Consider the following 69,575-nt stretch of genomic DNA (forward strand, 5'->3'; position numbering starts at 1 on the left):
AGAACTCGCAATTGCGAAGGAAGTATCTCAAGCCTGTCATGAATTCGCACCGCCGCAACCCCAACTAATGCGCACTGAATATCCCACTCTCATCCTCACGTACAATGGGCAGTAACCACCCAGGGCAGTCCGTAGCTATGTAGGACGCGTAGCGTTGATCTCTAGTGACACTGAGAGCAATTGCATCGGCACATCTGTTCGCCCCTCTGTTAACATATGAAATGGACCACAATCTGAGCAGGGACAATTTCTCTCTTATAGCTTCTATCAAACTGAGCCATTGAGGGAAGTTTCCAGGCTTTAAAATTGCTTCGCCCGCTAGGTACGAGGTGGACTCAAACACCATCTTCTCATATCTCATCGTCGAGACGCTTTCAGATGCCCAATAAAAACCCAGTAGCTCAGCCTCTAAGGCTGATGAGACATGAGAATATGAGCGACGGCTATGGGCTAAAGCTGCTCCAGCATGATTCCTTGTCAACCAAGCAACCCCACAATTCTGGTTTCCATCAACCCAAGACGATCCAATGTTACACTTAACAAAGCTTGGGCACGGTTTTTGCCACGTTGATGTAGAATCACCAGCTGCATCTTGATCCCTATCTTCCTTGTCCGTCACGTTAGCCGCTCTCCAAGCTTCTGCCTCTACTTGGATTCTCTCCCATACTTCCTTAGCTCCAAAAACTACATGTTCGAACACGCAGCGGTTCCTAGATTTCCATAATTGCCAGAGAACCCACGGGAATACCAATCTAGTCTTCTCAGGTAAATGACGTTTCTTGCAACTTTCGAGCAAGTGGTGAAAATTGAGAAAGACTGAGTTGGTTGAGAAACCCGCTGCTGGGATAGGAAAGCCTGATAATCTCCATACCTCTTTCGCAACCGGGCAGTGAAAAAGAACATGACAGATGGTTTCCGGTTGAGATTGACATACCTTACAAGTATTTTCAACATTGATACCTCGAGAAGCCAGTCGTTCCGAGACCGCTAGGGCTCCAGCCAAAGCACGCCACATGAAGTGCCTAACCTTAGGTAGCGTTTTCACCTTCCATAGATTAGACCACAAGTTTCTCTCAACAGGAGGTAGATTCGAAGCTGTCATTGGTCTCTCAATTGTCTGTATGAGATTCAGTAGTTTATAGCCGCTTTGGGAATCATACATTCCGTTCTTGCTAAAAGCCCAGACCATTGTATCTTCCCTCTGAAGATTTAACTTCATTCCCAAAATCGTAGTAGCATCTTCCTCAACAAAAAGATGTCGGATCTTCTGGACATCCCAAGTTCCATGTCTCGAGTCAATAAGATCGTGTACAGTGAGCGTAAGGTCTACTTCATCCGTTCTATATCTCGGAGGCCTAGGTGTGGGTAGGAGAAGCCAGTTATCATACCAAACATGCGTCTCTCTCCCATTCCCAATACGCTTCAAGATACCTTGCGCTAATAGCTCACGTCCATGTACTATGCTTCTCCACGCATACGATGGTCTACTGCCTATAGGACAGTCCAAGAAGTCTCCCTGTCTGAAATATCTGCTTTTCATGACTCTGGCCAGCAAGGACTGGGGATTAGACCATATTCTCCAGGCTTGCTTGCATAGCAAGGCTTGATTAAACCAAGCTATGTCTTTGAAGCCCATTCCACCTAGTTCTTTAGGTTTACATAACCTTTGCCAAGCAACCCATGAGATTTTCTTCTTTCCTGCTGTGCCTCTCCACCAAAACTCAGTCATGATGCTCGTTAGTTTTGCACACAGATCTTTAGGTAACCTAAAGCAGCTCATCGCGAAGACCGGTAACGCCATTCCCACAGATTTAAGAATGATATCTTTACCACTTTGAGATAAAATCTTGGAGCCTCCACCTCTAAGTCTTTTCTGCACCTTCTCCTGGATGAAGTTTAGAAGCTTAACCCTAGAACCGCTGAAACATTCCGGTAGTCCTAGATAGGATCCTTCACCCCCTTCTATAGCTATACCCAGCACTGCTTTCATCTCATCTCGCGTCTGCTGAGGGACTTTAGAGCCAAAGATGATTGATGATTTAGCGGTGTTAATCATTTGACCCGACGCATCACCATACAACTTCAGTCTCTTTACAATTTCCTCTCCTTCTTCGATAGATGCTTTGCAGAGCAGCAAACTATCATCAGCGAAAAGCAGATGGTGCACAGCCGGTCCTTCCCTGGACAGTCTCACGCCATTCAGCTTCCCAGATGCCTCAGCTTGATTGAGAGTATTCACCAAAGCCTCCGCACACAGGATAAAAAGGAATGGAGATAGGGGGTCCCCTTGACGAATCCCTCTCTCTGGCTTTATGAAACCGTGTTGTCTGCCGTTTAAAAGCACAGAGTATGTCACCGAGCTGATGCAGGACATAATCCATGTCACCCATTTCCTATCAAACCCCATCTTCTCCAGTAGAGACTCCACGAAGCACCATTCTACCCGGTCGTAAGCCTTGGACATATCTGTCTTGATAGCCATATAATTACTATCAATCCCTTCCTTTGTCCTCAAAGCATGCACCATCTCGTGGGCTACTAGGATATTGTCAGTGATGAGACGTCCACTGACAAATGCACCTTGAGTATCAGTTACAATCTCTGGCAGTATCGTCTTCAGTCTGCCACAGAGAATCTTAGAGATGATTTTATAGTGCACCGAGCATAAGCTAATAGGTCGTAACTCAGTCATCATCGAAGGGTTAGATACTTTGGAAAGTAGGCATATCTGCGTATGGTTCCATCCAGCAGGAAGAACAGCCGTATGGAAGAAGCTCTGCACCTCTCTAACCGTGTTTGGACCCACAATAGACCAAAATCGTTTGTAGAAAGTACCTGTTAATCCATCTGCTCCCGGTGCACTATCTTCCTTGATAGAGAAAGCTGCGACCTTAACCTCCTCTGCCAATACCGGAGCCGTTAGCATATTGTTCATTGCAGGAGAGATTCTACTCTGGAATCCTTCAAACAAGCTTTCAAGGTCCCAAGGGTTCGAGCTTGTAAAAATATCTCTGAAGTAGTCAACAGCTATACTCCCCTTCGATCCTTCTGAAAAATGTTCCACGCCCTGAGTGTCCTTAAGAAGGAGTATATTATTCCGGTTCTTCCTTCCTTTAGCACATAGGTGAAAGTATTTTGTGTTTCTATCACCAGGTCTAAGCCACAATTCTCTTTTGTAATCTTGAACGTGGTATTTGCCCTTGTTAATATATATTCTTTAGATGAAAAAATGATATTAACTTTCACTACACATTGTGCGTTCCATGTAAATTGTGAATAGGACTAATCACATGTTTTATTTCCACAATGTGATAAATAAGATAACTACTATATCATTCTGTCAAAATATCATGAAAGATGATGAAACGTGTAAAACATTGGATAGGGTGGTTTACATCCAGTGTTGAAAGACCCTAATATTTCTCCTACTTTTTGTATAGCTTTGTTTGTCAATTTTTCATTGCAAACGATTGAAATATTACATATAACTTACAATGTAAACAACCAATACAAATATTTGATGTATTCTTGAGGAAAGGATTTCAAGCAAAATGCTGGATCTCTTTAACATTTAAATGATGAAGTTTGGCTTTGAATATTTAGAATATGACTTCATAAATTTTCAGAAAATTTAGAACAATCATGAGATATAGGCATTGAGAAAAAAAAACTGGATTCAGGAATTATTCAAATATTAATTAAATGCAAAAGGTCACACAACAAGGAGGAAAAAAAAAAGAGAAAACAATTTCAGTGAGAAGAATGAGGTGAAGAAAAAAAAAGGCCTCAAATAGTTATGAGATACCAAATACTAAACAATGCATAGAAAACTAAAAAAAAACACAAAGGGAAGATGATAAATAATCAATCACGACCACAACTCTTAGCTTCAACCTCTTCCTGCTGATCCTCATCATGATCTAGAATCCCCACGTTATCTTTCTCATCATCGTCAAGCACCACGGTTTTGTCTTTCTCCTTTGTAATGAGACTAGAGCCCGAAACATTATTATCATCAGGAAGATTGGTGGTTGGAGGAGGCTGAGAGAGAGGAACGTTGCTAATAATTGAATCACGACCACAACTCTTAGCTTCAACCTCTTCCTGCTGATCCTCATCATGATCTAGAATCCCCACGTTATCTTTCTCATCATCGTCAAGCACCACGGTTTTGTCTTTCTCCTTTGTAATGAGACTAGAGCCCGAAACATTATTATCATCAGGAAGATTGGTGGTTGGAGGAGGCTGAGAGAGAGGAACGTTGCTAATAATTGAATCACGACCACAACTCTTAGCTTCAGCCTCTTCCTGCTGACCCTCATCATGATCTACAATCACCACGTTATCTTTCTCATCATCGTCAAGCACCACGGTTTTGTCTTTCTCCTTTACAATGAGACTAGAGCCCGAAACATTATTATCATCAGGAAGATTGGTGGTTGGAGGAGGCTGAGAGAGAGGAACGTTTCTAATGATTGAATCACGACCACAACTCTTAGCTTCAACCTCTTCCTGCTGATCCTCATCATGATCTACAATCACCACGTTATCTTTCTCATCATCGTCAAGCACCACGGTTTTGTCTTTCTCCTTTACAATGAGACTAGTGCCCGACACATTATTATCATCAGGAAGATTGGTGGTTGAAGGAGGTTGAGAGAGAGAAACGTTTTGAATGATTGAATCAAGCGGGTTATGGCCGTGAAAATGGAACCGAGACGCACGGGGACGCACTAGCCTGTTCATGTTCGTGGTTGGAGGAGGCTGAGAGAGAGGGACGTTTCTAATGATTAAACCACGACCACAACTCTTAGCTTCAACCTCTTCCTGCTGATCCTCATCATGATCTACAATCACCACGTTATCTTTGTCATCATCGTCAAGCACCACGGTTTTGTCTTTCTCCTTTGCAATGAGACTAGAGCCCGAAACATTATTATCATCAGGAATATTGGTGGTTGGAGGAGGCTGAGAGAAAGGAACGTTTCTAATGATTGTGTCAAGCGGGTTATGACCTTGAAAATGGAACCGAGACGCACGAGGACGCACTAGCCTGTTCATCATGTTCGTGGCTGGAGGAGGATGAGAGAGAGGAAAGTTTCTAGTGATTGAATCAATCGGGTTATTTCTGTAAAAATGGTACCCAGGCACAAGAGGACGCACTGGCATGTTCGTGTACATGTTTCCTCCTCCAGTGACTCCGCAATTAAAAGATGGGTAAGCGCTGCTGTTATTGTTGCTGCCACCCATGGACTTAGATGGACCAAGAGAGAGCTCAAGTGATAATTCACCTTGTGAGCTACTGTTGCTGTTGCTGTCACCCATGGACTTAGATGGACCAAGAGAGAGCTCAAGTGATAATTCACCTTGTGAGCTATTGTTGTTGCTGAATCTTCCTATGGAATTGGCTGAACCAAGAGAGTTATTATACCTGAAAGATGGTAAGGGAACTCTTGAAGAAGAACCATAGCTAGTGTTCTGTGTGAGAGAACGGTATGGATTCGCAGGAGGAGCCATGGCGATTCCACCATTGAACAACGGATACGGGTAGTCACCGCGGTTACCGCCTCCTCCAGACTTAAAAGGACCAAAAGAGATCCCTGGACGATTAAAATTTGATAAAGTAGGGTGGTAATGGTTGTGAGTGACTAAGGGTGTCCCTGGAGAAAATCCATAACTAGTGCCTTGTCCAGGAGGATAGCTTGGCTTCGTCCTCTTCAGCTGCCTCTCCAACTCTCTTTCACGCGTGTGGACTCTTTGGTGACCGTATAGGGCCTTAAGGGTTGGGAACTGTCGCCTGCAGGTGTCGCAAATATGGACAATATTATTATTGTTCATCATACTTTTTTTCGTTTGGACAACACGTAATCCGACACTAGACTTCTCAGTGATCTTCCTCTCAAAGAAAACCTCATGAGGAGACCCTATTTATGCAGAAGATTCATTATTGTTTGTTTAACTCTTAAAGGTATACAATCTCCGAGGATAAAATGAAACCATACAAACTACTATGCATTAATAGTTTTTATTCTAAAGATATGTTTCTTTAACTAACTATTTGAGTTTACTCTTTATTTTTTGTTTTTCTGACATGTTATTTCATGTGTGGATAAGTACCTATTTAATTTATAAAACTCACTATATATGTATATTTATTAACTGATATATGTTAAGATATTATAACAATTAATAGGCCAAGTAATCAATACTGTATATTATATTTTCTATTGTTATGGAAAGATGGTAATATAATCTTCACATACATTGTAGTGACACTCTCCAGCTGTGTCTTAGTAAGCTTTCCTACATTTCCTCTTTTAATCATGGCTAAATATTTTTCCTTAATTAGTTGTTTTGTAGATTTTTTTGATATGTCCATCCGGTCGGTTCCGGGAAGAGCGCACCTAGTGCTAAAGAGTGGATTAGCCTAAAAGTATATCACACTGATCCGAGTTTGGATGGACCTATCATCTGTTACGGTTCACCATGTTAACCACCCACGTCGAAGACAATATTAAGTGCATGAACTTCAAATAATAGCAGTTTATAAAATACTAGTGGTATTCCGGCGCTGCGCGCCGGGTTTGTATGTTTTATTTTTTAATGAGTTCAATTTTTTTTTTAATTCATTTAATAGTGGTTAGTGTCTGTAATGTAAGTGATTTTTACCGATCGATTCAATAAAAATAAAATAAATAACTAATAGTTGCACCAAAGTAATTATAATTGAACTTAAAACATAAAGTAAAGTTGATGTTCCGAAAAGAAAAATAAATATGCATGTGTTTGTTTTGTGATTATCTTGTTCGAAAGGAGATAATTAAAATAGTAACAATCCTCGCGCGCATGCTATATCAATGTCATGGATGTGGCAATCTGTTAGTGGATTCATTGTAGACGTATTGGCTACGCTTAGGCGGTTGTCTATGCATGCCAAACTATGTAGTAATATAAATATGTTGTTTGTATTTTTCATTAGTGCCAAAAACACAAAGAAGGTTAGGGTGCACATAAAAATATATACGTCAATATCTTAAAGGTATATAAGTCTGCTTCAAAGAAAGTTATTGTTTTCTTTCGTTACAATGACATTATATATGTTCCTTAAATTTATTATCGACTGTGTTTTAATCTATGAAAATGTCAATTTGTGTAGAAAATAATTAATAAGTCCGGTATAAGCAGGGGCTTTATTATGATTACACGGTGATGGTTGGTATATATTACTGTGTAATGTGTGTTTGGTCGTTGGGTTGTACCAAAGTTGTTGCTTTGTTAGGTGGTATCCTGAACGTTGAGGATGGTCCGCATGTCTGTTCTCTAGTCCGGCTTCTTGTTTCGAATTCATTTTGTAATTTTATGTTTGTGGGTTATGGGACAATGTAGTGCGGTTGTTTCAGGTCGTTTGTAGGCCTTTAATCAATTTGGTTGTTCGTAGTTTTGGGTGTGTGCGGCCGGAATTACGGCCTTTATGGCGATGTTTTGGTGATTTTGTTGAGTGATGATGATAAGTCACTGTTAATAGTCGGTTTTGATATGAGCTCGTTATTTTATTAATGACCAGAAACGTTAAGATTTTTGTGTTGATTATATAGTATGTATGAATCATTATTTTTGTGATTCCTATTTTTTATATCTTATTATCTTTTTCGATTAAATTTGTTTGATGCTAGAGTATTCAACTTCAGTCTTGCTTAGCTAATTCTTTAATGGTTTTAATGGAAATATGTACTATTTTTATTTTGGCTGCGTATAACTTTTTATTTTGTTTAGATTATTTAGTTTCATTTATATGTTTATGTTTTTTTTATTGTGTCTATCATTTAAATTGTGCAAATATATACTTTCGTGTCAGGATTTTTTATAGGATTCTTGTCATAACTTTTTTTTTGTTTTACAAATTTATTTGAATACAATGCATTTATATAAAGTTCTTTCCCTTTAATCGAAAGGAAGGTTCTTGGTTACCACTGGATTTTATTTGGCAAGTTACTAACCAACTGCTTGTGAGAATCTTTTACCTTGTTCTATGTCCTATTTTTCTTGGGATAATGTTACTGATCATGGTGTCTGTTTGTTACTTATGGAGTCGATAAATTCTTGCGATTTATGTAAATGTGTCTTGCATCTGGAGTAATTATTTATTTTCCCTTAAAAAATTTCCAAGGAATTAGTTCACGGAGAAGTAGCGTATATGTAGTAGCATTGTCTATTTTCTAGATGGCCCTTCACTACATCATGTAACTCACGTATTTCATTTTTAAAAAACGATGTATATATGTCTTCAGGAAAAAAGAAGTAATGATGTTAATAAGTAGTGGATCTATTTGGCAACTACTAAACCAGTGCTCGTGTATCATTGACATTGTGCTCTGCCTCCATTGTTTTTATGGATCATGTTTGATTTACTACATCTGTAATCATTTGCAGATGGTTACTTGTGATGCGAGTATCTCATCCGAATTTTCAGTCATCTTTCCTTATTGGTTTTATTATACATAGTGAACTCTGTTTGATTGGACATGAACACATCAACCTAAAATGTTAAATGTACAAAAGTGATATTTTCAAGTAGTTTTGTGATATTCCATTACCCAATAACAACAATCCATTGTTACTGATGAAACAAACTTGTATTATTATTTTATTTTTGATCAAAAACATACTTGTATTGGTCCTGGAACTGTAGTACTAATAAAACATAAGGCAAGATATTACCATAAACAGGAAGTTGAGAAGATGTGGTATTAGCGTTGTTATTTGATAAGAACTCTATAGCCATTATTTACTGGTACACTCCAAGTTACTGTAACTGTACAACTAAGAGAGAATAATAAAGTTCCGATCCAGTAGTAGTTAAAAAGACTATCAATTAGTCATTCATATATAGAACCGTTATGAGACTCTTCAACCAGTGACAAAAAAAGACTCTTCAACTTTCAAATTGCAATAGGAATGGTGAATGAGTGAACTGATCCTCCAACCTCGAACCAAGCTCGTAAGCATATATATATATGTAACTTCATGAGTTACTTGCGGGTTTCATGGATTCAGAAATGTTCAACAGTTAAACACATCATTTATCAAGCATAGACACTCAGGAAAAGGTCTACAAACCTCCCAAAAATTTGGAGCAAAGACCAATGATTAGATTGAGTAGGATGAGCAGTTAAAACCAAGTCAACAGTGAGGTTCTTGAGAGCATCGAAGACCTCTTCAAGAAGCTTTTTAAGCAGCAAGAGCCTCTTGCGAGTCTCTTCAATGTCGGATTATGTTGTTGCAGGGCCTCATCTGCGAAAATATCAATCAAACATTAAAGATACGTAGAGAACAGAGGAAGTTAAGATTTTGCAAGTTACTTTACCTGGAAAATCTGGAGACAGTTTTTGACATTGTGGAATGAAATTCTGAGAGATTCTTAAACAGTTGAATAGAAATAAGAAATAGAAATCTAACCCATGATGCAGAGCACAAAACCTCATAGTCTAAAGGGAAAAAGGAGAAAGTGCAGATCTGTCAATCTTGTTACTACATAGTCAAGGTAAAAAGAGGAGTATGATAAGTGTCTACCACTGAATCGACTGGGGGGACAGTATGCCACTAAAGCACTTTTTATTTCACGGCTCACAATCACAAATTTAGAGTAGCTGGCAGCAGTTGAAGTCTGCAATGATATCACAAACTTCAGATTTAAAAGGCTAGATTAGTATATACAATATCATACTGAAACAAAAATACTTTATGATACCAAATGTTTCATGCTCAAATAACATCAATAACCAAAAAAAAAAAAACAGAGACACCAGCAGAGGCACATATATACATAAATTCGTAAAGATGAGATAGCTACCAGTCTGATAAGGGAAGGAATTTCTATAAGAATTGTCTTCATGGCTTGCGTATCAAGTAACATCTGTGAGCCAAAAAGAAAAAAATCATCTTTCAACTCTACTTTCGTAGATTTGGCACCTCAAAGATAGCTACAGTTCAAGCTCCCTTTATATAACATTACCGTCTTGAATTGTAGCCTTTTCCACTACCAAAGTGATTCCAGATCGAATATATAATCCTTCGACAAGATATTCAAGGAAAGCTTAGCATTCTTGTCAATGATGCATTTCCTGTATAAATCACCAGAAAATAATTTGATTGATGTTTGAAAAGGTTTCTAGTTATGTATTTTCAAAACTTAACTGATCTTTGTCTCTCTGCCAATACATATTGGGACATTTCCTTCTGTTAATAGAGATGCAATCCCAGATTCAGTGTGGTAGTATTCTGTACCTAACATCAACGTATCCTACCAAAAGAAAACATAAACACAAAACTCCGTTTGATCAGAACAATAATCTGATTGTTTTGTTAATCAAAATGAAGAGATCTGAAGATCCACCTGAAGCTCAACTCCGTAGTCTAAACGTGACCAATCTCCAAGGATGGAGCGTTGGACGCTGAATTATCGCAGTCGCAGGAAACATCAGTGTGAGATAACTATTGTGGTTCCTCAATTGTGTTATTTGAATATTTGACACAGACTCCAACATCCAAATAATTGCTTTTGGAAATTGTTTGCGTTGTACTCCACATCGAAGAAATGAGAGACATTTATAGGGGAAGCTCGAACCAGTCACGGTGGAAAAAGAAGAGGTATTTTGTTTGATTAACATGAGTGGAGTGGATTAATTGAGGAAAACTCAAAGTAAAGAAATGATTTATGGATCAGGAGGCGTTACAGAACTCAGATCGACGGTTTGGTTTCGTCAATTACATCGGCGAGGTCGCTTCTGGAAGAAGAAGTCGACGACCAACCCTAAGCACGGGTTTCTAGGGCCAAATGTTGGGCCAAACCAATTTAATTAACTAAAAGCCCAGTTTTCTATAAAACCTAAAACTCAGATGAAACAGAAAAAAAAAACGCGGGGGACTGGTTGAGCGACACGTGTCGACAATTACCTTTCCCTCCATGCTGACGTGGCGCAAGGAGAAAGGATAAAGGACAAAGGACAAAAGCCTATTTTATTGGTACAGATAATTTGAGCTATATCTAGAAGTATATTTATAGCGTACGTTTTCGGTTAACAGGCTAGAGTAGTAGCTAGCATTATGAAAACCATTTTCAGGGGCCAGTCCAACAATGAATTAGTTCGAAAACGGTCTTGATTCGAGCCTGTGTCGAATGCTTGGATTGGTTCGCATGACAACCAAAGTCATGTTGAAAGGAATCCTTGAGATATTAATAATTGTTTAAAATGATTTTTTTTTTAGTTTTCTCAGGAACACTACATCAGATGAAATCTTAGAAAATAGAATATGTCCCAAAAGCATCAGAAAATAAACAAAGAAACTGGAATCAAATACAACAACTCCAAAGTGGAAACAGACATAAGAGATGAGATGGCCATGTGATCATTTCCCACTTTCTAATCTCTGTCTTATATGACCAAGAGTCAACCACTTAACCGGAAAAAGGTCAAATAGAGCGAGATATGCTTGATAAGTCAAAATATACTCACACATTTTTACACGGGTAAATAGTAAGTTTAATTCCGAAATATTTCGTAAATAAGATAATCAATTAACAGTTGAACAAAATATATTTTTATTCCAGCACAAAAAGAGAAAATTAAAAAAAAAAGCATTAAATAAAAATGACTGAACTAAAAAAATACACTAAATTGTTAAATACAAGTTTTATGTACATAAATAACATATTAAAATTACAAATAAATCTAATTATGTAAAGTGTATTTTATTTTAAACTACATGAGTTTAATATGAATTCAGATAAACACTATAAAAGAAGAAAGAAATGATATTAACCAAGAGCTCTTGGTCTAGTGGTAATGGAACTACAGCTGGAGTGTCCGCCCTGGGTTCGAGTCGCCTTGGCCACTTTTCCGCCTATAACCGTGCGTATCCGGTTGGAAGGCCTCGTGGAGATTAGTCTGAGCTTACCGCCTGAGATCCCAACAAATATCAAAAAAAAAAAAAAAAAAAAAGAAATGATATTACCGTATTTTTCATCAACCTTATTAATAAAACATTCGATAAAACAAAACCAGAGAAAACTGAATGGTAAAACCAAACCTATAATCTGAACGGTCGAAAAGCATTGACCCCAAATCATCTCTCTTCTCTCTCTCATCTTCGCTCGCTCTGAAAGGGCAATAAATTAGCGTCATTCTTTAGAGAGAGAGCGCAGAAGGGGGAAAGACCGTTTAGACCTTGTCGTCTCCCTAGCAGATTTTGTTTTGTTTTCTTCAGCTCTTCCGCGTCTTTGGCGATTCTCCTCTTAGTCTCTCAATTATCCAAACCATGAACGAGAAGGCCAACGTCTCCAAGGAGCTTAATGCCCGCCACAGAAAGGTCTCTCTCTCTCTCGATCGAAATCTCAGATTGTTTTTTCTCCGAGCTATGATGATTTGTAATCACATATTGTGATCGATCTTAATTCGATTGGATCTGTGTTATTATCTGCTAGACTTCTTCCTTTTTATTCGATTTTCTCTGTAGTTAGGTGAGGTCTTCCGATCGTTTCTTGATTTTGTAAGAATCCAACAAAGAGGATCAAATTCTTTTATGTTCTTTTGTCTGTGGATGTGGTCGGGTTTGGTGAACCACTTTAAAATCTCTATTATATCTTTTTTCACTTTCTCGTTTATTCATCTGTTTTCCGCACTATCTTATCGCTTCTATCCATTATAACAACGTCCCTTTGGGGATTTTAATTTTACATGTGGGGGGGTAGCCTTTGAGTTATCTCCTTTGTTTGGGAACTTTGATTCATGTTGGTTTGTTGAACATGTCAGTTTCGTGTGCTTTAGATATTTTATTTGATATATAGTCTATAGTTTCTTGGTGTTGCCTCTTTACGATTTTTTATTTATTTATTTAGTCTATCGCTTGAACATTACCTTAGTTTTGCTGTTGCAGATTCTTGAGGGGCTTCTGAAACATCCAGAGAACAGAGAATGTGCTGACTGCAAAACAAAGTATTGTTTTTGTCGCAGATGTGAATTATCAGCATTTTGGGATTCAAATTTATATGTACTTGGCTAATACTGTATTCCGTTGGCTTTGCAGAGGTCCAAGGTGGGCTAGTGTTAATTTAGGTATCTTTATCTGCATGCAATGTTCTGGGATTCACAGGAGTCTCGGTGTACACATTTCAAAGGTCCTCTCTCACTTTCCTATCCACATCTCAAAAGCTCTTGTTATTATTAGACTCATTCCCTCAGGCTCGAATTTGCTTTTCAACTACTTTCTTTCATATTTTTCGGTTTCATCGAGTATTTTCATCTTAAATAGTTACTTCTGTAGTTCTGTAGCTGAGAACTCTGACTTGAGTGCATCAAATCTCTCTGCTTTTCTTTTATTCCCCTTCTCTAACTAGAAGAAATGTCATTTATCCATTTTATACACGTACCTCAAGCAATTCTTCACAAAAGTACATGATTAAGTTGTGCCTTCTGATTTCTTATATGAGCTGAGTCCTTGTCAAGTCGATTTTAACCTGAGCAGCATAAGAGACTTATTTTTTCTAGCGATGGGTGATGAGTGTAGGTTCGATCTGCCACTCTGGACACATGGCTCCCAGAGCAGGTTGCATTTATTCAGTGTAAGTCTCTCTTTGAAAATGAATTCCCTGTAGGTGGTCCACATTTAGACTTTGATTAGTTTCGCCATGTAATTAATCTTTTATTTGCATGCAGCAATGGGAAACGAGAGAGCAAATAGTTACTGGGAAGCTGAGCTACCCCCAAACTATGATAGAGTTGGAATCGAGAATTTCATACGTGCAAAGTATGTCTCTCCCTTTTCAATCTTTTCGTACGTGCTATGCAGGTTGACATTGAACTTGTTCTTGTGACATGAATTGTCTAGGTATGAAGAGAAGAGATGGGTTTCTAAAGGTGAAAAGGCTCGATCACCCCCAAGAGTCGAGCAGGCGCGGAGATCTGTGGAGAGGACTGTGCCTGGATATGAGCATGGGCACACTAGTAGTCCTCCTGTAAATTTGTTTGAGGAAAAGAAAGCTGTCCAAGCACCTAGAACAAGATATAGTGTCTCTGCAACGAGGATTAGTCTTCCCGTGCCTCCCCAGGGACCTGCTCAGGTGCCAAACATACTTACCCGGACGATATGTTTTCCTAATTATTGCCTTTAGTTACCTATAATTATCAAGAACCTCCATGCCATGTTCTTATTAAATAACCTTAGGATATCAGAAGTAATGCATATGATGATTTAGATGTCAGACATTGTATTCTTACATCTAGCAGACAGGGTATCATAATTTTTCAAAGCCTGTTTTTTCTGATAGATGATGCTTAAAAATGATAGGTTATAAAGCCACAGCAGAAAGTAGAATCTGTGGAGACAACAAAAGCAGCGGTAAATGTTGCACCGGCATCAGAACCTCCAAAGGTGGATTTTGCTACAGACCTCTTTGACATGCTATCAATGGATGAGCCGACTGCAAATCCCTCAGAGGCAGCTCCTGCTGATGATAATTGGGCTGGCTTTCAGTGTATGTTTCTATTCTAGCATGTTCATGACTTTTAATCATATGATGATCATTGTGGCATATTATTCAATTCATATCCTTTTTTAACTTTTATGTTATTATATGAATCCTAAAATGGCAGCGGCTGGAAATGGTCAAACGGTAGAGAAAAGTGTTACAGCAAAGCCTGATGAGATCAGTTCTCCTCCAGCTACTGGCATCGAGGATTTGTTTAACGACACACCTACTTTAGTAGCCCAACAAGCACCACAGAAAGATGTGAAAGGCGATATCATGAGCCTATTTGAGAAGGTAAATTATATACTCTTCTCATATTTAATGCTTTGTTGGGTTTACCTTTCTATAGATTCTCACTTTTCCAAATTTCCTCTTTTTATAGCATGATTCATACATCCAACTGAAACCTATGCGTTGTGTCTTGTTATCACTTGATAATTTCCAGACCAGTCAAGTGATGTAAGTTTTGTGCCTTTCATTTGTTACAGACGAATATAGTGTCGCCTTTTGCCATGCATCAGCAACAGGTTGCGATGCTTGCTCAGCAGCAAGCCCTTTACATGGCTGCAGCAAAAGCTGCAGGCGGGACTCCAAACGGTGCGAATCAGCAAGCTGTTGCTAATGCTTTAAACTTGGCGTCCGCAAATTGGTCAAACACTGGCCACCAGATCCCTGGAATGACTAACCCAGGAGGTGGTCAAGCTGATCTCCAGAAACTTATGCAAGTAAGTATCTCCCTTTTGCTTTTGTTTCATCAAGATCTAAATTACTCGTTGCCCAAGTTCCTTGCAATATTCTCACTCTATGTTATATTGCCGTAAATTTAGAATATGAACATGAACGCAAACATGAACATGAGACCAGCGCAACCGCAAGCAAGCACTCCTCAATATCCAGTATCCAGGTATGTAAGCAATATTGCTTTCTGGTTGTATCATCTATAAATAAAAACAAAGAAGAAGTAAACTGTACCCCTCTCATTCAATTTTCATGAGCTCCCACGGTTATCAATCTGTGCCAACTTTGGTTGTTTTTTGTTTGTTACTAATGCAGTTTCTACACTACGGGTCAAGTTAATCCCGCGGCTAATGGTATGACCCCAAACTCAACCGTTAAACCTCAGTCGTCATCCTCGGCGACAAGCACTACACCATCTTCTCAAACAGGCAAAGACTTTGATTTCTCTTCCTTGATGGATGGAATGTTCACAAAACATTGATCAAGAGAGGGACTTTTTCGGAGTTTGCTTATATATGTCTTAAAATTTGAGGAATTAAAAGATATATACAATCATATCTGGACAGATTTTTTCTGTTAAACAATTTTCTCTTTAAAACTTTGTTGTAGTTTGGAATTTGATTCTTGAGAAGAAAGAAAAAATATTTTATCCATATTGTATAATATCGTTGTTATATTAGTTTAAATGTATAAAGAAAAAAGAAATCAAATTATGCTGTTTACCATCCTTTATTCACACAAACCCTTGGATGACTTATGGGCTGTCTTGCTTGAGGAATCGTTTTGGGACTCCCCTGCCTGTGAGGAAAGAAATAAGAGCGATTATTGCTACTACGGGTGGGCAAAAAATCCGAACCGAACCAAGTCAAACCGAATCAAAACCGATTCAAACCGAACCAAAGTCTATTTCAAATCATTCAGTTGAAGATTTTCCAAACGCAAATGGTTCGGTTTTAAACCGAACCGAACCGAGAAACCGATGCGTATTTGTAATTATTTAAATTAAAAATATTAGTAATATCAATATACTAAAATTCTAATACCATACCACGTATTTTCCATTTTTCATTTATTAACATATATTCTTCTAACCGACTATGTAATCATTAAAATATTTGATTTAAAAAAATAGAAAAGTTTGTATCTTTATATTCGTATATATGTAAACATGGATGTTAAATTTAAACCTAAAACCTAAAGCAAATTTTATTAAAAACAAAAGTTCTTCTCCACATCGTCACAAGGAAGATGATTCATTGCAAGCTTTTTAATAATGATATAAAAGACTTTACTAATGATGTTGGTTTTTTTTGTCTTAGTTAACTTCCATTTGTTTTAATTCTTAAATATTTTGTGACTTTTAAAAGGTTTTATTTCAGTTTTATATTGAATTTAGTTCACATAGTTTATGTTTACATAATTTATGCCTAACTAAGCAGAACCTAAATAAACTGATCAAAAAAATAAATCCAACCGAACCGAATACAAACCGAACCAAACCAAACTAACTATTGTTTATTTCAATTGGAAAAATACTAGAACTGAACTAACCAAACCGAACCGAACCGAAAAAATAACCGAAGTGCCCACCCCTAATTGATACTACTCCTATATTTGTTCTGTAATATATGATATATATGTATTATAATTTATATCTAAGATACTATACCAAAGTAAACATTCGTGTTAATGCTAATACCCAAATCTAACATGTAAACAAAAAAATGCAACAAACACGTAAAGTTTTTAGTTTGTTATACCAAATTGTGTATTGAGTAAAGTTTGAGACTTGTGTAAGCAAAAAAAAAAAAACGGTTGGAAACTCCTTTCAAACGAAAAAGCTATCTACCTTTATTGGTTAATATCCATGTTCGGAACTACGCCAAGCGCTAGTCGGACGGCGATCTCGGGCCTAGCGAGTTACTAAAAAATCGGAGATTAATCGGGGTATACGCGGAGATTAGTTTAATTATTATTTTATTTTATTTTATTATTTAAATTAAATATATAATATAAATATGTTAGAAAGTAATAGTTTTTTGTATGTTATTATTTAAATTTAAATTTATTGGTTTTACAAAAGTTAATTGTTAGCAAACATGAATATCATATAATTGGATCAGAAATTAATCGGTAATTATTCATATATATATTAACATATGAGTACTGAAGCAAAGACTTCGTTCGTCTCCCAGTGGTCGAGACATTTGGTATTGCGGCCAACAACCTGGGTTTGATACATGTATGTGCTACTTATTTATTTTCGTATTATTACTTTATTAGTGTTTATGGACAAAGTCTCACATCGCCTCCGAAAGAAAAGAGGAGCAAAATCTCACTTCTATATATAGAGTATACATACTATAGAATTTCTAAGGTACATGGGCTTTAGATTTCACATGAGACCCAATAAAATACTTTCACAGTTTAATATTTAGCCCAATTAATTGGACCGATTAATCGGTTAATGGACCGACTAATCAGTAAATGGGCCGACTAGTCGGTTTCTTAGGCCGATTAATTAATTGACGATTTTGTTAGCCGATTAGGTTAAAATCGCATCAGGAAATAGCCGAGTTGCGAGTAGCCGCCTAGGCGTCCGCGTTTTAGAACATAGTTAATATCAGTAAAGGCGACGTGTTGATGTTGAATTTGAACATGTTATGGACGGCTGTTTATTTAGTGTTTAAAAGGTTTGAGTTTGGCATTGTTTGGGCTTTCGGTCAAATGGCTTAAAGCTCAGTCTCCTCTCCACCACAATTTGTTAGTAGCTCACTCTCGCCAACCTTCGTTTACCTTTTTTCTCTTTTAAGATGTCGTGAACCACTTCAATTGTACATAAGATTTGATACGTTAATAGTAGATTCTTAATCATTTAAAAAAAAACTATTCTTAATCATTTTTCTTATATAGTAATAACAGTTCAAATGGATTTTACGCAATAGTTGTGTTCCATCCATACTGTTGCATCTGTGTGTCTTAAATCTCTGTGCACCAGTAAAATCTCAGCACTCGTGGATCGGACGAAGTCGAAAAGGTGTTAGAACGTTTTGACATGTTGAAGTCAAAATCAGTCTCTACACCATTGGCGAAGCACTTCATACTTTCAGCAGAGCAAAGTCCAATGTCTGCTGAAGAGCTCAAGGATATTGCAGAGGTTCCTTATGCTAGTGCAGTTGGTTGTTTGATGTATGCAATGGTGTGTACAAGGCCGGATCTAGCACAAGCAGTTAGTCAAGTCAGTAAGTACATGTCGAATCCTGGAAGAAAACATTGGGATTCTGTGAAGTGGATTTTAAGGTATTTGCGAGGGACAAGTGACTATGGGCTTATGTTTGGAGGAGAAGTGCAGGATTCAGTTATTGGGTTCGTGGATTCAGATTATGGTGGAGACCTTGATAATAGCATGTCGACTACAGGGTATGTATTTACGCTTGCAGGAGCACCTATATGCTGGAGATCGGTACAACAACCTATTGTAGCGATGTCAACCACTGAAGCTGAATACATGGCACTTGGGGAAGCAGCTAAGGAAGCAGTATGGGTAAAAGGTCTTGTATACGAATTGGGTGGTGATCAAGAAGGTGTTCAGCTACACTGTGATAGTTAAAGTGCATTATGTTTGGCTAAAAATCAAGTGTATCATGGGAGGACGAAGCACATTCGTATAAGGTTTCACAAGATAAGGGAGTTGGCAGCTTCTCGAGAAGTCTTATTGGAAAAGGTGCATACGTCAGAGAATCCTGCTGACATGTTGACCAAGCATGTTACAACGGAGAAGTTCAAGCATTGCCTGGATCTGCTCCGTGTTTGCCAATGCTGAGAAGCAAAGGAGGTTCCCCTCAGAAGATAGACGGGATAAAGAGTTTTGTAGAGATTTTTCGTCAAGGTGGTGTTTATTGCATCTGTGTGTCTTAAATCTCAGTGCACCACTAAAAGTCCATCATTCGTGTATCGGACAAAGTCGAAAAGGTGTTAGAACGTTTTGACATGTCAAAGTCAAAATCAGTCTATACACCATTGGCGAAGCACTTCAAACTTTCAGCAGAGCAAACTCCAAAGTCTGCTGAAGAGCTCAAGGATATGGCAGAGGTTCCTTATGCTAGTGCAGTTGGTTGTTTGATGTATGCAATGGTGTGTTCAAGGCCGGATCTAGCACAAGCAGTTAATCAAGTCAGTAAGTACACGTCGAATCCTGGAAGAAAACATTGGGAGACTGTGAAGTGGATTCTAAGGTATTTGCGAGGGACAAGTGACTATGGGCTTATGTTTGGAGGAGAAGTGCAGGATTCAGTTATTGGGTTCGTGGATTCATATTATGGTGGAGAACTTGATAATAGCAGGTCGACTACAGGGTATGTATTTACTCTTGCAGGAGCACCTATATGCTGGAGATCGGTACAACAACCTATTGTAGCGATGTCAACCACTGAAGCTGAATACATGACACTTGGGGAAGCAGCTAAGGAAGTAGTATGGGTACAAGGTCTTGTATCCAAATTGGGTGTTGATCAAGAAGGTGTTCAACTACACTATGATAGTCAAAGTGCATTATGTTTGGCTAAAAATCAAGTGTATCATGGGAGGACGAAGCACATTCGTATAAGGTTTCACAAGATAAGGGAGTTGGCAACTTCTGGAGAAGTCTTATTGGAAAAGGTGCATACATCAGAGAATCATGCTGACATGTTGACCAAGCATGTTACAACGAAGAAGTTCAAGCATTGCATGGATCTGCTCCGTGTTTGCCAATGCTGAGAAGCAAAGGAGGTTCTCCTCAGAAGATAGACGGGATAAAGAGTTTTGTAGAGATTTTTCGTCAAGGTGGTGTTTGTTGCATTTGTGTGTCTTAAATCTCTGTGCACCAGTAAAATCCCAGCACTCGTGGATCGAACGAAGTCGAAATGGTGTTAGAACATTTTGACATGTCGAAGTCAAAATCAGTCTCTACACCATTGGCGAAGCACTTCATACTTTCAGCAGAGCAAAGTCCAATGTCTGCTGAAGAGCTCAAGGATATTGCAGAGGTTCCTTATGCTAGTGCAGTTGGTTGTTTGATGTATGCAATGGTGTGTACAAGGCCGGATCTAGCACAAGCAGTTAGTCAAGTCAGTAAGTACATGTCGAATCCTGGAAGAAAACATTGGGATTCTGTGAAGTGGATTCTAAGGTATTTGCGAGGGACAAGTGACTATGAGCTTATGTTTGGAGGAGAAGTGCAGGATTCAGTTATTGGGTTCGTGGATTCAGATTATGGTGGAGACCTTGATAATAGCAGGTCGACTACAGGGTATGTATTTACGCTTGCAGGAGCACCTATATGCTGGAGATCGGTACAACAACCTATTGTAGCGATGTCAACCACTGAAGCTGAATACATGGCACTTGGGGAAGCAGCTAAGGAAGCAGTATGGGTAAAAGGTCTTGTATACGAATTGGGTGGTGATCAAGAAGGTGTTCAGCTACACTGTGATAGTCAAAGTGCATTATGTTTGGCTAAAAATCAAGTGTATCATGGGAGGACGAAGCACATTCGTATAAGGTTTCACAAGATAAGGGAGTTGGCAGCTTCCAGAGAAGTCTTATTGGAAAAGGTGCATACGTCAGAGAATCCTGCTGATATGTTGACCAAGCCTGTTACAACGGAGAAGTTCAAGCATTGCCTGGATCTGCTCCGTGTTTGCCAATGCTGAGAAGCAAAGAAGGTTCCCCTGAGAAGATAGACGGGATAAAGAGTTTTGTAGAGATATTTTGTCAAGGTGGTGTTTTTTTTGCATCTGTATGTCTTAAATCTCTGTGCACCAGTAAAATCCCAGCACTCGTGGATCGGACGAAGTCGAAAAGGTGTTAGAACGTTTTGACATGTCGAAGTTAAAATCAGTCTCTACACCATTGGCGAAGCACTTCATACCTTCAGTAGAGCAAACTCCAAAGTCTGCTGAAGAGCTCAAGGATATGGCAGAGGTTCCTTATGCTAGAGCAGTTGGTTGTTTGATGTATGCAATGGTGTGTACAAGGCCGGATCTAGCACAAGCAGTTAGTCAAGTCAGTAAGTACATGTCGAATCCTGGAAGAAAACATTGGGATTCTGTGAAGTGGATTCTAAGGTATTTGCGAGGGAAAAATGACTATGGGCTTATGTTTGGAGGAGAAGTGCAGGATTCAGTTATTGGGTTCGTGGATTCAGATTATGGTGGAGACCTTGATAATAGCAGGTCGACTACAGGGTATGTATTTACTCTTGCAGGAGCACTTATATGCTGGAGATCGGTACAACAACCTATTGTAGCGATGTCAACCACTGAAGCTGAATACATGGCACTTGGGGAAACAGTTAAGGAAGTAGTATGGGTACAAGGTCTTGTATCCGAATTGGGTGTTGATCAAGAAGGTGTTCAGCTACACTGTGATAGTCAAAGTGCATTATGTTTGGCTAAAAATCAAGTGTATCATGGTACGGTATGCCTTTTAGGTTTAGGAAAATTTACTTTTTTCTAGATAAGTATGTATTCCTAAAGGATAAAGGAAATCGGGTTTTGAAACTGATATAAATATGGGTCTAAGAGTTTGTAAGATTATCATTCACACAATAATAAAAAACCCTAAACGGGTATTTGCCTCAAAACGTTTTGTTCTCTATTGTCTTCTTGCTTAATTCGTGGCCGTTCACAACACATACATTAACAGCAACTCAGCAAGTATTACATTACATGCTTATGATAAGAGTAAATTCTGTAAACAGTTTGATATACTCGTAAATTAGAATATCTAGAGAAATAACTGCAATATAATCAGTTAATCATGTGTAACACAAGTAAGATCTTCTACGTGCAACTGTGCAAGTTGTATGTTGGATTTGTTAATGTTATGTTTACTACATTCTTGTCTCCTTACGTCTATCGACCTATACATAATGCAAACATAATATGATAATCCAACACATTAGACCAGGTTCGACATCTGGTCAGTAAAAGCAAAAATACAATGTCGGTCATGGACCGAGCTTTGGACATAAGTTTTGAGTTCTTTTTGTGTTTATAATAAATTAATTACAGTTCAATCAGTGTCAAGCACAAATAAATACAAGAATGGTCGGTAGAATTTTGTTGAACTTGTTGACCCGTAATGCGATATACATCTTTCACGGACTTGAATGGTCAAATCAAATCTTCTATTAATATATGCAATGCAAAGAAAATTGAACGTTAGAATTGAGGATGGGCGTAACGTATGCATCCATTCTCAATTATTTATATTTTTTAGATCTGCGTGTCCTTATCTAAAGCATTATTCACATTTATCATAACCAATGGAAATTTGAAGCTTTCGCTTAGGACATCAAATTTTGTGATAATTTTATAGGGCATATAAATACATATATTCATAAACTATATATGTTTTGACTTCTGATTGCTTCTCAACTTAAGTATGTATATTCTAAATCACTGCTAATATCTGTTTTTCTTATCTTCTACAATTACATTAAGATGTTAATTATAACCAATTAATTATAATTATATCCTATTTTTACTTTTTAAATTTATCCATATGCTTATCTTTCTTTTTTATCATAAAATGATTTTTTCTTCTTTTTCTATTATTATTTATTTTTTTTGCTTATAATTTTCAGGTTTACAAATTTATAAAATATAACTATCTATATAAAAGGTTTTGTAATTGCATTTTCAGTTTTCTTTTGCATTTAAATATTTATGAACGAAATATAAAACTATAGTAAAAGTGCATATTTTCTATCAAAATGTTACTTAAAAAATGATTTTGATTACTTCTTATATTATTCCATCAAAAAATATTTTCATTAAACATAATATTCTATTTGGCCTACGACATCAAAAACTCTTGGCACGGCACTGATCATAACTATCATTCTCACTCTGAATTATTAATTCTACAATGTCAACGAAAATGGCCTAAAACACTACATTTTCTTGTATCTAACAATTCTATAATCTTAATGACATGAAATTATTCACATTTTATTGTCAAAATCTTGTTGTAGTGTTAGGTTTAGCTTCAAGCGAAGCATCAAAGTCCCAAACGGCCACGTGTAACTCAGATAAGCCTCCATCACCATACCTTATGTACAGGGCCCACTCGTGATTCTGTGAATAGCCCACACCATAATAAGGACCACATTTTTAATTTAATTTCACCATAAATGTTTTAAAAATATATATAAATACACACACCTCACTTCTTTTTTTTGTAGATAAGAAGCACCGCACACTTACACGAGATCATTCACCACCATGCCTCTTCTCCCCACCTCTTCCTTCAAAACAGCAGCCACCGTCGTCATCACCGGCGTATTTTCTGTCGCGGCGGCCGTGATTTTCACCGTTCCTTCAGTCTCACATTTCGTGGCCTCTAGCTATCCCATGATATACGATAACACAGTCTTCCTCCTTAAGCCACCGTATCTTTACTTAGTCATCAACTGCATCATCGTCTCTATCGTCGCTACATCTAAGCTCACTAACAAATCTTCTTCCAATATCGAAGTCTCCGACTTCTCCGAAGCAGTGACGGTAGTACCGGTACCTTCTGATATCGACGCTGGTTACTTAAACGTGTCTCATCAGGCCGTAGGTGAGGACAATGATCCGACGGTGGAAGATGTCCCTCTAGTCATCGATGATGATAAGCAGCTAGAGACAGAGAAGCTAAAACCAAAGAGTGATTGGTCGGAACCGGAGAAGCCAAGACCGAGCAGTGATTGGTCGGAACCGGAGACGGAGAAGCCAAAACAGCCGAGTGATTCGCCGGAGGTTTCGAGGGTGAAGCTATCGAGGAAACCACCGAGATACAGTAAACAAAAGTCCCTAAAAATGAGTGCTGAAGGTATAGATTCCGTCGGAATATTCGAGTTTCGTGTAGGGGTAAAATCGTAAATGAACGTTTCCAAATTTTCCGCAGGTGGTGTTGGTGACAAAAAGCCGCCGAGGAGGCAGGACACGCTGGAGACGACGTGGAAGAAGATAACGGAAGGACACTCGACGCCGTTAACGAAGCACTTGACTAAATCCGACACGTGGCAAGAGAGGTCGCACGTGCAAAGCTCGTCAGAAAAGAGCGCCAAACACAAGATGACCAAGTCTGAGAACTTGAATGACATAAACGCCCCCACGGAGCTGAAACGGGAGCCGTCACCGGGTCAGGAAGAGCTGAACCGCCGTGTGGAAGCGTTTATCAAGAAGTTCAACGAAGAGATGAGACTGCAAAGATTGGAGTCTTTGTCGAAAAATAAAGAAATGGTAAATGGAGGGACTCGTTTGTAAATATTCGTGTTTTTTTTTTTTTTGCTTTAGCTGTTGATGAACACTGGAGAAAGGGACGGCACCGGCACAGTCGCAAATGTTGACTCTTTTGTATAACTACTCTAGCTGTAAATGACTTTTGCGTGTGTGTATGATTGTCATATTTGTACTTTCTAGGCCGTCTAAAATCACAGTTATCGTGTGGTTTAAGATGAAAGGATAACATGTGGACAAAGACTAGACTTGTAGTAATCGAACACATTGTTTGTTTGTTTGTTTGTTTAAGATTTTACATTATAATCAATATATTTATAATACTATACACACACTTCACTTTTTGGTAGAAATGAGAATGTGATTCTTCTTGGTAACAAATATTTACATGACCATAGTAGCAGCAGGGAAAAGCCTATCCAAGAAAGTATACAAACCTCCTCCAAGTAGAAGAGCACCACTGCACAAAATCATAGAAAATTGAAACAGTAAATTTACAACATCTGAAATCATATATATGGCTTTAGAATGCCTCAAACTTAGACATACCTTATGGGGTTGATCCATGCAGAGACTTTTCGAAACGAGAGCAAGCTCTGCAGAAGGTGAACACGCAGATGCTTCACAAAATTTAAAACCCAAACTACTAAATTTGCAGCTTGACTATTTGTTAAAGAGTAAAAGAAACACATGGTACCTGCAAAGCTCCAGCGAAAGAAGCAGCGAGGATGAGTGGAGCAACGTAACCTGTTGTATACGTCAACAGTAAGCTTCCACCTACTACTGGATCCTGTATGTCATAACCATTACATTATCCGTTATAATTATATAACCAAGTGGAAAATTATACTAGCTCTGGTATTAAAAACAGAATTACCCTGGAAGTAGCCACATAGCCAAGAAGGGTGGCTAGGACTGGAGTACTACAAGGTGAAGCAGCAAGTGCGAATGTGAGACCTGCTAGATACGCTTGTACACCTAAAAAAACATTTTGTCAACAAGAGTGTCACAAACAACCACAAAAAAAAGTACTGAACGGTTTGATGTCCGAAACCCCAAAATTGATTTTGTCTCTAGGAGGATTACCTGATGGGAAGTTTGCTGCAGCAGCACGAGGATCAAAGTTGTCAAAGAAAGATGGAAGCTGAAGTTGGATTACCTGTAAGAGGAGAATAAAGGAGATTGTTGTTGGACATGGCTATGCTACTGATGCTATATGAAAAGTGCTAACGTGTAACAAAAGTACCTCAAGGAGATTGAGACCCATTACAATAGCCAGACCGGATGCAGCTACTGGTAGTCCTTGTCCTATTTGTCCATAAGCTTTTCCGGCAAAAGAGGCTACAATCCCAAGAAGTGCTAAGGTAGTTGCTAATCCCAGTGAGAAAGCTATTGCGTCTCCAATAACCTAAGTCCATGGAGAGCTAAAATGTTAAAGTTTACTACAAATGTGACTAAAAAGTGATAACGAGAACTTGTATATAGCTTCGTTTGCGTTTTGGTTTTACGACAAAGAAATTTGATCCTACTAACTCATAACGCGGCAGTTATTATTGAAGTCTGATCTGAAGTGACACTAACCTGAGATCTGCTTTTGCCAGACCCGAATGCACCTATATGTTACAGCCATAGTAAGGACCGGTGCCAAAGGAATCAGAACATCAAACTTATATTCTATCCATAACTTGTGAGAATTTCTTTTTTTTTTTAAACTGAGATAAATTGACATACCTATATAACCAAGTGTCAAAGGCAGAACACTAAGTGTACATGGAGAGAGACTTGTCACAAGTCCTGCCCCAAATATCACTGCCAAACTACAAGAGGGGGAAATTATCAGGAGAGTCAGCGAACTCGATTGTCAAACTCTCAAACATGCTGCATTGAGAAAGAACCAGAAAAAAAGTAAACCTTGTTACACTGAGAGCTGAGAGCTGATCTTGAACAGCTTCATTAGCTTGTTGGTTAGCTGAATACAAGAAGTTTCCAAGCGAATCTCCCAGTGTTCCTTCAGCCAAGATGTACACGGAAGTCGCTTGATCCTGTCATAAGAGGATAATTAGTTTCTGATTTTACAAGCAAACTGCAACTAGATAATGGCCGAAAAATCAGAAGCAGGCACAAAAATGCGCAAAACAAAAAAAATATATATATTCAGATCAAACCCCCAAACAATGTCCTATATATACAGAGACGCTGAAGTTTTTACCTTTGGCTTTGCACCAAGGACGAAAGGAAAAGAAACAATCTTAAAAAAAAGCAACTGAACTAGCCTACAGTAACAGACATCAGTGAATAGATCACAGAAGTACGGAAAATCTAAAAAAGACGATAGTCTGTGATTTAAAGCTTACCAAGACAACCATTTTCAAGTCTGCGGCCTTTGCTGAGCTAAGAGTTACCAAGTTTGCCACTGGGAAACCAAGAAAAAAAATGAGGTGTTCATAATCATATGAAAATAATTAAGTCGTTAGAAGACATAATCAGGCATACTTTGCTAGTTTTTCCATACACTTGGATTTTAAACACACATAGATTCTTATTTCTGACTCTGAGTCAAGACTTGCAGAATAAACAGGTGAAATGGAGAAGAGGGTAACACATTACCTCCTACTAAACCACTACCAAACATGGCAAGTTTAACACTTTTGCTCTCTTTCTTCTCTAAAGAGACAGCATCAGACCCTAAACTTCTCCCTCTCTGTAGCTCACAATGCTTGCCAACACGGACCAACCTTTTCTCTGTAGTTTGTGAGAAAAAAACAAACTCAATACCTTTCATTGCAGCAGTTGCAAATCCCTAAACCCTAGTCAATTTCAAGCCAGAGCATGTTCTGAGTACACTTATGAAGAAGAATAAGAAGATAACTAACATGTGGTACTTGTAAGGACAACACGACCCAGTTTCGATTCCCCCCAGAGCGATTACTATTCATATCTTGAGTTCAAAATATAAGACTAATAATCATGCGTGCGATTGATCATAATCTAAAATCCAGATTACTCTATATACCTATTTTGTACGGGGTTTACAGCTTTGTGAGTTTCTCTATAGTTTGTTCTTAAAGCTAAATTAAGAGAGGAAACTCACCACTAGCACCATGATTGATTCTGCAACTCGAAAATCCACCGATGATACCTCCACCGGCGATGCATCTGTTCACGCTCAAATTCATCATCGCACTCTAGCTAGAGAGAGAAACGGTCTTCTCGCTTTTAGATATTTTCCTTTTCCTTAATTTTAATTTCGTTAAATACTTTTTATATATATATAACGGCAAATCTCTAAAATAGCACATTTCTAAATTTATGTCACAAAAGCCCTCAAAAACTAAAATGATCAAAATAGCATTTTATCTTTTGAAAAATTTAATTTTATTTTATTTTTTAAAATTTGAAATCTTTTCCCAAAATCTCATTCTCCAACTCTAAACCCTAAACTCTAAACCTTAAACCCTAAACCCTAAATCTTAAACCCTAAACCCTAAATCTTAAATCCTAAACCCTAAATCTTAAACTCTAAACCCTAAACCCTAAAACTCACCCTTAAACTCTAAACCATAAACCCTAAATTCTAAACTCTAAACCCTAAACCCTAAATCATAAACTTCACTTCTTAACTCTAAACCCTAATGTCTAAATTAATTTACCATTGAGGTATAAGTATATATTTATCTCTTTTGATAAAACATTAAGTGCTATTTTGGTCATTTTTATTCTTAGTGATTATATTTATGACAAAAAAATTTTTAGTGCTAGTCATTTTCTCTATATATATTCTCTAATGGGCTGTTTCAAAATTAAATTATCTAATGGGCTGAAATTTATAGAGGTCTTACTAAAACCTAAAATCTAAAATCAAATATGAGTTGCCATTTTGGAAAGGTTGTACAAAAATGTAGTAAACCAAATTAAAAGAAGAAGAAACCGATTAATCCCATTGCCATTTCCTCGAGATCTTTTATAAGTGAGACTTATTGAATCTAGGATCCTTCCAAGATAATTTGAGATTTGAGTAAATCGTAGAAAGATTTTGCAAGTTTTAAGGTTTTTTTGAAGAAATTTCAAAGTTTTTGAAAAAACCTTTTAAAATTTAATATTTATTTAAATAATTCTTTTATTTTAAATTTCTATAATTTGATATGAAATATATATAATATTTAAAATCTTTTAAAATTTGATTTTTCAAAAAAAAAAATTATTTCAAATAGTTTGATTTTCTTCATAAAAATGTGAAGTCAATTTTTTTTATTTTTTAAAAAAGTTTCAAGTACTATCATAAGAGGTTGTATTTCGATTCATTGTTTTCCACTATAAAATATCATTCATTACCCCCACCCCCAAACCAAATTTCATTTGATAGATTTTATTGACATAATCCATATATTCTAATAGGCCGGAATTTGAGAAAACTTATACAAATGACTAATCCAATAAGCATTGATTTCATATAAAATTTATAAATGCTAGATACAATAAAAGGAGATTTGAAGAAAAATAAAATAAAACCCTCTCAAATCCTTGATCCAATAGACCCCCTAGCGTTTTAAATTGGGACAAAAAGTGATTGTCATTCCTAATTTTCACCTTTCATAAAATATTTATTGTACATAATTCTTTGTTTCATTAACAAAAAGTTATAGAACAAAAGATCTTTTTTAATTAAAATTAGAAAGAAAATATTCTTTCTCATTCATTTTTTCAATTCATTCTTTTCCCCTTGGTTTCCAATGTTTTAATTGTCACCAAATATTTCAAAAACAATAATTCATTAATATGAGCAAGTACCACAATCTTCTCTAAAACATGCGAGAGCGAGAATCAAACTGAGAGATAACTAAAGGCTTAACAATGACCAGATTATATGCAAAAATTACTTAGTTAGAGAATAAACCAAGTTAGAGTACTAATACTACTTGTGGAATCCCATGAAGGCTCTGTTCTCCTATTTCTCTTTTTTGTCTTGTTATATTTTTTTGGTTTGACCGCCACCAGCTTTTGTTCTCACACAATAATCATGGAGGCGATTATCTATGACATCACGAAAGACACTATCAACCATCTTTTGAAGGTTGAGCACATCAGGTTTGCAATGTCGTGATACAATCCTCCTGATATTGAGAGCCTTTAGACTTAGCAAAATTGCTTCTTTTGAAGAGTTGTAAACATGGTGAATGGAGCTGAAAAATGTGGTCCAGTCCCCCAGCCACAACATTTTTGATCATTAACTACATATGCATAAACAAGAAAAATTGAAAGTTGTCAACAACAATATCAAAGGCATAAAACAAACACAAAATGATTACATTTTCGTTAAAACAAAGCTCGTGATCAATTGGGACAAGTTTGGCTTCACTATTTGCTTCTTCTCATTTCATGAGTGTGTTATGATCGTGGCAGTAGTGATTTCCAAAATGGATTTCAATTATAAATATCTTGTGCATCTCTGCACTAGTTTCCTGAAAAGATTAATTGGCACAAGTCGATCACTATGAACAAAATCAATCGAAACACCAGTGATTCCTTTGCGGCGAATGTAGATGGCAGGTGGAATTCCTGAGAAGCCATACTAATTGTCTCTCTTTTATCTATCAATCAAGTAATTGATCCTCAAACTCTCAGAATACGTCTTATCGTGCTAGAGTCTACATTACATGAACATGTCAAAGGACATGAAACTAAACCTTAAACAAATAGCTAAGGTGTCTATATAAGTTTACGTAATATCATCAACATAAAGTATGTACATGGTCTTGCTTTATTATAATCTATATCAAAAATGCCAACAATGATTTGATTATAGGAAATTTTTTATATGACTTGATCAAATAAAACATACATCTTCTTAAAACGAGTATCATGGATACTTTGAACAAATAGTGAACAAACTCAAATAAATGGGCATATAAATCATGTCTGATCATGATATATCTTATGTGTGTATCATCTCTCATAGTGAGTAAGAAGTAAAAAAATTTCGGATACTCCACCACACTTACCACGGTACACTATAACGTTATTTTCAAGATCGATAAATTCATTGATCTCACCATAATACTTATGGTAGAAAAGGGCTGCCATTAGCCACATTGATATAAGATGAAATTTAAATGATGGATCCAGCCTCAAGATCTTACACTTGTTGCATGAGTAGGATATACTGAGAACATACAAATCAGATACTCTGGTTAGATTTCTTCATTGGATCCACATGTTTTCCCTAGTATTCTATAAACTGTAAGTCTAGTGTTTTCAGTGGTGCGTACAATAATTTGTGGAAGTGAAAGACATTGCTTATCTAGAATTAGAATCATGAGGCTCTTTTAGGCTATAAAGCTGGAACATTGTCGTTTTTATTTTAAATATTTGGAGATTGAGATGCTGATTTTGTGATGCATGTTGTAGTCTTTAAATCCCTATAAAATACATTCATTGCCAATTTTCTGTTATTCATCATCATCTACTTGAAAAGAAATGTTTTCATTCCGATTACAGAAATTAGGTTGAGTCATTAAAAAAAAAACAAGGAAGAAGCATTATATATGATTCTTACTACTGGAATCTTAAAAAACTTATATATCTTGATATATCCATCAATGATTTGATTCTCAACAAAGAGATTAGTTCTAGGATTATCTTTAACAAGCACTAACTTATGGTTTAAATTCTAGTAAACTACTTAAAATCATTTCTAATGGTTGCTTCTATTTTTATTCTAAAATATAATAGTATAAAAATAGAGGAGAGTGTTACCTCTATTTTTTACTATAAAATAAATATTCTAAATATATTTATTCTTCAGTTATTTGTAATTTATTTTATAATCCATAATTTCTAAAATTTTGAAATTCTAACATTTTATTTTATTTTGTAATAATAAACTAGAACAATTACGAGATTATTAAAGGTAAATAATTATTGTAAAATTAAGATTTTATCACAACACATAAAAAATAAAGATTTACTAAACATCATATTTAAATGTAAAAACTATAATATATAATTTAATCTAAATAGAAAATGAACATATATAAAAGTGAGGGATCATCTTGTAAAGAAAAGTTTTACTTTAAAAATGAGAGATCATTTTGTAAATGTACATATATAAAAATGAGGAATCATTTTGGTGAAATATATATCACACCATTAAAATAGTTTTATTCTGTAAATAATGTTTAGTGGAAAACATAGAATACCAGATGATTTGACAACTTTAGAAGACCTAGATGTGTTTCTTCTTGGGTGGAATTGTATAACACTTAGAGTGTGACTGGGAAAAAGTAACGCAACTAGGTGAATAAAATATGGAGAAATGAGTGGAATAAGAAACAAGAGAAAAAGATAAATTGAGGATAAAACATTTACTCTAGAATAAAGAAAATGAAAAACTTAACTATAAAACCACAAAAGACAAAACATTTACCTTATGTCAGCGTAATGTTTTTTTTATCTTGATTGGGTGTATGCTGGCGTAACTTGGTGAAAACTATATTTTACTCTACTAAAATTACTCTAAAAGTGATTTTCAGTCATAGTCCTAGAGTGTGATTGGATAGAGTTAGAGTAAATGAGAGAAAATTAAAGTAGGTGAAAAATATATGGAGTAAACAAAACAAATGAAAACAATATAATAAATAGTAACCAGCGCAATTTTTAACTTTGCATAAACCCAACTATAAAAAATAATATGTTTTACTCTGTTCAAACGGTAATTAGAGTAAAATAAGTAAAATTGGTTTTTACTTGATTGGAACAACAAAAGCAGAAACCAGAGTAAATGTTTTTTCCATTAAAAATAGGTAACTATACTTTCTAATCACACTCTAATAGAGATAATTCTTGGTGAAAATTTTTTTTACTCTCAGTTCAGTTCATTTTCACCTGAAAACATAGTTCATCATTTTTTACTCGTTTGAACAAAGGTAACGTACCAATTTGTTGTCTCAATGGAAATACACGGAAAGCAAACTTTTTCAGTAACTGGTAAATTTACTCTCGCTCCCTTCATTTAATTTACTCTCAGTTCCTCGGATATTTACAAATCATACCTCTTAGAGCACCATTAGTGGTGAATTTGAATTCTCGAGCAGTCTCTGATCATTTAAATATAGAAAAAATTACAAAAGTACGAAAGAGAAACATAATAAAGGAGAAAAAGAAGGAAGACGCTTCTTTAGGAAGAACTGTTCGTAGAGTGGGAAGAAACGGTGGAGACAGATGTTAATTTGTCAATGGTTGCAAATCTTTTTATTTAACATATAATTATTTTATTTATTTATATTATTGTTATAATAAGTTAGATAGAGCATCCGCAACAGCAATCTTAAAGGGAGAGTCTTTAGAGAAAAAATAATTAAATAATCAGTGGATCCCACCAAAAACTAAGGATTCAATCATTAAAATCTATAAATAAAGACTCTTTCTTAGTGAATCTTTGTACTATTTATGGGCTCCCACGACATGTGGCAGTCCGCAATTGGTTGATATATATATTTTTTTTATCTGAAAAAAAAAATAATAATTAAAAAATCAAAAAACACTTTTTCTAATAACTCCAATGGAATATTTTCATTGGAGATGCTCTCACGAGAATTTTGTTCGCTGCAGATGCTCTTATGTTCTCACTTTATTTTTACTTTACCCGTGCCAATTTATCACTGTAGTTGACAAAAAATATTGTAATGAATAATCATATATCACCCACAAAGTGGGCTTGTAAGTAATTCGAAAAGCATGAACTCAATTGTCATTTTCTATTCAGCTGATCCTACCAGACTTTGCTACAAAACCAAAATTTCCAAAAGACACATTGGTCCACTTTAGGTTTTACACTTTATAGCAAACATCCCTCGCACCGTACGTATTAAAAAAATTAAAGTTGTGGTCGACACCGATTCGTAGAGACGTTTTAAGATATGCATGGATTCTGGATGGTGTCTTCTTACGTAAGGACAAACTACAATTACATGGGTTTTTTTTTCACTTAATAACAATTACATGTTTCTTCCTTAATCAGACGTCGCTTTGATTTTAAAAGCTACGTAATTGTGATATATTTGATATATCAAGCGAATTTTCCAGTTCAAAAAAAAGATCAAGCAACATTTACCAAAACAAATACATCAAGATCAAGCAGATTGAACTCACGTCACACATGCAGGTCTGCACACATGTAGCATGTGATGGCTTATCGCTATACCATTTTTTAATTAGCATATGATGAATATAAGATAATCCATGGCTTGCATTTAGAATAAGATTTAATTGTCTGATTTAGATCAACTTTTAGACATTGATGGTGGTTAGGGTTTTGGCGTAGTAGACCAACTGTTTAGATGTTAATTGATACTTACATGTTCGTACATACTTGAAAGTTGAAATTAGCCCAGTTAAGCATATCTAACATGTGCTAATTACAACCACACAAAAATAATACAATTATCCAGTAACTGTTATTTTTGTATGGGTAAATAAAATTAGGGTAATAATTGCAAGGAACAAAAATTAGTGGGCAATTTGGAGTTTTTCGTTTGGCAACTTTTATTAAAGCAATAAACGATTAACGTTATAAGAAATGAAATAAATCATTCGATAGTGAGCGATTCAGACAAATGATTTTTCGTATTTTATTTCCTACTTGACAAGCTAGGTGACTACATATATAAGCTGACGAACTTGAATCTGTGCAAGTAAACACAGATGTCTATTGTACTCACTTCCACTATCTTATCTCAACAAACTTTTTGTTCGCTCACAAACATAATTAACAATATGTAAAAACTAAAGTTTTTTTGAAACTAAAAGGGTTAAACCCGAGTCTATTAAAGATACATAGCTAATCCCCGAACGAAAGTACAACTCAAAGATGGATCTTTTCCTGGACATTCAAATGGATCGAAAGCAATATCACATATCCGCGTTGGGATCGAACCTCAGATTCACTGTATCGGGTTTCCCTTCAAGTGCCTTTGGCCTACCAACGCGTGGTTAATAAAAACTATAGTTTATTACTTTGATTATATATATATGAGATATTATATGGTAAAAACTGGGTAATGGATTATTATCATATAAGTTTTGTAGTAGTTAAATGTGTTTAGAGCATCTCCAAAAGACACTCTATAGTTTTAAATATGAAGTTTTTAGCTCTCCAAAACGAAACTTCAAAATTTGAAGTTTTGAGAAGTGAAACTCTATATTTGAAGTTTCACTACTCAACACTTTAAATTTGAAGTTTCATATTTTGTTTGCATTTTGGTCCCTACAATTACATATCACATTTATGATTCTAAAATATTTTCTCGTTTATCGTTTTAATCCTTAAAAATTTTATATCTCAAAAAGATTTCAATTTTTTTAAAAAATTAAACTTTAAAATAAGACTTAAAATATTTAAAACTATATTTAGACAATAACAATATACAAAAGAAGCTTAACAAAAAAACTTTAAAAAAATTACATGAAGACATAACTATTACAAAAATTTAAATATTTCAACAAGACTAATAGTCAGATAAATTTGATCTGAAACTTCCAAATCTCCAAAATATTGTCCAAACAAATTTTGTGTATTCGAGGATGGTTGCTGATGTTGTTTTTGATGTCTTTTTCGTACGATTCTTTCTTGTTTAGATCAAATGTATTCATGAGGATTAATATCATCGATAGAAGTTAAGTCTTTTAGCGATATTTTATTTTTCTCTTTTACTTTCTTTTTCATATCTAATGTATTTACAAGCATTAATATCACTCATTTAAAAAAAAAAATTAGCTCGTAATCTACAAATTTAAAATAAAGAGATTTATTTTTACTTCAAAATGCACTATATGATCATATATGCATTACATAAATAATTTTGTGGAATATTATGATATTTAGCTTAATTTTTAATATTAATATGTTATTTCTATTTAAAATTTCATATTTTAATATAATATCTTACTAATTAATATTATTGTAATATTTTTATATATGTGCTAGTAAATTTTTTATGAATTTAAATTAATTATGAAAAATATAAAGACCATAATATAAAATACAAATAGTTTTAAAGTTAAGTTTGAAGTTTTGTTTTTAAAAAAAAATACATCTAAACTTCAAATATACCGTTTTAGAAATTTCAAAATAGAGTATCTTTTGGGAGATGCTATTAGAAATAACTCTCTTGGCTGATATAACAAGACTAAAATTGTTGGACCACCATTTTCCATTTTTCAACAAGATTATATATGTACTATATATTTAGTCTAGTCTAGTGGCGGACCCAAGATTTTTTTTAATCTGGGTCAGTGACAAATTAAATCAACCATCATATCTTTTTTTACTTAATTCAACACAAAAAAGTAAAACAAAATAGGCTATTGAACCCGTTAACTCATATTTAAAGGGGTGCAACATTACCATTTGAGGTGAGTAGACACAATTGCCATAGGCCACAAGAAACTTTTTAATATTTAACCTGGATCAATTGATACACCATCTCATAAAGTAGATCCGCCTCTGGTCTAGTCGCCAGTTAGTTGACGAAGTTACATGTATCCTAATCTAAATCAGTAACAACAGTATTAAAAAAAACGATTTATATTAGTTAACCATGGCTTCTACAATATTGTACTAGTATTTGACATTCCACATAATCCAATCGACGTTTATACATCACTCACACAAATAACATATACATCGAGGTATAAAGTCAGGACCGGCTGAGTACATGGAACGGTCAGTGCGAACGCCCGAAGCCTATACCAAACTTTTATTTTTGAAAAGTTTATAACTAAGTTACATATAAAATATTACACTAAAATAAATATGGTATAATAAAATATAATAATGTAAAATAATTTAACTTCTTACAACGTTTAAACAAAATTTCTTTTATTGTGTCAGTCATGTATGCGGCATTGACTATATATGCAGATGGCGTACGTACGGCTACAAACACTAAACCACCACAAGCTCGTAATGCTTCGGGCTCCGAATGGAAAAATCGGATCAAGCATTGCGGATCTAGCGTACCAAGCGGATCGAATGGAATAAGAATGGATCGAGTAGAACAAAAGTGGATCAAGCGGATCTAGCAGTTCAAAAAATATGTTTGAAAGGTAAAAGTGGATAAAAAGCGGTTCAAAGTACTGTACACGGTTATTATAATTTATATAAGATTTAAGCTAATATTTATTTTTGTATTATTAACTTCTTATAAATTAATTAGTTTTAAAATAAATATGTACAGACTTCTGACAAAAACATATGTACAGATCATTTATTTAATACTATACGACTTAATAAATTATATATGAGTTAAATGTGAATAAGTAGTATATTGTAAATTATAATCTTAACCTAAATTTTAAAAAGTTAAATGTTTTAATAGGTGTATGTATTGTTTAGATATTTTAAAATATTTAATACATAATATTTGATTTTTTAAATGGTTCTAACAGTATAAACATTACCTATGTATATATTTGAAAATATGAAATAAAATTTGATATATTGTTTCAATAATTTTAATATCCAAAATTTATAATTTTTGTGTAAGTTTCCTTTTTGTAAAGCTTTTACATAACCAAATTATTTTTAAATAAATGGCATCTATTATCTTAAATCAAATTAATAATAAAATATAAGAACCACTAAAAACACTCCAATTTTGCTGTGTAACTACTGTAGTAGGCGTGTTTCAAAAAAAAAAAAAAAAAACTACTGTAGTAGGCAGTTCAAGATTTTTTTTTCACATGTTTGGACCGTTGGTAGTTAAAATAAAATGGTGAATGGGGAAATTAGATGTGTGCGGTGTGTCATACACCTACGTGTGTCCTCCGTTTTTTATCCGTCTTCCACTCAAAACCTCAATGTATTTATATTTACTGGAAACTATTTGCAGTAAATGCAATCGAGTTACGGTTTTCTCATACTCCGAATAGGAGCACGAGAACAACAAAAGAAGGAAAAAGAAGAAGAATGTCAGAGACTTTAGGACAAAGGGATCGGGATAAACACGGAGAGACATGAGTGTAAATGAGGACATTCCCTTCTGGATATGTCAGAAATAAATAAAATAATATTGTCTCTCGACCTTTATTACCATGCTCAATGATGCTAGCATTTAACTCATCGCATCAAATGTCCACAACTTTTTTTTTTGGTAAACCAAATGTCTACAACTTTTTATTAAGAAAATATAATGTATAAAATTGTCTATAGATAGAAGTAGATAATTAGAAAATTAGTATTACTCAAAAAATAAAAACAGTTTGGAATTTTAATTGATGTAATAGTGTTTTATTATTTAAGCCACTTTAAGGTCTAAACAACCTCTACATTCAGCATGATTAACAAAACGCGAAATAAATAAGTAAGTCAGTTAAAAGATTTGAAATCTTAACTTGTCTTACATAAAATATCGAAAATTCGCCTATCAAAGGATGCATATTTACACCCAAAAAAAAGGATGCATATTTGACTTCTTGACATAGAGAGTTGGTAAGAAAAAACTTGTAGTTTATTAATTTTTTGAGTAAGAAGACAAAAAACAATGAAAGTAACTTATATTTTTTCTTCAAAAAAAAGAAGACAAGAAAATAGATCGCAAATTAAAATGAAAACGTTACCATGAACAACATAAGTTAAGCAAAATGGTGGTAACATGAAGTGATAATAAAATACCAAGACTTAAAAATCCTCTCTCGTTTTTCTCTCCGCCAATTCCTTTCTTCCTCGGCTCTAACTCTCCTCTGATTTCCTCAGGTGACCGGCGGTGGGTCTTTCCCGTCGGTCCGCCACCCCTAATCTCCCCGCTCATCCAATTCCTCTCCCTGTTGTGCTAAAGCTTCCTCACTTCCTCCTTGCGCCTCTTTCTCTAGTTCTCGTCGGATTGTGGCCAGATCCGGCGACCAATCACTACAAGAAAACAGGGAGATTCCGATGGTCGAAATCGTCGGAAATTCGTCGGAATAGACCGATTCCGACGAATTTCCGACGAACCCGTCCGTCGGTATCGTTTCGTCGGAAAAAAAAAATTCGTCGCAATTTCGTCAGTACTTCCGACGACTTTCTGACGAATACCGAGAAACGTCATTCTGACGAACTTCCGACGATATTACGAAGCGCACACACGAGACCAGAGTTCATCGAAAACTACGTACCGACGGAGAACGTTCCTCGGACAATTCCGACGTAGCGTGTTCCTCGGTGTATTCCGACGAACATTGGTCGTCGGAATATACCGACGAACAATGGTCGTCGGAGTATACCGACGAACCTTGTTCGTCGGTATTTTCCGACGAAATGGTTCGTCGGTATATTCCGACGGATATATATCCGTCGGTATTTTCCGACGACCCTGTCCGTCGGTATATACCAATTTTAAAAACGAATTGATTTTGCATTTTTATATATTTTTTGATATTAATAAATTAAAAAAATCAGAAATTTAAAACTAATAATATTATATAATTTAAATTCATACAAACCGAAATAGGAAAAAAACATTCAGAAAGTTTAGAATTCATACAAACCGAAATAGAAAAAAAAAACATTCCGAAAGTTTTAAAAAGCCGAAATAAACTAAGATGAACTCGAAGACATCAAATGATCTAGCTTCTGCATAATCTCGGTGTTGAACTTCTTCTGGGATGCCAACTCAGCAAGGATAGTGGCATTCTCCGAACGGATAGTGACATTCTCCGAAAGGATAGTGGTGTTCTGCTCCTCCAATGCCCCAATCCGTTCATCTTTGTCATGTAGCTGCTCGAGAATCATGGGATCGGCATACAGAGCTTGCGAAGAAGATGCCGGATACGAAGAAGCACGACGGGCCAACCCAACTAAACGGCCTCCTTTCCTTTTAGGAACCGCCTACAAAAATATTTAAAGTAAGTAAATAGGGACAAGTAAGTAATCGACATTATAAAAAAAATATATTAAAAAAAAAATTACCTTTTCAACCATCTCATTTATTTGCAATAGAGACAGGTTGGTTGAAGCTCCCGTAGAGTCGCCGTCATCAGAGAGAGGCTGCGATTGAGAAACTATCTCAGCTTCCACCAAATCAACTACACCTTTGATCACGGGGTCCTGAATTTGACCCGTCGTCTTGTTAGTGTGAGCCACCTTAATGAGTTGGAGACGATCAACGGGATTACCGTCATTTGCTTCGATCTAAAAAAACCGCCATTATTAGCCAAGAAATATATAAAATATTTATTTAAAAAATATAAAGATAAATAATAATAAAAAACTTACAAGTTCATCCTCCTTAGTAGACATGGAGCAAGCGCCGAGGTTGTGCACATACATACCTTTCCCGCCACGATCGCTCTTCCGGTTCCTGGAGTTCCTAGAAGACGTCTCTGCAGTTTCTTTCTTCTCCCAATGAGCTATCAACTGCTCCCACACCGTCCCGTTGATGAACCGTGGCTTCTTTTTCTTCTGCCAAACTGTCTTCCACGCGTTTATCTGCTTTTTGTAAGAGTCCATGGTCTTTTCGTTGAATTTCTTACGGACTGTTTCCGTAAGATCGGAGTGCCAGTTGAACTCTTGCTACAAAACAAACACAATTTAATAAGTAAATATATTTTAAAAAATGTAAAAACTTTAAAAAAATGAAGAGTTACTATACCGCAAACTGACGAAACCACAACTCTCGTTCGTCGGAAGGGATCACACTCCACTTTGGATATCCAAAACGGAGCATGGAGTACATCATCTGGTTGATGCTCCGGCTAATGCCATTTTTCGACTTGGTGAACTTTTAAAAAAAATACAAGTTAGCAAGTTAATTAAAGGAAAAAATATAACGGTACAAATAAAAAAAATACTAACCAAGTGCTATGGCCTCGTCGTGGGTTGGGTTGGAAAAACGGGAGATGCTCTCGACCTGGTTGTTGAACCAATAGATGAACCGGCATGACCCCCGGATCCTGGTGAGCAGCAGCGTGAGGGGCAGCGGGAGCTGGAGCGGGAATATATGCGGGAACCGAGTCATGAGACGATCCCGATGCACGGGAACTGCTCACCGAACTACGTCGAAGACGGGCTGCGGGGCGGGCTTCATCCTCGGCCCTAAAAAAAAAAATTAATACATCAAACATATTTTCAAATCATTTCTATTTTTAATGTTTTCATTTATATATTTACAAAAGGTTTTATAAACGTTTTAAAAAAAATTATTAAACCTTTTATTATACATAGTTTATTACTAGAAACATATAAAAAATAATAAAAAAATTTAAATGTTTTTATTATACATGATTTATATATATATATATGTATACAAAATTATAAAAAATTTATAAATATAGAAAAATGTTGTTAAATATTTATATATTTTTTTTAAAAACGTTTTATTATACATAGTTTATTAGTGGAAACTTATAAAAAATTATAAAAAATTTTAAAATTTTTATTATACATGATTTATATATATATATATGTATACAAAATTATAAAAAATTTATAAATATAGAAAAATGTTGTTAAATATTTTTAAAAAAATTTAAAAACGTTTTATTATATATATTTCATTACTGGAAACTTGAAAAACGTTTTTAAAAATAAAAAAAACGTTTTAAAAAATCAAAAAACGTTTTTAAAAATAAAAAAATGTTCCAAAAAAAACTAAAACAACAATCCTAACTTATATATACTAAACTATCAATCAAACAACCTAAAATCCGAGATCTAACTTCCAAAACCCTAAACAATTGAGATTAAAGAAGGTTTGGGATGATTCTTACATGATTTAGGGTTTGGGGGAGGAATCGCCGGTGTAGAGGGAGGAATCGCCGGTGTAGAGAGAGGAATCGCCGGTGAATCGCCGGTGGAGAGAGGAATTTAGAGAGAGAGATGCGGAGATAACGAAGAAAGAAGAAGGAGGAGGGTTATTATATCAGACGATTCCGACGGACACGGGTTCGTCGGTATTCCGTCGGTATAATTAAAATATACCAAATGCCAATTCGCGAAAATTTTGAAGCGGTTTGGTTCTCCCGGGCAAATTGAAATTCCGACGGAATGTGTCCGTCAGTATATTCCGACGGACACATTCCGTCGGTATATTCCGACGGAATTCCGACGACTTAGTGTTTAGGTGTTGATTTCAAGTTTCTAAATGAAAAATCCAAATCTTTGATAATATATATAGTATTTGCATAAAGATTTAACAATAAAATGTTTTATAACACGATTTTACACAATAACATTTTTTGTAGTGTAAGCTTATATAAATATGATTGTATAAGTATATAATGTTAAGATGAGATGTTATGAAAACAATGATATGCATACATAAATATTTTAATGACTTGTTATATTTGAACGGTTGCGATCTAATACTATACTAAACACTTATTATGTGTTATTTTCATAGTTTTGGCATCTAAATTTATAGATTTTTATGATTGAAACTTTATAGAAAAACACGTCGTCGGTATTTCGTCGGACAATACCGACGACATTCCGACGAACTGGACAAGTTCGTCGGAATGTCGTCGGTATTGTCCGACGAAATACCGACGATCTTTCCAAATTTCAATGAAACCCATTGTCGTCGCTATGTCGTCGGTATATTGCGAGGGATTTCCGACGGACCAATAAAAAAAAAAAAAAAAACTAATCAGAATCTTCTGAATCTTCATCAAACTCCCCAACCTCGGCTTCCGGCTCTGAATGTACGACAGCATCATGTCCAAACACAGTCAAATTCTCAACGAGTTGAACATTTTCCAAATCTTCAACTGCCTGGGCGTTGCTGGTAGACTCTGGTTGCAATGGTTCATCATCATCAGAAGTTCCATCCACTCGTCCTCTTGGGTTGATTTGCGTTACAGTAACCCATGGATCGTCTCTGTACGTCACCCGAGGGTAACTGATGTAGCACACCTATACATATCAATTATACAAGTATTAGTAAAATATATAACATTAATTAATTATATTGGTAAAAAATTATGAATAGATTGACATACCTGATCAGCTTGCGAACCAAGAATGAAGGGATCATAATATTGAAGTTTCCGCCGCGAATGAACTGATGTAACACCAAACGCATCAATCTTCACTCCTCTATATGGGGTGGTGTCATACCAATCACAATAGAATACTACACAACGCAATCCAACCATTCCAGGAAATTGGATTTCCAATATTTCTTTTATGTTGCCGTAGTAGACATCGTCACCAGAAGAAGATGAAACACCAGCATCATATGTTGTCTTAGAATGACCTTTCCTTGTGAATGCATATCCTCGCGTACAAAATTTAGGATATGATTTGACCACATAGTTTGGTCCCTGCACAAATTCGCGTATCCAATCATCGAACACAAGACCTCTGGCCAAACCATCATTCACCTATAAATTAAAAACATATATGATTGAAAAGTTAATTAGTTTATATATATTAAATTTAAACTAATCATTTGCATAGGGTAATATGATATATGACTCACATAACTACGAAGCCACGCAGCAAATCCGTTATCTCTAAGTTGTCGAAGCTCATCTTCTGTTGCATGCCTGTGAGTCATACGCAACTCCGCCATATATACACTATATACAAAAATATTATCAATATGAAATAAATTTATTGAATATTAATCTAACAATAAATGAATAAATATTTTTACCTCTCATATTGTAGAACATCTTCACAGTTGGTGAGCAAATATGTTTGCAAATGAGCGTGCTCAGTGTCCGTAAGTCTCCGCTTCGTGAATTTTCCACTAAGTCGTCCTATTTCCTTGAACATGCTTGGGACAGTAACATGATATGTTGCTCTCTCCCCTCTATCATCATGCCGAGCAGGTCTTCGGTGTTTTGTATGCACTTCTGGTGGAAAATAATTTTCAGCAAAGATTGCAGTTTCTTCATTGGTCACCTGTGCCACTATAGATCCTTCCACCCTGCTTTGATTTTTGACCATCTTCTTCAGATGATGCATATAACGCTCAAAAATATACATCCATCTGTACTGCACAGGACCACCAAGTTCCAATTCTCTTGCGAGATGAATAGCAAGATGTTCCATTACATCAAAGAATGATGGAGGAAATATCTTCTCAAGGTTGCACATGCTAACTGGTGCGTTTGTCTTCAAATTATTAATACCCTCTTCAGTCACTACTGTGCTGCATAAGTCGCGGAAGAAAACACTAATTCCTACATAGATAAAAGACATAATTTTCGTAAGTATTAAGTTTTTATAAGCATAATTGTTAAATATAAAAATAAATTAAATTGTAAAAATATAATATACCTGCAATTGCTTCATAAACATTACGTGGCAATAATGCTGAAAAAGCAAACAGAAGGAGGCGCTGCATAATTACATGACAATCATGACTCTTCAAGCCAGTAAACTTTCCTTCGCTTCTATCAACGCAGTTCCCCAAATTTGATGCATATCCGTCAGGAAATTTCACTTTATCTGTAATCCAATCAAAGAACTCTTCTTTTCTAGCACCATCCAGCCGATAAATGGGAAAAGGGGCGGTACCGTTCTCATCAACGTGAAGTTCAGAACGATCACAAATATCGACTAAATCCAACCTTGACTTCAAATTATCCTTCGTTTTACCTTGGATGTTAAGGACTGTGTTCATCAGATTATCGAAGAAGTTCTTCTCAATATGCATGACATCTAAATTATGCCGCAATAGATGACTCTCCCAATATGGCAGATCCCAGAAAATACTCTTTTTGTGCCAGTTATGTAGCTCTCCAACCGCATTGACTCGAATGTTTTCATGTCCACCTACATCTGGCGTCCTTTCTGCATCAAAATACCTAAACTGCTTCAACAAATCTTTCCCACTAACTTCCTCAGGTGGACCATCAAACACCTGCTTGTTCTTCGTAAACGAAGTCTTACTCCTGCGGTATGGATGATCAGGTGGTAGAAATCGTCTGTGACAGTCAAACCAACACGTTTTCTTTCCGTTCTTTAGTTGGAAAGCATCTGTGTCATCTTGACAATATGGACATGATAGCTTCCCATGTGTTGTCCATCCAGATAACATACCATATGCTGGAAAGTCACTTATTGTCCACATAAGTACTGCCCGCATCTGAAAGTTTTCTTTGCGCGAAACATCGTATGTCTCAAAACCATGCGCCCATAGTTGTTGCAACTCATATATTAGTGGTTGAAGAAACACATCTAGTGATCTTTTAGGATGATCTGGCCCGGGGACGAGAATTGAGAGAAACAAAAACTCTCGTCGCATGCACAAGCTCGGCCGTAAGTTGTACGGTGTCACAATAACTGGCCATAGAGAATACTGTCTTCCATGCTTTCCAAATGGGCTGAAACCATCAGTAGATAATCCAAGATAAACATTTCTTCTCTCTTCCGCAAATTCTGGATATGTTGACTGGAAATGTTTCCAAGCCTTTGCATCTGAAGGATGTCTAATCTCACCATTTGTGGAATGCTCTGCATGCCATCTCATTGCTTTTGCTGTGCGCTCACACTGATACAACCTCTTCAATCTTTCCGTCAAAGGCAAATACCACATTCTTTTGAATGGGATCGGAACTCTTCCCCTCGTCTCCTGATAACGAGGTTTCCCACAAAATTTGCATACATTCTGTGTCTCATCCGCTCTCCAGTAGATCATGCAGTTGTCAATACATACATCTATCACTTCATACGGTAGTTGAAGACCTGCAACAAGTTTCTGAACCTCGTAGTATGAACCCGGTGCAAGGTTATCCTCAGGTAGAATACCTTTGACAAAATCAGTAATCGCATCCATACATTCTTCAGCCAAATTATAGTCTGTCTTAATACCCATTAATCTAGTTGCAGATGATAAGACTGAATGACCATCTCTACAATTTTGATACAAAGGTTGTTTTCCTGCATCCAACATGTCAAAAAATCTCCTAGATTCGGGGTTTGGTTCTTCCCCTCTATAATGATCATGTACCATCTGCTCAGTACCTACACCATAATCTATATCCGTTCTAGATTCTTCTAACCTAATATCAGGCTGAGGTTCACTAACAGGCTGAGGTTCGCTAGTACTACCATATTCATAACCAGTTTCCCCATGAAGGTACCAAACTTTATAATTACGTGAAAACCCTTTCATATACAAATGAGTCCAAACATCAAATTCTTTTATAACCTTATTATTATTGCAAGAAGAGCAGGGACATCTTAACATACCACTTTTTGCATCCGGTTGCTGTTGAACAAGCCTCATGAATTCTCCAATCCCTTGAACGTATTCTTCCGTAAGCAAATTGGTGTTCGGATCCAAATGAGGTTTATCCATCCACGAACGATAATAAACTTCTGAAGACATGATTTTCACGGAATTGTTATGACTAAAGAGAATGAAGAGAGAATGAAGTGTGAATGAGTTGAATGAGGAGGGGTTGTAGTTATAGGAAATTGCTTACGGACCTCCGACGACTTTCCGACGAAATTCCGACGGATGTAAAGCAGTCCGTTGGAATTCCGTCGGTATTGTCCAATCTCAAACGGCTATACAACGGTCATATATATTTGTCGGCAACGGTCACATGGTTCGTCGGAATTTCGTCGGAAAATACCGACGGAATTCCGACGACTTTACTGTTAATCGGAATGTCGTCGGAAATTCGTCGGAATATACCGACGAACTTCCGACGACTACAACAGTTACATTTTTTATCGGAATGTCGTCGAAAAGTCGTCGGAATATTCTGACGACCCTTGTTTCGTCGGAATTCCATCGGAAATGGCCGACGGAATTCCGACGACTTCATTTTTTTGGATTTGGTCGGTAATCCGTCACAAATCCGTCACAAATGTCCGATGACATTGGTGTCCGTCGGAACCTCCATCGGAATTCGGCGTGTTTTCTTGTAGTGAATTCGATGATTGGGTGTGTATCCAGTGTCTCTGGAGAGAGGGCGAAGTCGTGACTGTCTGTATGCTTTAGGAGGCGCCGTCGTCTTGGTAGATCTAGGGTTTGACTAGTGGTGATTCTGGGTCAGTTCCGCCGCAGAGGCTCACCGGAATGAAGCGCGTCACCGCCTCTTCTCCTCTGGTCTGCAGTCTCCTCTGTTTTTTCCCTGTCTCCTCCTTCGGCCGCAACTTTAGAGCTTCCCCGTCTTGTTCTCATGGTCTGAGACGAAGCGACGAGATTGAGGAGCTCGTTGGGGACCTCTCACTTAGCTCAAGCGACAACAACCATGGCTTCCTTTGATGATGTGTTTGTATCCTCCTTCTTGCTACCGACGTCGTCTGCTAGGGTTTGAGGACAACCCGATGTGGTGACTCACTTGCTCTTAGGCGGAGCCCTCTATCGTTTTTTAGGTGGCCTGTTTCAAGGAGTGTTATGCCTCCTTATGTACTTCATGCCCTTGTGTCCATAGCTCCGACAAGTTGACTTAGTGTTCCTTCGAAGTCTTTGTTGTATCCTTTGTGTCGTGTGGGCGGTGTTGGAGCCTGTTGTACCGCTCATGCTTGACCGTAACTCGAGCTTACGTGTAAACAGCGTTGCTACGGGTGAACCTTTGTCTCTCCGCCGAGATGGCTCGGTTTTGTTTGTCGAGGTCCTCCTCCAGCGGAGCTCCGGAGGCGTATGCCAGGCGCTTCTGTTGATACCTGCTCAGAGCCACTTCGGTGAGTTCTTGACCGAACTCTCCCTGGCCATTCTCTTGCTTCATCTGGTTTATATCAGGTAGAGTAAGAAGAGTTATGATTAGGGTGGTTATATTGTTGCTCTGCTTGATCTTTTACCTATTAATTACAAGTTTTCTGTGTTAGAAACTTGGAATTAATTTCTATGTATCCTAGTGGTTTTTTAATTTTTTGCGGTCACTAGGATCAAATTAGCTTTTAGCTGATTGTGGTTTCAATTAAATTTGTAACCGAACTTTCATTTTCATAATGATATTAACAATTTAGCAAAAAAAACAAAAAAAAATGGTGGTAACTTCAGTTGCCAACTATGTGAGGGCTGTTGGTAATGCTAGTACAAATGAGTAACAACTATTGAATGCGTAGACCGCTGATATTTAATATGCTTCGACGTAAGAAACCTGATAATAAATGTAAATACAAGTACATTCCCCCATTCAAAATCACGACTATTATGTAAGTTATAATTCACGTACCTTAAGCAAACACATCCCCATCATTGTCTTTTTAAAGATTCGGACACATCAAAATTCAAAATCTTGCAGTCTACTTTAACTAGTATAACTTTTTGGTGTGGAAGGATTCTATTAAAATGTTAACGAACGTATATACTTTTTACAGTAGAGATAGGTTTGTATTAGAGGAGCTAGAATCTTTATACAGTAGATATCGGCGAGTATTGACGTGAACTAATCATTGCTAATCTCGATTTGGATAATATAATCAACTTAAAGTCTAGAGAGCACTGTGTTTGATTAGAGTGATTAGACTCACCAACGGAACCAAAGTTTCTGTGGATGATGAACTTTTTCGATAAGCAATCATTTACAAGAAATTTTAAAACAACCGAATTATATATACTGTATAAAAGAAGAATTATTATATGTCTAGTAGTTATCATCCATTACGTTCGTGGATTTAGGTCACACATTGATTTGACCAAACGTTTATTTGGTTGCTATGAAATTCCTACCACGACTGCAGACTTTTAGATTTAGTCTGTATTTTGCTCTGAAGTTCTTTGGTTAAAAGAAATAATGATGATATCATCTTATAAGTTATAACCTTTCTGTAGTTGGATATACTTCACCTCAAATCTAAATTAGCACAATTTTTTTTTGTATCGCTTGTAATAAATGTACATCCGGTGAGTAGTAACTAGAGCCAGGAATTTTAACCTTTGTGTGCGGGCCCACCCCGTTTGATCCGCCTGGATCGAACAATTTGAAAATTTTGAATGCGGGTGCGGATCGAGATTATTTTAAGCGGAGTGGATGCGGGTCAGCCAGAATTTGAGTCGCAGGTTGGTAGCCAACCCACAAACTAAACTTTTTTATAAAAAAAAAATACTTTTGGTAAAAATATAATAAATATTTATATAATTTTAGTTATAAGTATATTATTTTAAAATTATTTTTTTAAAAATAATTATTATATAATTTAAAATAATTATTTTAATATAATCAATATTATCTGCAGGTTTTTTTTGCGGGACGGATACGGATATAAAAATTTTTATTTGCGGGTTGTGCGGGTCGAGTTTTTGAATAAAAAAAATAATTTAATCCGCGACGGGGAGGAGCAAGTCAGGTTGACCCGTGAACCCAACACTTAGTACTAACACTACAAGAAATAAGATGTAGTTGATAATTATTAAATATCTGGTTATGTAGCTTTTTGAGGATCTTGTATGCAATAGATGATGAATTGATCAATCACATCATTTTTTTGCGTCCATTTTTGTTCATAGAATGGTGGCAAGTTTCATCTCGTTTTCTCCAAAGTAACAAGCTTATAGTCTCCCATTGGCTTGGTTGGACTCTCCTATTGAAAAGCCTAGTTGGTTTTACATGTTAAACACACAATAAACAAAACAAATAGTTGCATGATCGAAGTTATAAGGGTGACCAGTTAATGAAAAATATTTATCCGGAACATTAATTTGTATTATTGGAGACTTAGAGTTGTTGATGGGTCTTGACGACTTGTCACACCTTTATATGTCAAGCCGGATTAGTGACTCGCTCTCCTATGCTTTTCGTCTAAAGTATTTTTTTTTATAATATAGATTAGCGGGAGCCACGTCTACTGCCTTTTTCATATTGAAATTGTTATTTAAAATCTTCTTAATAAGATTCAAAATTTAAAATCTGTATAAGTCACCTGAATTATGTAGTACTGAATTTGAGAGTAGTGTCTTCCAAGAATATCAGCCGGTTCTTAGCTTTTTTAAGTTAAAAATTAAGAGACGGATTCTTATATTCCGCTAAGAAATCCACCCTAAAAACTCCCATTAATCATGCTTTTAAGGGTTTTTTGGAAGATACAGTTAAAATAATAGAGCATGAAAAGTTCAAAACCTAAACATAGAACTATAGCATTTTATGCCATGTTTCTCTACATTACAAAAAAAAATCGGACTTAAAATAACTTATCACTTGCCACATTATATATATTTTTTTAATCTTTTAAAAATAACTTAATATTATAGATTTATAATTGCCATTAATCTTGAGACTACCAAAGGGAGGGCCAAGTTTGTGGAGAAGAATGGAAATGGTGGTTGGAGTTGAGAGATTTGAAGAGTTGCTAACGTGAGCGCCTTGATTGATGGGTATTATCGTCATACTTGATCGATCAAAAGCCCTGCTCACGTTCTATCTACAACAACTTTGACTTTTAACATTTATTTTTTGAATAAAGACTTAACATTTTTGGATCTATTTTAATGTTCAAAATTTTCTATTCATGTTGACAACTAAAATATACTAGTACATTTGCTTGTTTTTTTTCAGTTATAACCCGTAAGTTTGAACGTAAAGAACAAATAAATAAAATGAAACAAAACCAAGTGAGTGGACACAAAAATTTAACATACAAGTTTGAACTTAAAGACACATATTTAACCTATAGGTAATGCCTTTTTAAATAAAGAAAGTTAAGAGATCATTGCTAGAAAATAAATAGATTAAGTAGACACAAGAACAACTATAAAACTCTTTTACAATCACAACATAATTTGAGGAGTCCATGAGCTTGTGGTCAAAGCGGTAAGGGGAAGGTTTTGGATGCCAACACGTTTCAAGTTCGATCCACTTCTATGCAAAACTAAGTCATATTCTTCCTAGACACCTAACATGGATATGAGCTATTTCTTTCGGCCCATTTGAATACCCGGAGAAATAGTCTATCCATGAGATGCATCTCCCCTTGAGAATTAATCAGGACCCTTCCATAAGCCTGAAATACCTCCAGATTAATAAAAAAAAACATAATTTGAGGATAAGTCTTTTAAAACAATATTATTGATTTTTAATAAACTAGCTAGCTTTGGTCATTATTAAGTGGCTTGTGGTTTATATTGAAAATTAGATGATCGATCTATAGAGTAATAATAAAAAGTATGTGAAATGAATTATCTTTACTAAAACACAAAATCTATACAAAAAAATTAAAGCAACTAATAAAATTAATTTAAATTTAAATTTAAAATCATTTTTATATAAAACCCAATTAATAAATATCAGGACTTTTTAGTTTATTTATACCTAATATGATCACATATAATATTCACTCGCCATTTTTTTTATATTTATCTAATCAAGCTTTAGTTATAACAAAACCAAAAAGATCGATAAATGATTCATAATTAAAGTAATCAAGTGGATAATCTGATCACTTTTAAATATAAATTTGAAGGATGCCAAAGAAGAAAAGATAAATTGAAATGGGTATTCACTTCCTAGTTAATCATGTCATCATTTGATGACAGTTGGGGTTAATTACCAGAAGGATTGATATGATTAAAGTTAAAGATCCAGTACCTTAACTGTAATTTTCTGAAAACACAGGGGTACATTCAAGCGACCGTTGTATGATAGCAACGTTATTTTTATTTTTTACGACCAATGTTTTTTACGAAATTATATTTTATTTATTTTCTTATTAATATAATTCGAATTCGGACCATTTATTTGTCTGAGCAAAGGGAAAAAAAAAAGACAAATTTTTTGAATATTTGTTTGTTGGTCGAAGAGAAAGAGAGGAAGAAGAGCAGAGCGATTTGTTCATTACTCTTTTTTTTTTTTATCTCAACAAAAGAAGCAAAAAGTGTCATCTTTTGGATCAATTTCGCAGAAGAAGAAGGAGTGAATCTTAGGGTTTAAAATTATTCTCAGGAAAACAATTCGTTCCGTTAACAAACTAAACCAGAGAGAGAGAGTATCGCTGTCTTGTTGTCTCCATTGACCTCGTAAGTTTCGCTCTCTCTCTTTCTCTTTCTGTTTCTTGTTTCTGTCTTCTTCGTTTGTCCAAAGATCAGTTTTTTGTTTGTTGATTTCTCGTTTGGACAGAATCGATGTTTTTCTTGTTTTTGTCAACTTAATTATTTTTCTTTTCCAAATCTCTTACCAGAAATGGAGATTGCGTTTACAAATGTTGAGAGATTCTTCTCTAAATTTCTGTAATTTTGTTGTTTTGTTTTAATACAGGTTCTTATTCCCGAGAAGCTCTCTCTCCTGTTTCGAGGAAGTATGCATGATGGATTTGAGAAATTAGGGTTTATGATGAAGCTCGAAAGGATCCAAAAGTTCTGATTTTGAGGTGTTGGGTTTGTCCAGTTCCGGTGATACATTGTTGGGTTTGATTTGAATTAAAAGGGGAATGATGTTATCGGCGTCGCCGAACACGTTAGCGAAAAGCTCTCTCGAGGAGATGCTTGAGTCTCTCCGGCAGAAGGATGAGTGTGATCGGCCTAGAGATGTGCCTCCTGCGCTTCCTTCTCGGCCTAATTCGAGAGCTCGTCTTCCCTCGGCTCGCAGGTCGCTTCCGGCGAAGTTTAATGTTAGCAGTGTCATGGAAGATCAGAATCAGAACGGGAAGGAAGAGACTGAGCCGGAGATTAAAGAGGAAGGGAAGAGGAAAGAGAAGGATTTAGGAGTTAAGAGGAAGAGTTTTGGGAGCAAGAAGATGAGGACTGGTTATGGCTCAGAGTCTCCGTATGTAGTTGAGGAGGAAGGTGTGAAGGTTGTTAGTGCTGCTAAGGTTGGTCCGGTGGAGGAACAGAGACCTGAGTGGAACAATAATGTTGACTATTTCATCAACAAGGTAAATTGATTGATGATGCTATTGTCTCTTGCTAACTTTTTTAAAAAAATTCTTGTGAGGTTGAATGATCATCTCAGAGGTTGAATTATAGTTAGGATGAGAGATCAGGAATGAGTCTTTTACTGGTGAATTGACCAGTGAGATTTTGAAATTTTTGTGATAAGAAAAGTATTTCTCTTGGTAAGATATGAATAGGCTTAATGGATTGAATACGTTTTGGCTTGGTGGATAGCTTGCTTAGAGGTATCTTACTTGTGTTTAGTTTTTTTCCACCTATGTAAAATTGAGATATAGAACTTTGTTTTTTTGGGAACTTGTGGTTACTGTGTTTGTATTGTATTCCAGAAACTTCGAGTTTGGTGTCGGGTTGCAAATGGGGAGTGGCAACTGGGGAAGATACAGTCTACTTCCGCAGACACATCGCTTGTTATGCTGTCCACTGCAGATGTAAGTTTTTTTTCCATTTTCCATATGATATTGCAGGGTTGACAATTGAGATCTTTTGATTTTTTTTGTTGCTATCAAAGGTTGTGAAAGTGTCTACTGAAGAGCTTTTTCCAGCAAACCCAGATATCTTGGAAGGTGTTGAAGACCTTATACAGCTCAGCTATTTAAATGAACCATCCGTTCTTTATAACCTTCGTGTCAGATACTCTCAAGACGTGATTTATGTGAGTTTACTGCATACTCTTTTGATCAGTTTCTCACTTTTAGTTCTTACCTGACTTTAGCGTTTCTCATACTTTTTGCAGAGTAAGGCAGGGCCGGTATTGATTGCGGTCAATCCGTTCAAGAATGTCCAAATTTGCGGAAATGATATCATCTCAGCTTATCAGAAGAAGGATGTGGATGCTCCTCATGTTTATGCTGTGGCGGATGCAGCTTATGACGAGATGATGAGAGGTGAGGAAACGCATTCATTGTATTTTACATCCTAATTTGTCTTCCAGTGAGTATCTGGCACTTACATTTTGAACCATTGTACATGCAGAAGAGAAGAACCAGTCTATAATTATAAGGTAAGAGTCTTTACACGTTATAATTCTGAATGGTTTTGTATTGGTTAATTGATTTATTATTTATTGTTGTGCAGTGGAGAAAGTGGAGCTGGGAAAACTGAGACGGCCAAGTATGCAATGCAGTATTTGGCAGCTCTTGGTGGAGGTAGCTGTGGAGTAGAGTATGAGATCCTTAAGACAACTTCCATACTCGAAGCCTTTGGGAATGCTAAAACATCAAGAAATGCTAACTCTAGCAGATTTGTAAGTTCCTTACTCCGTCAAGCCATCAGCTTCACTCCCACTCTAAACAGTGTATCTTAACTGGCGCAGGGTAAACTCATAGAGATTCATTTTAGTGCAATGGGAAAGATATGTGGAGCCAAACTTGAAACTTGTGAGTATAGTCTGAGCATCCATACCATTGTTTTTGTCATATTGTTTGGATTTGGAGCTCACTTGTTTCTTTTGTCTTCTTCTCCATGTCTTTGGTAACTACTTGCGTATAGTTTTGTTAGAGAAGGTAACTTTGTTTTCATTGAGAATCTTTTTCATTTGACTTTCACTACTTAGCCACTGGTCACTAATGGTTATGTATCCTTTGACCAGTCGAGAGTGGCTCAGCTGTTCAATGGCGAAAGATCCTACCATATATTTTATGAGTTGTGTGCAGGTGCTTCCCCAATTCTGAAAGGTAACATTACAAAACTGGAATCTCCAAGACGTAATATTACTTAGTTTGTCTTTGGTTTAACTATCATTTTAAATGGTTTCATTTGTAGAGAGATTGAAGCTTAAAACAGCAAGTGAGTATACCTACCTGAACCAGAGTGATTGCTTGACTATAGACGGTGTTGATGATGCTCAGAAATTTCGCAAACTACTGGTAATCTTTCTGTTTCTTTTTCCATGATTAAGATGCCATTCTTTTTCTTAGTCATTTCTCTACTTTTGTAGGAAGCTTTTGACATTGTTCAGATCCCTAAAGAGCACCAAGAGCGTGTATTTGCACTGCTTGCGGCGGTGTTGCGGCTAGGGAACGTATCTTTCCGAGTTACAGACAATGAAAATCATGTGGAGGTGGTAGCAGATGAAGGTAGAATCATCTACTGTCTTAATTCATCAAAAAACTGTAACTTGGTGATGCTCGCTTATCACTTGTCTGCTAATTTCTTACAGCTGTCACCAATGCCGCTATGTTAATGGGCTGCAACTCAGAAGAGCTTATGGTAGTTTTGTCTACCCGTAAACTTCAAGCTGGTGCGGATTGTATTGCCAAAAAACTTACATTGCGCCAGGTAACGTTTAATGGTGTCATCAGTCTTGATATTTATTTTCATATAGTATTGATCATAAGATGATGTATGAGTTTCTATGCCGTTTTAACTGCAGGCAACCGACATGAGGGATGGAATAGCAAAGTTTATTTATGAAAGCCTTTTTGAGTGGCTTGTGGAGCAAATAAACATTGCACTGGAAGACGGTAAATCGCGTACTGGGAGATCTATAAGCATCCTTGATATATATGGGTTTGAGTCATTTAAGGTTAGTAGTAGTACCAACATATGCTCACTCTATTATTTTTTGAAACATTGAGATGATGATGTGTTTCTCTCCTTTGTTTCAGAATAATAGCTTCGAACAATTCTGTATAAACTATGCAAATGAAAGGTTGCAACAACACTTCAACCGTCATTTGTTTAAACTTGAACAAGAGGTAAGTTTTCTTTTGGTCTAAATGATATGATTTATGCTTTACTGTTCTATTCATTATCATCTTCTCTGTTCAGGAATATGAAGAGGATGGAATTGATTGGACCAAGGTCGACTTTGAAGATAATCAAGAGTGCTTAGATCTCATTGAAAAGGTAATTAATTAATGGCCTGCCAAGGAAAGAGCTAGATATATATATATTGCTTTGCTCTACACTATAAAGACATTTCTGCATGTTTTGAAATTGATCTCTTGCTAATGTTTGCTTGTGCAGAAACCCATTGGTTTGTTGTCTCTACTAGACGAGGAGTCAAACTTTCCCAAAGCAACGGATTTGACCTTTGCCAACAAGCTCAAGCAACACTTGAAGACCAACTCTTGCTTCAAAGGAGAGAGAGGTCGAGCCTTCAGAGTTAATCATTATGCCGGAGAGGTCAGTTGATGACTTTAGTTTAAAAACAAGACTCTGCATATTGAATATGTTTTATATGGATCTGATTACAGACAGCTTTTTTTAATTTGTTTACAGGTTCTGTATGATACAAATGGGTTTTTGGAAAAGAACAGGGATCCGCTGCCTGCTGATCTTATCCATCTATTAGCATCATGCGACTGTCAGTTGCTGAAACTGTTTTCTACTAAAATGCGTAACAAATCTCAAAAGCCACTTATGTTATCTGACTCAACAAATCAAACAGTTGGGACAAAGTTTAAGGTAAAAGATGCTTGAATTATGCAAGTTTTGTTTTCAGTTGCAATCTTCCTCTACTCAACATTGTTGTCTCTCTTACAGGGTCAACTATTCAAGTTGATGAACACGTTAGAGAACACAACCCCGCACTTCATCAGATGCATAAAGCCGAACTCGAAGCAGCTTCCCAGGGTTTATGAAGAGGACCTCGTCCTACAACAGCTTAGATGTTGCGGCGTGTTGGAGGTTGTTAGAATATCAAGATCTGGATATCCTACTCGTTTGACACATCAAGAGTTTGCAGGAAGATATGGTTTCTTATTGGCAGACAAAAAGGTCTCTCAGGATCCTCTGAGCGTATCAATCGCTGTTCTGAAACAGTATGATGTTCATCCTGAAATGTATCAAGTTGGTTATACAAAACTGTACCTAAGGACTGGGCAAGTAAGTAAACTCTTTACGCAGAGATGTAGAAGCTGTTTCCTGAATCCCGACCTTATCTTCAATTTTTTATTATAGATTGGTATCTTTGAAGATAGGAGAAAGGAAGTTCTTCAAGGGATAGTGGGATTACAAAAGCGTTTCCGTGGTCACTTGTCTCGTGAATACTTTCAAAGTGTGAGAAACGGAGCATCGGTACTTCAGTCATATGTACGAGGTGAGATTGGCCGAAGGATGTTTGATATTGAAGCAAAGCTCCATGCAGATTCTGTTACTGAAGCAAGCACAGGAGAGTTGACTGCAGTCATACACTTGCAGTCTGGTAAGACTGCGGAAGATTTTGGTTCTCAAATTTGGTAATAGGGATTTTAAGGCTCTATCATTCATTTTTCCTCTCTTTGCAGCTGTTAGAGGATGGTTAGCTCGAAAACGATTCAACAGCATGCAAAGACAGAAAGAATTACTCAATGTGACGACATTATCAAAGAAGAGAGCTGGTCTGAGGATATCAGAAGACAAGGTACTTACTATCAAAAGAAAGATTGTCTACTTTCTGAAAGAAACATTATTACACTATAACTCTCTTTCTCCTTTGTGATGTAGGAGGAGTTCCAAGTTCAACCATCAGCTATGTCTGATCTCCAGAAGCGGGTATTGGAATCTGAAACAGCTTTCGTGCAGAAGGAAGAAGAAAACGCAGCGTTGAGAGAGCAGTTGAAACAGTTTGAGGAGAAATGGTCAGAGTATGAAATAAAGATGAAGTCAATGGAGGAAACATGGCAAAAGCAAATGTCATCGTTGCAGGTTAGTTCCTCATACTTGAACTGATTCTTGACACAAAGATTATGAAATGTTCCAACTTCGGATTATTTTGGCTTTCCTCAGATGAGTCTGGCGGCTGCTCGAAAGAGTCTAGCCACAGAGAACGTTACAGGCCAAGCAGGAGGGAGACAAGACACATCGACATCACCTTTCGGTTATGAATCAGAGGACACAACGTCTACTACTGCCACTCCAGGGTTAAGAACTCCCACTACAAACTTCACAAACGGAAACACTCCTGAACTCAGAAGCAGAGAGCTCAACGGAAGTTTGAACGCTGTTAATCATCTCGCAAGAGAGTTTGATCAAAGGAGACTCAATTTTGATGAAGATGCTAGAGCCATTGTGGAGGTGAAAGTTGAACCGGAGGCAACTGGGCAGCAACAGCAACATCCAGAAGATGAATTTAGGAGACTGAAGCTAAGATTTGAGACATGGAAGAAGGATTACAAAGCTAGATTAAGAGAGACTAAAGCAAGACTCCATAGTGATAAACGCCGTCACCGGAAATGGTGGGGCAAATGAGGATAAAGCACTCGCTTAGGTTTGTTGTATTAGTTAGATTGGGAGCATTTGTAGATTCAACTGAGAGAGAGAAATGTCTTTTGTTCTTTTTATGTGCATAGAAGCAAATAGAGTTTTGTAACTTGAGAGACGCAAGAAAGATTATGTTTATATCATTTCAAAGGATCACATCAAATCAAGCTCCAGGTACAAACTTTGTTGCAAAAGCCCATGCGTTGTTAGCAACAGGATTATCAAGATGGTCAAGGAGATTCTCCAAAGGACCTTTCCCGGTTACAATAGCCTGAACAAAGAAGCCGAACATTGAGAACATAGCCAACCTTCCATTCTTGATTTCTTTCACCTTGAGCTCAGCAAAAGTAACGGGATCATCTGCAAGTCCCAGCGGGTCAAAGTATTGCCCACCCGGGTACAAGTCATTGCCTCCGCCAACACCATCAAGACCGTTGATGCGGAAGCCTTCAACTAATCCCATTAGGATTACTTGGAAGCCAAGTACCGCTAAAATGCTCTGAGCGTGTACTAGGTTTGGGTTTCCTAAGTAGTCCAAACCGCCTTCCGAGAAGATTTGTGAACCGGCTTTGAACCAGACCGGCTCTTTGAAGTCCACACGGACCCATTTCTGAAGAACTTCAGGGGTTATGCAACCAAATGCTCCCAACATTGCCCATCTCCCATGGATCACCTGTGAATGGTCATTAGTGATGTGTGTTTACACTTGTTTTTGTTTCGAGTGAGTGAGAGTTAGAGACTAACCTCAAGAGCTCTGTTTTTGGCAAAGGCTTCAGGGTCTGCGGATAAACCGGCAGTGTCCCAACCATAGTCTCCGGGAAACTCTCCGGTGAGGTAAGACGGAGTTTGGACTGAAAAGGGTCCTAAGTACTTCACTCTGTCTGGTCCATACCAAATATCATTTCCCTGCACATGCCAAATTAAATAAACATTAGACACGAATCCAAGAAGTAAGATGAAACCTTTAAATATGAGACGTTTAGAACATAAAGGAATAGACAGACCATAGTGTATTTGGGAGAGCCGAGAGAGACAACATCACGAAGAGGGTTAAAGCTGGAGCTTCTAGTCTGGCCAAGGAATGTTGTTGGGCACAGAACATTGCTCGAGCTCGTGAATGTTGAAGCCATTATTCTCTCTTGGATTGAGCGGTTTGTTTCTCTGTGATTTTGTTATTATTCTTTGCTATTTGGTGAAGTGTTGATCTAAGGGAGGTTGACTTTTATGTAAGTGTTTTGTGGATGAGAAGAGAAGAAAGAGAATCTGAGAGGGGATATAGTTAGGAGTGAGATGTGTTGGGTCCCTCCTAGATGGAGAGAACCAAGTGGGCATGAGACATAATAATAATTCTCATGACCCTTTGCACTGTAGACTCACAATAATAGAGTTTAGAGAGAGAGACAAAAGAGAGAAAGAAGAGAGAGAAGGAGAAAACTCGTAAGGTGATTTCAAGACTGGATTTGGAGGGTCAAACGGATCCTGATCGGGCTGATATTTTGTGGGAAGCTTCTTCAGTCAGTGGGTTAGAGGTTCACCGAAGGGATTTGGATTTCAACGGTTGGATCTTCTGTTGTCTGGGTTTTCTTAAAGCTGGTCGCCATAGTTCTTCAGCAGAGCAGTCTTGGGTGTTTGGTAAATCCAACGGTGAGATCTTCTCTTATTGAGCTGAAATTTGGCAGAGGTATTGTCGACTTGTTTATCTTGGATTTGTACGGTTGGATTAGTTTCTGGAAGCCGGAATCTTTGTGAGCTGAGGTCGTTTGGTTGCTGCCGGTTTTGAAGCTTTGTGTTGCTTTCTTGTTGTTGTTGTTTGTGTTGGAGATAGCTCTTTGTAGCTAGACTCTCTGTTCTGTTCAGGCTGTTGAACAGGGAGGACGTGGTTGTACTCATACCATTTATATAGTGGATTTTTTGAGTGGACTACGGTCCCGTGGTTTTTCCTTCTCACATCGAGGAGGTTTTCCACGTAAAAATTGTGTGTCTCATTTAGTTATCGCAACTTTGATATCTTGCCATCGTCGAAGTATTTTCCTCACAGGTTCGCACAAGGTCAGGGGAACACGACCATTAGTATTTCCGCTGCGCCGTGTGACTTTCCCCAACAGAGTGGTATCAGAGCTTCTGGTTTTAGAGCTTTGGTTTTGATAACTTTGGGTTGTTATTTGCTTGTGTGAAAGATGGAAAATATGAGCAGGATGATAAGCTTGAATGGTGCTAACTATCATCTATGGAAGGGCAAGATGGAGGATTTGCTCTTTGTTAAAGAATTCCATGTTCCAGTCTTCGAGGAGCAGAAACCTGAGAAGAAGACGGATGAAGAGTGGAAGCTGCAGCATCGCCAAGTGTGTGGGTTGATAAGGCAGTGGGTAGATGATAATGTGTTGCATCATATTGAGACTGAGACGGATGCTCGTTCTTTGTGGAAGAAGCTGGAGCAGTTATATGCTAGGAAGACCGGAAACAACAAGATGTACATGATCAAGAAGTTGATTGAGCTGAGGTATCAGGAGGGGACTCCGATGACAGATCACTTGAATGCGTTTCAGGGATTGCTCAACAAGTTGTCTGATATGGGCATCAAGTTTGATGATGAGATTCACGGTCTGTGGCTTCTCGGTACTTTACCGGACTCTTGGGAGGTTTTCAGGATGTCTCTTTGTAACTCCGCGTCGGAAGGTGTTATTTCGATGGATTCAGTGAAGAACAGTGTTCTTAATGAGGAAGCAAGAAGGCAGTCGAATGCTAGCAGTTCGCGTTCAGATGTCTTTGTTACTGAGTCAAGGGGGAGAAGTACAAGTAGAGATCCCAAGAGAGACAAGAACAGGAGCAGGAGCAAGTCTAATAGATTTGCAAATATGGAGTGCTATTTCTGTCATAAGAAAGGGCACATGAAGAAGGATTGCTGGAAGTTGAAAAACAAGCAGCAAGGAAATCAAGAAGAAAAGGTGGATCGGGTGACTCTCACCGAAGATCAGTTTCTCATTCTTCTTGAGGGTGATGCCATTAATGTCGCATGCCAGGACACCAGTTGGGTGATTGACAGTGGAGCTACTACTCATGCTACATCACAGCGGGATTTGTTTTCTACCTATACTACGGGTAATTATGGTTCTGTGAAGATGGGGAATGATGCGATGGCTCAGGTTGCTGGCATTGGTGATGTTTGCTTGGAGACTAGTCTTGGTACTAGGCTGGTGCTTAAGGATGTTAAGCATGTTCCTGATATTAGGATGAATCTGATATCGACGGGAAGACTTGATGATGAGGGCTATTTCAGTTTGCACGGTGGTGGTAAATGGAAGCTCTCTCGCGGTTCTTTGATTGTGGCTCGAGGTGAGAAGTCTTCATCTTTCTATTGGATGCAGGCTAAGGTCTCCAAAGATGTTGTTAATGCGGTGGAGAATGATAATGCCATGGAGCTATGGCATAAGAGACTCGGTCACATGAGTGAGAAAGGAATGGTTGTGTTGTCTAAGAATGAGGTGATTCCAGGAATCTCTGGTTTGCACCTACAGAAGTGTTCGCATTGCTTTGCGGGAAAACAACACAGGGTATCTTTCAAGTCTTCCGCACCTTCTAGGAAACCCGAGGTACTGGATTTGGTACACTCAGATGTGTGTGGTCCAATGAAGACAAGATCTCTTGGTGGCGCATCATATTATGTGACTTTTATTGATGATCATTCAAGGAAGTCGTGGGTATTTCCTATGAGGACGAAGGATCAGGTGCTGGGATATTTCAAGCACTTTGTGGCATTGGTTGAGAGACAAACGGGGAAGAAGCTGAAGTGTATCCGCAGTGATAATGGTGGAGAGTATCTTGGACCATTTGATGCTTATTGCAAAGAGCATGGAATAAGGCATCAATTCACGCCACCTCATACTCCACAGTTAAATGGGTTGGCTGAAAGGATGAATCGAACGATTGTCGAGAGGATGAGATGTTTGATCTCACAGTCAGGCTTATCGATGACTTTCTGGGCAGAAGCTTTGAACACGGTGGTTCATGTGCTGAATTTGTCACCAAGTGCTCCATTGGATGGTGATGTTCCAGAGAGGGTTTGGACTGGTAAGGATGTTTCTTACAGTCACTTGAGGGTCTTTGGGTGTAAGGCATTTGTTCATATTCCCAAGGTTGATAGATCGAAGCTTGAGATGAAGTCGCGGCAGTGTGTGTTCATCGGTTATGGTCATGATGAGTTCGGGTACAGATTTTATGATCCCGTTGAGAGGAAGCTCGTAAGGAGCAGAGATGTTGTGTTTATGGAAGATCAAACGATTAAGGACATTGACAAGTCCAAAAAGCCAACTCAGATTTTTGAGGGTTTGATCGATACAGAGGCTACTCCTTCTACATCGGTTCACGGTGAGGTTGAGGTTGAGGTTCAGGATAATGCACCCAGTGCAGATGCTCCCGCACATGAAGATGGTAGTGGTGATCATGGTGACGATCATGGTGAGACACCAGCTGCTGAGAACCAACCACTATTGTTAGAAGATCCGAGAGAGGTCTTAAACCGTCGACAAGGTATGATCCTAGTGAGTATGTATTACTTACTGATGGGGGAGAGCCTGAAAGCTATGATGAAGCTTTGGAGGATGAACACAAGGATAAGTGGTTTGGAGCCATGGATGAGGAGATGGATTCTTTTGAGGAGAACCATACTTTTGAGTTGGTGAAATTGCCTAAGGGCAAGAAGGCTTTGCTTAATAAGTGGGTGTACAGAATTAAGCATGAGGATGAAAATTTGCCACCTCGACACAAGGCTAGATTGGTTGTGAAAGGCTACAGCCAAAAGAAGGGAATTGATTATGATGAAATCTTTTCTCCTGTTGTGAAGATGTCATCCATTCGGGTTGTACTTGGATTGGCAGCGAGCCTTGATCTAGAGGTTGAGCAAATGGACGTGAAGACTGCTTTCCTTCATGGTGATTTGGAGGAAGAGATCTACATGGAACAACCGGAAGGCTATGTGCAAAAGGGCAAAGAAAATTTGGTTTGCCGCTTGAAGAAAAGCCTTTATGGATTGAAGCAAGCACCAAGGCAGTGGTACATGAAGTTCAAGTCTGTTATGGGGGAGCATGGTTATGCAGAGACTGATTCAGACCATTGTGTATTTGTGAAGGTGTTCGGTGAGGATGATTTTATCATCTTGTTGCTGTATGTCGATGATATGTTGATTGTGGGCAGGAACATGGACAGAATTAAGGAGTTGAAAGAGCAGCTCAGTGAGTCCTTTGCCATGAAAGATATGGGTCCAGCGAAACAGATTCTTGGTATGAGAATTATTCGGGATAGAGGTGAGAAGCTGATTCACTTATCTCAGGAGAAGTACATTGAAAAAGTACTTAAGCGGTTTCACATGGACAAGTCTAAAGTGTTGAGTACTCCTCTTGCTCCACACTTAAGACTGAGCAGTCAACAAAGTCCGAAGACATATGCGGAGAAGGAAGATATGGCGAAGGTTCCATATGCTTCTGCAGTGGGTAGTTTGATGTATGCCATGGTCTGTACAAGACCGGATTTAGCCTACGCCGTTGGAGTTGTCAGCAGGTTTCTCTCCAATCCGGGAAGAGAACATTGGAATGCTGTGAAGTGGATTTTGAGATATCTCCGAGGGACTTCTGATTTGAAGATTACATTTGGAGGTAAGAAGCTATTGCTTGTCAGTTACACTGATTCTGACATGTCGGGAGATGCTGATTCTAGCAAGTCTACTTCGGGTTACTTGGTAACATTTGCGGGTGGAGCTGTGGCATGGCAGTCAAGGCTGCAAAAGTGTGTTGCACTATCTACCACTGAGGCAGAGTTCATTGCCGCAACTGAAGCTTGTAAAGAGTTGTTGTGGATGAAGAACTTCTGTGAAGAGATCGGTTTCAAGCAAGAAAAGTATGTGTTGTTTTGTGATAGTCAAAGCGCTATTTGTCTCGGGAAGAATTCTACATTTCATTCGAAGTCAAAACACATTCAGAGGAGGTATCATTGGATACGTGATGTGGTTGCTTCTAAGGAAGTGGAACTTGAGAAAGTTCATACGGATGATAATGGAGCTGATATGATGACGAAGTCATTACCGAGGGGGAAGCTTGAGGTATGCCGAGAGATAGCCGGAATGGCTGTTTCTTCCATCTAGTCGGAGGGGGAGTTTGTTGGGCCCCTCCTAGATGGAGAGAACCAAGTGGGCATGAGACATAATAATAATTCTCATGACCTTTTGCACTGTAGACTCACAATAATAGAGTTTAGAGAGAGAGACAAAAGAGAGAAAGAAGAGAGAGAAGGAGAAAACTCGTAAGGTGATTTCAAGACTGGATTTGGAGGGTCAAACGGATCCTGATCGGGCTGATATTTTGTGGGAAGCTTCTTCAGTCAGTGGGTTAGAGGTTCACCGAAGGGATTTGGATTTCAACGGTTGGATCTTCTGTTGTCTGGGTTTTCTTGAAGCTGGTCGCCATAGTTCTTCAGCAGAGCAGTCTTGGGTGTTTGGTAAATCCAACGGTGAGATCTTCTCTTATTGAGCTGAAATTTGGCAGAGGTATTGTCGACTTGTTTATCTTGGATTTGTACGGTTGGATTAGTTTCTTGAAGCCGGAATCCTTGTGAGCTGAGGTCGTTTGGTTGCTGCCGGTTTTGAAGCTTTGTGTTGCTTTCTTGTTGTTGTTGTTTGTGTTGGAGATAGCTCTTTGTAGCTAGACTCTCTGTTCTGTTCAGGCTGTTGAACAGGGAGGACGTGGTTGTACTCATACCATTTATATAGTGGATTTTTTGAGTGGACTACGGTCCCGTGGTTTTTCCTTCTCACATCGAGGAGGTTTTCCACGTAAAAATTGTGTGTCTCATTTAGTTATCGCAACTTTGATATCTTGCCATCGTCGAAGTATTTTCCTCACAGGTTCGCACAAGGTCAGGGGAACACGACCATTAGTATTTCCGCTGCGCCGTGTGACTTTCCCCAACAAGATGCTGGGATTAGCCAATCAAGAAACAGTTTTAGATCTAAGGTATCTCTAACTCATCTCTTTTTATCCATATTTTTTTGTCTTTGCCTATTAAGCTATATGGATTATTAGTTTTATACATGATAAAAGACTACAACATTTTAGTAATTTTTCATCGAATATATCAATAGAGACATTGTAAATAAAAATAACATCTTTTAGAATATAATGTTTTTTTTTGGGTGTGAAATCAAATACCAAACAAACAAATAAAACGTTTACATCTATTTCATATCAACAATGTTTAATTTATCTTATTCTGAATAATGATTAATTTCAAGTTTGACAACTTGTTTTTTATTAGTTTTTTAGGTTTATTTTCTGTTGATAATTTGTAGTTTTATATTATATACTTTCATTGTGATGATTGATCTTTTAATTTCAAATCATTTTTATTTTTTGTTAAATAATAACATGCATTAATATTGCCTAACGAATTAAAAAAATTTCGTTATTATTTTCATCTAATTATATGTTGATATAAAAAAACATGAAAATATTATCAAATCTAAAAAAAAATATTTGTTTTAGTTTAGTAATATGAGTATCCAATTCTTCTGATCATTGCTAGTATTAAATTTCTCTTTATTATTTATTGTAATAGAAAATGAGTCAGAACTAGTTTTTTTCTTCATTTTTTTCAAAACTTGTGCATTCTTCTACACCTGTCTAAAATAAAACAAGAGTTTTCATATGTTAAATTTGTCTTTTGTGTAATCTTTTCGCAACTTCACTTTACTTACTCGTAAACTATATGATAACAAAACATAATAATGTTAATTGCAATGAATAAGATCGATAACTTTTTAGATGAAATAAACAAAATGACATCTCAAAAACATGTTTTATCTAATACATACAAAAAGTAATAGTAGAAGTAGTTTGATCCTCAATCATTATACAAAGAATACAGAAAATAATAGTCTTCAGGCATGCATAAAAGCAATAGTAGCAGTAGGGAAGATAAATCATATCAATTATTTCCTTAAAGATGTTTAGAGCTGCTTTCTTCTTGAAATTTCTTTGTTTCCCTCCGGCCGGTGTTGTCCAAGAGGGACGAGAGGATCGACTAATTGCGTTCCGAGCAGGCGCGACTTGGTGAGTGTAGGAAGCACTCGATGAAAGGGTATGAAAAACTCCTCTCTTTGTTGGCAGCTGATTGTCGATGTGATGAAAAGAGGGACACAATCTGTTACCAAATCATAGAGGTTGAAAAGAAAAACAACAGTTATAAGGAGGAGCTAACCAAGGTACAGTCGGAGCTTTGGTCCCTTGGAGAGTGGACCGGAGGTGAAAAGGGGATCAAAGGTGGTGGCGATGTGAGTGGTGGCGGTGATGAGACCGGAGGAGGTGGAGATGGGATCGGAAGTGAAGATGCGAGCCGACGTGGGGATGTGGGAGGTGGTGATGCGACATGAGGAGGTGGAGATGTGATCAGTGGTGCAGATATGATCGAGGTGAAGATGCGAGCCGAGGTGGAGAGGTGGGCGGTGGTATTTCTGCTTAAGTTAATGGTTGTGTTAAGTTTTTCTGCTTAGTTCTTGTTTTATGTTTTCTTTTAAAACACTTATGTTGTTATTAATGGTTGTTTAATGACGTTGCATGTGTTTGAACTTTGATGTGTGATTAATTTAGTTGGTTTTCAAAATTAAGTAATCAGGTTTAACAAAAAAAAAAATCTTAATTATTTATAAAAATACAATAATAATATTATTATAAATGTAAAAGGATGAAGGAGGATTTGATATTTCTGACTGGTTCAACATTCTTGTGCTTCATCAAAATAGGTTGAATCCGGCTCACTTGGATATTGGGCCTGGAGCCTACATAAATATGTTGGGAGGATTTATGTACAATATTTAAACTTGTAGTGTATTATACAAGTTTTTAAAATTATAGGACCCTAATTAGTAAAGGAAATTTGATAGGAAAAAGTGGCACTACCACTTCAACTACTATATTGTTAGATGGTTTTTTTCTTATGCGTTCTGTATCAGAAAGTTTGATTATGTACTCATGTGCTATGACTTGCAGGATGACATCAAATAGACGCTAAACTTTGGCATTTTGATGCTTGCAATGCCACCCATTGCCACAAACTACTACTGCATTTTGTCATATATAATATTCAGTAACCAAAGAGGCAGGACATTTTAACCTGTGGGAAATTAACGATACCTAAACATTAGTGTGCGAATTTCTGAGTTTGCAATACCAAATCCGCAAAAATCTATTAGTTTGCTAATTTTGTTTATTACCAATCACATTTTTTAATGAATACCAGGCAGCAGGAGCGTGTTGGTACTTGTTAGGGGTCCAAAGATCAACAAAATGTCTTAAAGAACAGTGTGGAAACACAATGGGATGCGACGTGAGGATCTTGTCAGGCTAGGCAAAATATCCGTAAGATTTGATTCAATTCGTTATTTGTTTTGATTCGAAAAAAAAAATTCAGATATTTATCTCTACGAAGCAAATCAAATATTAATATGTAATATTCGTAAAAATGAAGCAAATAACAAACACTAAAAATTTAGATACAAATATCTGATTTGATCAATTATTTGCATATATATATAAATTAAATAATTATTATATATTGTATGTAAATTTTACAATGTTTTTTATTTATTAAACTGATACCAAATTTATTTTATAATATTTTGGATTGTTATATATTTTTAGTTTTTTCTTTAAAAAGAAATATTTTGCTACACTTTTGTCAAGGAGAAAGTCAAACGCAATGCCCCTGCTATAACTCTCCTGCGCCGCAGTTCCGGTTCAGCTCGCTTACGGGAGGTATGTCCCCTTTCTTGAGTATATAGATCTCCCTCTTGAAGGTTATAATCATGTTATCATTTTTCTCCATAAAATACATTTATTTATGTTGGGAAATTAAACTTTTTGATCATATTTCTTCTGTTTGAAAAGATTCATGTTGTTTAAAAACTTGCTTAGAAAAAATACAATTTTTTACGTTTTCAATACATTATTTAATGGTAAATTGTAAACTTCATGATTGATAATTATGTTTATTAAACTTCTATTGATCAAAAGTTATGAATCAATGTTGATGACAAAAAAAAGTTATAAATCAATCTTAAACTCTAGTCTGTATATCCTTGCCTATTATTTTCAGAAAATGTTTTTAAAAATAAGTAATTACATTTGGAAGTACATAGAAACACTTAAAATGTGAATTATTTTTTATTTATACATAATAAAGGAAAAAAACATTTTATATAGCGACTTAACGTTGAATATATCATTGTGGACACTGTAAAGAAAATAATTTTTTTTTTGGTGAGACCATATATTTTATTTTCTTCGTTTTTTGGTGTGCAATCAAATATCCAACAACTAAACATCTGGTTTTGCAACAACTATAAAAAAAAAAAAAAAAAAACATCTGGTTTTGCAAGATTTTTTCCACAAATATATTGGTAAAACTTATGGAAACAACTGTTTTAGGTCAAAACTTGACGGGCAATGCTATTCCTCTTATATTAATGGATGCTTCGATAGGGTTTCTTACTTGTTCAGTGTTTATAAATTAGTAATAGATTTTAAAGGGCGGACATTTTTGGTTGATCATTTTGATCAAATTTACATAAACTTATATTTTTCAAGAAAATAAATAATTTAAAAGTTACTTTATTAGTGTGATTTCCAAACAATATTTTCATACCAGACTTAGATCTTTGAACCGGTAGAACCGGGCCATCCATATACAACTCGGTTCGGGTTTAATAAAAAAAAATAGTTAAAATTTGCTGATAATATTTTTAATTTTTTTAGACACGTTTCCCTAGACATTTAAGCTAATCCACGTTTTGACCCTCCCACGGTTTCTTCTTAACCGGGTTTACCCGTTTTAGCTCAACTCTGTTTCTTCTGACCAAGCCTGACACACTCCACCAACCCGGTTTTTTGCCGTTTCGGGCATTTTTTTCAATTGAAAACCACTAGAGGGTTTTTTCCCGGGTTCAGCCCCCGACAGTCAGTCGGAGGGCCCGACGTGCCACCGGAGTACTCCTCACCGACGACGGATCCAAACTACAGGACCTCACTTGTCTCACCTCCGACATTATATGGCGTCAACAAGGAAATAAGCGACATCGCCTTATCCTAAGGAAGCTTACATACTCACCGGAAAATAGGGTTTCTGCAACTACTTCAGGAGAATCAGACCATAACCCTACTGCCTCTTTTGTTCCCTCCACCGCCGAAGATTTCTACTACTATCTACACCAATGGCTCGACGATTCACTTACGCAGAGAAAGGGAAAGCTATCAACAACCAGTCAAAGAAGGCTCCACCGCTTCGCATCAGAGCTCCGACCATAGATACAACCGACGCTGTTCGAGATAACGAACTCACTCTCATTGGACGACTCACCAACCCCAGTGAACAAAAGATCTGGCATCTAATCCCGTTCTTGTCTCGGAGATGGAGTGCAAAAGGAGCCGTTTCCTGCTCTGACTTAGGTCAGAGTTGCTTCAAAGTGAGATTCAAGAGCAAGGAGGATCTCGACTATGTTCTGGCGCACAGGCCGTACCACTACGCAAGATGGATGGTGATTATACAACAATGGGAACCAATTATTGCTCCAAACTATCCGTCTCAAATACCTTTCTGGATAGAGTTAAAGGGGCTACCCCTTCACTATTGGAATAAAGAAATGCTTCACAAAATTGGGAAGGAACTAGGTTCTCTTGATAGCTTCGAAGTAACCCCATTGGCAGCAAGGATCAGGGTTACAATAGATGGCTTGAAGCCACTGATTAAGGAAACCATTGTCGAGTTTGGTTCTGGAGATGAAACTATAGTTTCGTTGGAATATGAAAAGCTTGCAAACCATTGCCAACTCTGCAACAGCCTCCTACATGATGAATATCAGTGCCAAAATCAAAGTGATCAAGAGTCTTCGCACCAAGTCCCAGTTTGTGCTGACAAACGCCAGAGAGAGGGTCGGGCTACTCTTCCTGGTCCACCACCACTCCCAAGTGCTCCTCCCACTACACAAGTCAACCACCCAATGGTTCTCAACAGACACAGAGACCTGCGGAATCAGAGGAACTACAGCGAGCGCTT

At 36.9% G+C, this 69,575-nt stretch overlaps 9 protein-coding genes and 1 long non-coding RNA gene across 15 annotated transcripts in view; 7 read left to right on the forward strand and 3 right to left on the reverse strand.

The window, feature by feature from the left end:
• Positions 1–8,919: 8,919 nt before the first annotated feature.
• LOC106379280 lies at positions 8,920–10,857 on the reverse strand. Of its 4 annotated transcripts, XR_007319165.1 has the most exons (6): positions 10,394–10,857; positions 10,013–10,300; positions 9,851–9,913; positions 9,571–9,664; positions 9,365–9,485; positions 8,920–9,291 (listed from the first exon to the last, which is right to left on the reverse strand). It is a non-coding gene; the product is annotated as an uncharacterized LOC106379280 (long non-coding RNA). The 4 variants fall into 4 exon arrangements; XR_002655777.2 differs by having other exon boundaries at positions 9,365–9,664; XR_007319164.1 differs by having other exon boundaries at positions 8,920–9,485; positions 10,394–10,855.
• Positions 10,858–12,112: 1,255 nt separating this feature from the next.
• LOC106380939 (ADP-ribosylation factor GTPase-activating protein AGD5-like) lies at positions 12,113–15,915 on the forward strand. The gene is made up of 11 exons (XM_013820789.3): positions 12,113–12,366; positions 12,934–12,992; positions 13,084–13,174; positions 13,564–13,618; positions 13,713–13,803; positions 13,885–14,116; positions 14,344–14,530; positions 14,649–14,818; positions 15,013–15,249; positions 15,352–15,428; positions 15,578–15,915. Exons 1-11 carry the CDS (start codon positions 12,316–12,318, stop codon positions 15,741–15,743), a joined length of 1,416 nt encoding a protein of 471 aa, XP_013676243.2. The 5' UTR covers positions 12,113–12,315; the 3' UTR covers positions 15,744–15,915.
• Positions 15,916–18,317: 2,402 nt separating this feature from the next.
• LOC125582161 (secreted RxLR effector protein 161-like) lies at positions 18,318–18,872 on the forward strand. Its single transcript, XM_048748716.1, has one exon. It carries the CDS (start codon positions 18,318–18,320, stop codon positions 18,870–18,872), a length of 555 nt encoding a protein of 184 aa, XP_048604673.1.
• Positions 18,873–19,252: 380 nt separating this feature from the next.
• On the forward strand, positions 19,253–20,020 carry LOC125582162 (secreted RxLR effector protein 161-like). The gene has a single exon (XM_048748717.1). The coding sequence runs from the start codon at positions 19,253–19,255 to the stop codon at positions 20,018–20,020; it is 768 nt and encodes a 255-aa protein (XP_048604674.1).
• A 1,104-nt stretch (positions 20,021–21,124) lies between these two features.
• On the forward strand, positions 21,125–21,760 carry LOC125582163 (secreted RxLR effector protein 161-like). The gene has a single exon (XM_048748718.1). The coding sequence runs from the start codon at positions 21,125–21,127 to the stop codon at positions 21,758–21,760; it is 636 nt and encodes a 211-aa protein (XP_048604675.1).
• A 1,122-nt stretch (positions 21,761–22,882) lies between these two features.
• On the forward strand, positions 22,883–24,812 carry LOC106377880 (microtubule-associated protein 1B-like). 2 transcript variants are annotated; one of them, XM_048747182.1, is made up of 3 exons: positions 22,883–23,966; positions 24,003–24,124; positions 24,200–24,812. In XM_048747182.1, exons 1-3 carry the CDS (start codon positions 23,533–23,535, stop codon positions 24,559–24,561), a joined length of 918 nt encoding a protein of 305 aa, XP_048603139.1. In that variant the 5' UTR covers positions 22,883–23,532; the 3' UTR covers positions 24,562–24,812. The 2 variants fall into 2 exon arrangements, with proteins under 2 accessions (XP_048603139.1, XP_048603138.1); XM_048747181.1 differs by having other exon boundaries at positions 22,883–24,124.
• Positions 24,790–27,798, reverse strand: LOC106380937 (cytochrome c-type biogenesis ccda-like chloroplastic protein). 2 transcript variants are annotated; one of them, XM_013820785.3, is made up of 12 exons: positions 27,626–27,798; positions 27,142–27,276; positions 26,889–26,947; positions 26,446–26,576; positions 26,266–26,351; positions 26,116–26,147; positions 25,781–25,942; positions 25,621–25,693; positions 25,412–25,512; positions 25,232–25,324; positions 25,084–25,130; positions 24,790–24,994 (listed from the first exon to the last, which is right to left on the reverse strand). In XM_013820785.3, the coding sequence occupies exons 1-12, from the start codon at positions 27,711–27,713 to the stop codon at positions 24,919–24,921; spliced, it is 1,083 nt and encodes a 360-aa protein (XP_013676239.2). In that variant the 5' UTR covers positions 27,714–27,798; the 3' UTR covers positions 24,790–24,918. The 2 variants fall into 2 exon arrangements, with proteins under 2 accessions (XP_013676239.2, XP_013676240.2); XM_013820786.3 differs by having other exon boundaries at positions 25,084–25,154.
• A 23,353-nt stretch (positions 27,799–51,151) lies between these two features.
• Positions 51,152–57,775, forward strand: LOC106380935 (myosin-2-like). Its single transcript, XM_048747183.1, has 23 exons — positions 51,152–51,425; positions 51,664–52,279; positions 52,625–52,726; positions 52,807–52,950; positions 53,032–53,182; positions 53,271–53,298; positions 53,373–53,541; positions 53,611–53,674; positions 53,787–53,800; positions 53,887–53,971; positions 54,060–54,163; positions 54,235–54,373; positions 54,457–54,575; positions 54,670–54,822; positions 54,905–54,994; positions 55,068–55,145; positions 55,266–55,424; positions 55,521–55,706; positions 55,785–56,126; positions 56,202–56,445; positions 56,528–56,643; positions 56,727–56,927; positions 57,009–57,775. Exons 2-23 carry the CDS (start codon positions 51,836–51,838, stop codon positions 57,468–57,470), a joined length of 3,594 nt encoding a protein of 1,197 aa, XP_048603140.1. The 5' UTR covers positions 51,152–51,425; positions 51,664–51,835; the 3' UTR covers positions 57,471–57,775.
• LOC106380936 (chlorophyll a-b binding protein 3, chloroplastic) lies at positions 57,599–58,747 on the reverse strand. The gene is made up of 3 exons (XM_013820784.3): positions 58,487–58,747; positions 58,227–58,388; positions 57,599–58,155 (listed from the first exon to the last, which is right to left on the reverse strand). Exons 1-3 carry the CDS (start codon positions 58,610–58,612, stop codon positions 57,646–57,648), a joined length of 798 nt encoding a protein of 265 aa, XP_013676238.2. The 5' UTR covers positions 58,613–58,747; the 3' UTR covers positions 57,599–57,645.
• Positions 58,748–68,733: 9,986 nt separating this feature from the next.
• The window catches only part of LOC125582164, a 1,875-nt gene continuing 1,033 nt past the window's right edge, over positions 68,734–69,575 (forward strand). Inside the window, exon 1 of the mRNA XM_048748719.1 lies at positions 68,734–69,575. This exon is cut by the window's right edge and continues 1,033 nt beyond it. Within this exon, the coding sequence (XP_048604676.1) occupies positions 68,734–69,575 (842 nt within the window).

Source organism: Brassica napus, chromosome C2 (assembly GCF_020379485.1).
Source record: "Brassica napus cultivar Da-Ae chromosome C2, Da-Ae, whole genome shotgun sequence".
Lineage (NCBI taxonomy): Eukaryota > Viridiplantae > Streptophyta > Magnoliopsida > Brassicales > Brassicaceae > Brassica > Brassica napus.

Excerpts from the sequence above, each read along its gene's own strand:
- LOC106377880 (XM_048747181.1), top strand. The coding sequence starts at position 23,533 with ATGCCTCTTCTCCCCACCTCTTCCTTCAAAACAGCAGCCACCGTCGTC. Across the intron at positions 24,125-24,199 it reads CCTAAAAATGAGTGCTGAAG|GTGGTGTTGGTGACAAAAAG; the intron begins GTATAGATTCCG and ends AATTTTCCGCAG.
- LOC106380939 (XM_013820789.3), top strand. The coding sequence starts at position 12,316 with ATGAACGAGAAGGCCAACGTCTCCAAGGAGCTTAATGCCCGCCACAGA. Across the intron at positions 13,619-13,712 it reads GCAGGTTGCATTTATTCAGT|CAATGGGAAACGAGAGAGCA; the intron begins GTAAGTCTCTCT and ends ATTTGCATGCAG. Across the intron at positions 14,531-14,648 it reads TAATTGGGCTGGCTTTCAGT|CGGCTGGAAATGGTCAAACG; the intron begins GTATGTTTCTAT and ends CTAAAATGGCAG.
- LOC106380935 (XM_048747183.1), top strand. The coding sequence starts at position 51,836 with ATGATGTTATCGGCGTCGCCGAACACGTTAGCGAAAAGCTCTCTCGAG. Across the intron at positions 55,425-55,520 it reads TTAATCATTATGCCGGAGAG|GTTCTGTATGATACAAATGG; the intron begins GTCAGTTGATGA and ends ATTTGTTTACAG. Across the intron at positions 56,928-57,008 it reads AGCAAATGTCATCGTTGCAG|ATGAGTCTGGCGGCTGCTCG; the intron begins GTTAGTTCCTCA and ends GGCTTTCCTCAG.
- LOC106380936 (XM_013820784.3), bottom strand. The coding sequence starts at position 58,612 with ATGGCTTCAACATTCACGAGCTCGAGCAATGTTCTGTGCCCAACAACA. Across the intron at positions 58,389-58,486 it reads GCTCTCCCAAATACACTATG|GGAAATGATATTTGGTATGG; the intron begins GTCTGTCTATTC and ends TGGCATGTGCAG. Across the intron at positions 58,156-58,226 it reads CCAAAAACAGAGCTCTTGAG|GTGATCCATGGGAGATGGGC; the intron begins GTTAGTCTCTAA and ends GACCATTCACAG.
- LOC125582163 (XM_048748718.1), top strand. The coding sequence starts at position 21,125 with ATGTCGAAGTTAAAATCAGTCTCTACACCATTGGCGAAGCACTTCATA.
- LOC125582162 (XM_048748717.1), top strand. The coding sequence starts at position 19,253 with ATGTCAAAGTCAAAATCAGTCTATACACCATTGGCGAAGCACTTCAAA.
- LOC125582161 (XM_048748716.1), top strand. The coding sequence starts at position 18,318 with ATGTTGAAGTCAAAATCAGTCTCTACACCATTGGCGAAGCACTTCATA.
- LOC106380937 (XM_013820786.3), bottom strand. The coding sequence starts at position 27,713 with ATGATGAATTTGAGCGTGAACAGATGCATCGCCGGTGGAGGTATCATC. Across the intron at positions 26,352-26,445 it reads TCAGCTCTCAGTGTAACAAG|TTTGGCAGTGATATTTGGGG; the intron begins GTTTACTTTTTT and ends CCCCTCTTGTAG. Across the intron at positions 25,513-25,620 it reads TGCAGCAAACTTCCCATCAG|GTGTACAAGCGTATCTAGCA; the intron begins GTAATCCTCCTA and ends ATGTTTTTTTAG.